This window comes from Mixophyes fleayi, chromosome 2 (genome assembly GCF_038048845.1).
Source record: "Mixophyes fleayi isolate aMixFle1 chromosome 2, aMixFle1.hap1, whole genome shotgun sequence".
Classification (NCBI taxonomy): domain Eukaryota; kingdom Metazoa; phylum Chordata; class Amphibia; order Anura; family Limnodynastidae; genus Mixophyes; species Mixophyes fleayi.
In genome coordinates, this window is record NC_134403.1 from 84,088,474 (window position 1) to 84,160,562 (window position 72,089).

The 72,089-nt window shown below is 38.9% G+C and overlaps 1 protein-coding gene across 1 annotated transcript; it reads left to right on the forward strand.

The window, feature by feature from the left end:
• The first annotated feature begins 11,795 nt into the window (after positions 1–11,795).
• TAC3 (tachykinin precursor 3) lies at positions 11,796–58,833 on the forward strand. Its single transcript, XM_075199423.1, has 7 exons — positions 11,796–11,904; positions 17,387–17,563; positions 46,022–46,124; positions 47,347–47,379; positions 53,406–53,459; positions 56,937–57,003; positions 58,171–58,833. Exons 2-7 carry the CDS (start codon positions 17,453–17,455, stop codon positions 58,187–58,189), a joined length of 387 nt encoding a protein of 128 aa, XP_075055524.1. The 5' UTR covers positions 11,796–11,904; positions 17,387–17,452; the 3' UTR covers positions 58,190–58,833.
• The last annotated feature ends 13,256 nt before the right edge of the window (positions 58,834–72,089 follow it).

Genomic DNA, 72,089 nt, shown 5'->3' on the forward strand with positions numbered 1-72,089 from the left:
AGAAAGTTAATGTTTGTATTTTTCACACTCTAAACTATTGTAATTATTTAAACATCATGTAAATATTTTTGTTTTTAATTATATTATGTCAGGATCGGAACATGAGCTGTGTCCTCAGCTGCTGGGATGCAGGCAGTCTATTAGTGCAGTAATCACTAAAGTGGGCTCAGATCTGCTGAAACTTTCTGATTGGCTCTGTCCTTTATAGTGCAGGGATTCCAGTCTATCGATGCTGGTGACAATTGTTGCCTCGTTGTATATGTTACTCATCCTAGTTCCTTGTCTTACTGCTGCCTGGATTTTGAACACTGCATGGATACAGACTTTTGCCATACTGACTGCTGCAAGGACCTAGAAATCTGCTTGGATACTGACATTCTCTAAACTGACTGCTGCGTGGACCTGAAACTCTGCCTGGACTCCAACCTCTGCTAGGCTGACTGCTGTGACTAACATGTTTAGTCCTGGGGGCAATTGAGTAACAGTGAGCGTATGTCCCTTTCTATGGGAAAGGGAGCTGCTATAGGTGAAGACATGTGTAGCCAAGGAAGGGCTAGAAGATGAACAGCACACTGAATGAGGAGCCCCCACCTGGAACCGCTTCCTTAACTCAGAATGAGTTATGGCAGAATTGGAATCGTTGGATACTCCACCAGAACTCAAACCAAGCACCCCAATTGGAGCCACCAGTGGATGCTGCCATAACTCTAAAGGGGCTGTGCTGCACTGCCTACTGGGAGCCTAATAGACCAGAACAGGCAACCAGCCCTCCAGAGACTGTAAACACCTCAGGTTGCTAACAGGACTCAGGGGCTTAACAAAGGCCTACATGAATATATTTACAAAGGTGGCCCCAATATTTCCTTAACTCAGTGACCTAACTATGGGTGATAAATTAACAGCTCTTTATCTTACTTGCATTTACTACAACACACAAAATGGCAACTATGGGAGAATATACAAGATGGTTGACTACAGAGGCCTAGTATCTGATTTTAGTTGGTGGGCATAGACTAATCCTGACCTGAAAGTGCCCCACAGGCCTAGCCTAAATACTGCAAAATGTGCCTTTAGACCTCAGCCTGACTATCTGGTGCCACAGGCCTATGCCTGACTAAAGATATATAATCTGTTCCAGGAGATCTGTGTCATCCTCTGCTGGTCTTCTAGGCAAGGACTCCCTGTGTTGACTGCGGTGTTCTCTCTGTGTCTTCAGGCTTGAACCCAGCATCATCAGGCTTGATCCTGGCATTTCCAAACTTGACTGCACCATCCTGGATATTCCTCTCTCAGTTCGCCTTTTTCCACTGCTGCCACTGCCCTTGGATGTCCCTCAATGTCTACCTCTCTCTGGCACCATCACAAAACTGTCACTTGCGCAGCCCAGACCAGCTATATACTAGCCGTCGGGGGCCCATAATGTTGTTAAGATGGCCCTGATTACTGTAGAACTAGCTAGATGCAGTTAAGGCTCACTCTGCCCAATTCTGATTTGTGATTCCCTAATCAGGGGAATGCAGGGTACATATACATCACCTTTACTAATTGCTCTTTATTATTTTAAAATTGTAACTAATACATTGATAGTACAATATATATGTATTTTGTTCCCCTGTCATTATTATACTTATATGATGTAAATAGCACATTTTTATTGAAAAACACATCTCCTACACACCTACCACCTTTGCCCTGAGCGGATAAAGCATTTTAAAAAATCCCAGCCTCTGTGTGTCTCCAGACTTATCTGCATTTAGTTTCTATATATTGGGGGAATTTTTCAACATTCAACTCAATTTCTCAAGCAATTTAAAAAGTTTTGATGATTTTCAGATTGATTATTTGCATAGGAATGATTTCTTGCTGAGCCACTTCCATATCAAATGCATTTATTACAATTGTTTTTATACAACAAGTCAGTTTTGATGTCTATTAAATAGGATTGGTATTTAACTGTTTTTATTTTCAATCGAGATTCTGTATTTGTGCACAAAAGAAAAAGCCTTGTGTTATGAATCTAAACCATGATCAGTGAATAAATAAAGATAAAATACATACAATGTGGCAGCCTCCATTGGTATGTACCTGTTTGTGAGAGTAGTATCTAAAATGGATCACAAAAGAAAAAAGAGCCACCAAGATAGTGTAGTACATAAGGATGAAACCAAAATTAATTGATAATAAAGATAACTGCATACACAATATATATAAGTGTGCTTATCTGAAACAGTGTCAAGATCATTGTTAAACATGGTCTCATATGAAGAAAGGTATCTCCAATAAGATGTAGAATAATTCATTTTTTAGTCTTGTATATTATGCTTAAATAGTATTGATGCCCTAAAAAATATTATTAGGATTTGTAGCCATTAAATAAATAGAGATAGGTTATCCCTATCCATCCCATTCTTTTGAGGTTCCAAATACACCTTCCTAATTCATACTATCAGCAAAACATATGAGAAACTCAACATATTGTAGTATATCTTTTAAAAACCTATTTAATCAAGAAATATAATAAAATGCTCTACATAAAAACAATATTGCAAGGCTTCTCTCTAATACTTAGGAAGAAAGGTAATCTCTGACCAAGAGAAACTTTCTATCTAAGTAGCCTCAAAAGGTATGATGTCCCAGTGAAAGGGACCCTACGCGTTTCATCCCAGTGGAATTCCTCTAGGGGTAGTTTTGTTGTCTTTTAAATAAGATAGGCAATTAACTGTTTTTGCTTTATATTTGTGTGACTCAAACAATTTTACTCTAATATACAATATATATTTTGTTCCAATGTTACATCCTTTAAACAAAATCTGTTCTGTCCTGACAATAGTGATGGTAAATTTTGCTTAGGAGATTATTCTGTATAGTATTTATGGGTGGCATTTATGTTACAATAAACATGTATTTATTGTATTTTCTAGGAGCTTACTTACTTACAGCAGCTTTTCATCTGTTTACTTGGCAATCAGTCTGTCATAGTGGAGATAAATTGGGTTACTGTGCAGGAGCTCCTATACAGTACCCATACAAAACATTACAAAATGTATGCCCCAGCATTCTGTTCCTCAACCTGCCGAACATAACGGGACATTCTGACATTGAATTGTCGCTATGTAGAAATTACTTCATTGTAACCACATCATCTCTCTGCCGGGTGGAACATAAGTGGCCCCACAAAATATATATTAGCAAAGAACTTTGGTGGAAAATCCATCTCAATTTTAATAAAATGATCCTAACTTGATCTTTTTTTAAAAAGTCATTGCAGATATGAGTTAACATTTATTTAATTATGAATTTTGAGTCAACATCATAAATAATAATAATCATTTTATTCATATAGCACTTTTCTCCCAGTAGGACTCAAAGCACTTTACATTTGCAAAATAAAAAGACATGGTAAATATAAACTTTTTAATTATTAACCAAATACAGAAAAATAGAGCGAAGCATTAGGTATTATAAAGGGTTGGGTACGAATTTCCGATGGTAGAAATACCGACGGAAATAATACCAACATTAAAATGTCAACAGGCAAAATCTGTAATGGCATTGCTTTTTTAATGCCGGCATTGTGACTGTCAGCATTTTTACTGCAGGCAATCACAATGTCGGTATTTTATCCATGTGAGTGAAATTTACATGATAGGATTTTGACTCTTTGCATTTTTTGTGTTTGTCATATTTCCATTGGTTTTTCTACCACTGGAAATATGACTACCATCGATTATAATAGTAGGTGCATTAATGAAATGTTTGATTAAACAAGTAAGTCTTAAAAGAGGCCTCCTGGACTGTGCAAGGCAGCAAGTTCCTTAGAGTAGAAGCTGCAAAGCTAAAGCTTGGGCCCCATTTGAAATATAGGAGTTTCTAGGTACTGATATTAGTCCTTCAGCTACGGATGAACAAGTGAGAGGATAGAGAATCAGAAGGTGCTTCTAGTGTCTTGGACCCTGTTTATGTAGGTCTTTGAATGTTAATCTTCAACCAGATCCGCCATCTGACAGGTATCCAGAGAAGGGAATGGAGAAGCGTTGCTACATGGCAGCAGCAGGGATGGTAAATTCATAGCCCAGCTGATGTATTTTGTACCAGCTGCAGGTGGTGCAATTCTTTTTCTGGGAGACCAAGGTAGAATACATTGCAATTGTCCAAGTATGAGGATACAAATGCATATATGAAGATCTTCTGAGGAATCAAATGCTTGATTCTGCCAATGTTCCTCAGATGAAAGAATAAAGATTTGATTGAGACTAATACCTGGGGGTAAATGTATCAAGCTGCGAGTTTCCAGCAGGTTTGCAAAGTGGAGATGTTGCCTATAGCAACCAATCAGATTCTAGCTATCATTTTGTAGAATGTACTGAATAAATGATTGCTAGAATGTGATTGGTTGCTATAGGCAACTTTTCCAATCTATATTTGTATACAATGAATTAATAAGAAAAAAATACTACATTTCTTTTATTCTGCAAATTTTTGTGTTTTTATATTTTTATATTTCATTTTTATACGCATTATTAACCTGTTGCTTGTTTAGGCAATATCCGTGCTTGCTCATATTTTTTTTACTGATATTCATGTTTTTTTTTTTTCTAAAACGAATGGTATTTTCCTCATTGAATATGACATATTCCTCAAAAATAATCTCAAAGTAATTTTTCTCACTTTTAAGTATGCCACTTTATTACAATACACATCTGAAATGATACATTATAGCTGTTACCCTCATTAAACACAAGTTGTTCAGTAAAGATTTCTTACATGTGTCTGTGTTTTTCTTTTTGCTCTTTTTTTGTGCAAAATGTATCTATTTTGCAACCCCCATCATGTTTATTTTATGGTGATGTTATATTATTTTATTAATATTTACCTAACTTATGACAAAAAATAATGAAACAAAGGTTGATGCATTCAGTCTTGGTGGTAGGGACATTAGGATTTCATCTACATCATTTATTTATATAGCGCCACTAATTTTGCATTGCTGTACAGAGAACTCACACAAGTCCCTGCCCCAATGGAGCTTACAGTCTAAATCCCTAACACGCACACACACACACACACACACACACACACACACACAAGGGTCAATTTGATAGCAGCCAATTAGCCTATTAGTTTGTTTTTGAATTGTGGGAGGATACTGGACTGCCTGGAGGAAATCCATGGAAACATGGATGATCATGGTCAGGATTTGAACTCATGACCACACTGCTAACCACTAAGCCACCATGGATATCTTACAAGTATGGGTTTGATTCATTAGTTTATGAAGCAACCAACAAGCCTTCGATTGCGGAAAAACAATATAATCTATCAGCGGTAAGATTAACCCACCAGGGATATTCTATGGGAAATGTATTAATTAATGATTATTTATATAGTGCCTACATATTACTTTACAGATATATTTAATGATTCACATCAGTCCCTGTCCCAGTGGAGTTTATAATCTATATTCCCCACCACACAGACACACTAGGATTCATTTCATCAGAAGCCAATTAACCTAGCAGTATGTATTTGGAGTGTGGGAGCAAACTAGAGTACCCAGAGGAAATCTCACACAAACAGGGAGAGCATACAAACTCCTAACAGATATAGTCATGGTCAGAATGGAACTCATGATTCCAGCACTGTGGCAGAAATGCTAACCACTGTGCAGCCATGAATATTACATTTACTGCTTCCCCCACAGAGGTAGGTGTAGAATATGACCTTAAGCTGACCTTAAGCTGTAGGCTGGGGGATGCTACCCTGCTCAGTCCCTTATCAGGTCCAATGGGGGTTAAAAATGTATGTGGGGGGTATATTATAATACCATACTTATAAAACAAGGACAGTGGTATAGTAATAATATGTTTTTATTCTTAAAATTATTTAATTCTCCTTCTTAGGGGACAGGCTATATCCCTAAGATATAACGAAACTTGCTACATTTTAAGGTGGTAGTTTCATTCACCATGTTTGGATTGAATAATTCCAGCAACAGACACCACTGATGGACACCGAAACTTGGGGAGGAGGGGTAATAGTTGGCTTGCAGAGAGTTGAACAACAAGTGATAAGATGCAATGACAGCATTTATCTCAAAAACGCTATATTTTGTAATAGGGACAGCTAGGTATTTGATGTAATATTGTAGCAGTCCAGCATAGCAATAGGACACATAAAATGCTATTGTAAATCAGATATGATAATGAGCTAAGGAAAATGTCTAGTCTAGGAACCTCAGTAAATTAATGTAGGGCTCTTGGAAACAGTGAGAGTTAAAGGCATCAGACCCTCTCGTTCTCTAAAAGCTGATTTTTTTTATCTGCAGAGAATACTCAAAATGAAAAAGGGATACCCCTTAGGAATGTTTTCAATTACTGAAGAAAAACTTAATATATTCAATTTCAAGTTTTTTATTTTACCAGTCCAGTTTTCTTGCATCAATCTGCAAAAGAGAGGCATTTTTGAATTTCTACAATGAATTTGTAATCATAGTAACAGTGGAAGCATTTGCCATGTTTATTCTAGAAACCAGTAATAGGTGAGATGAGTGAGTGAAAATTTTTGCATGCGTTAGGTAACAGGTTATTTCACGGAGGTACGAAATTCCAGCAATTAATTCTTCAAGTACCTCTTTTGCATCATAAATTTGCATTTCAAGGAATTGAAAGTCTTTGAATAGAACTGGGACAGTGATTTAATTCAGCAACTCTCTGTGGTTGGGGCAGGACGAGGAACTGAAAAAATGTTGCTTATCTCTAGACATAAAATGTGATGATCAGATGTGACAGAGACACTTCTACCTGGACAGGAAACTTAGGCTGGGTACACACTACAGAATTTTCTGACAGCGATTGTACCTACAACTGAAGTTCCGATCAATCGGTCAATTCATCTGTAAACACTATACACATTTGAAACGATTTTTGCACAATTAACAGTCCGGCCAGCGATTTTTTTTATCTGTCACAACATCGTCTCAAAAGATTGTGGCTCCATACACATTGGAACGATATATATGGCCTCCCTGCAGCAATATGCCAAATAAATTTAAATAAAAGGCTGAACATCACTGGCAAAAAACTCCCACAAACCCAGATTCCGGAAAAGGAAATACCGCATCGCCATTCATCTATACCACATCTTTGTGTAAGTGTACATTCATTCACAACTGCACATTTAATATGGTTTATTTTAACATAATGGCCACAATTGAACAACAGCAAGCTTGTAAAATTTTGCTACTTACTATGGCAAGAACACTGCAAGCACAGACCCGGAGGGAAAGAAGAAGAAAGCTGTACAGAGCATTTTAATAGCAGCCAATTAACCTACCAGAATGTTTTTAGAGTGTGGGAAGAATCCGGGGCACCCAGAGGAAACCCACGCAAACACGGGGAGAATATATAAACTCCACACAGATAAGGCCATGGTCAGGAATCAAACTCATGGCCCCAGTGCTATGAGGCAACATTGACCAGATAGCTCAAACAACATGCTTTTATTTCTATTCAACCTTGGGCGAGTTTCAGTTTCTGTTGAAACTCAGAGGAGTTGTGCTTAAAATCCGTCGAGTTTGAGTACAACATGGGAGTGATAGGTGTTCTGAAATCGGCACAAATCGCCAGAAATTGGATTTTGGAAAGTCAAAATCACAGGTAGATATATGTGGCGATTTTGCACTTCAATTCGCCGGTTATCTCTCACTATTTGCGCTAATTTTAAATTGCAGAAAAAAATCGCAGCTAGATACATTTATCCCCTAAGGTACACCACTATTCACTAACTGAAAACTCCACCCCCCCACCCCCCACCAAAAAAAATATATATAATGTATTCTTAAAGCTAGTAAGTTATAAATTATTATTAGGTACTTTCCCCCCACATCTTGGGAAGTCAGTAATGATAACTGTGAACCTGCAGCTCTAATAATACATCCAGGACAGTGGTCAAAGTGTAAACTTAGAGGTGGCGGTATGAAAAATGTAAAGGGAATGTAAGTAAATGGAATTTGACAGTTTTGCAGTGAAGGAACTATGAGATACACCCCTACTTCCACCACTGATCCAGGATGAATGGGAAAACATGTAACTGCAGACAGATAGAACATTTCTCTTACCAGAGTGAAAACACCATTCTGTTTCAGGAATATTTCATTATGGAGCCAGCATAGGCTTTCCACGAAAATATTCACCAGGTTTACATGCAATTAATAAAAATCCTTTTTTAGACAAACTTAAACAGCACTGCAGGTCAGATACTGTGCAGTAGAGGAAAAACAGAACCGCTTTTACATAACACCATGTGCTATGACTAGCTGAACTCAAATAAACACGAAACAGACGTATATCACATTTGCATAATTGCAAAAACGACTTAAAAATGAAATAAAAATCAAAACAATTAAGATCAAAACACATATATTGTACCATGTATTTCAAGTAGCAAAGGGAGAAATATGTTTCATTAATATTATTTAAACTACAACACTATGAATGTCTGTATTTAACCCTTCTGAGTGTATGGTGTGTAGTCAGTAAATCTGCACCGAGCCTTGTCTATCCAATTTCTTAATAGTATTTTCTCCTTCTTGGCATTAACTCCTGCATCTACATGTTATTAAATAACAAAGTAACACATCTAGCAATATCATTAATATAATGCCTGATATCATCCTGTTAGTAACTGAGGAGTTGAAGGACTTTGAAACTTTAAGAAAACTGCAGTAATTACAAATCACACACTTGTAAATACCTTCTACAGAAAGTCTATTTCTTTGTAGCATACATTTGCCTTTTACATAAAGCCTGATATATTTTTCCTCTGATAAACATAAATATGGGTGATTCCATCATAAGATCATATAAGATTGGATCCAAACACAGGAAAGTCCAGACTGCACTATGTATTGATCATATTCTACTTGGTCAAAATGGCTAAGAAGTTAATGACTAACTCCACCAAAAACAAATCAAGAAGTGTTATTTGACTATATATATATATATATATAAACCGCCCTCACGTATTATGGTTTTGGATCTGTATTTTTTATTTTATTTTTTGAAATAAGTGCTAAAAAATGATAAAATCACATAATTTGGCTCTTTTTTTTTGTTACTACATTATTATTAACCTCAGTAACATTAATGTTCAGTCATTTCAAGTCAATTTTTGTCAAGTGACAAGAACACTGCTACCCCTCCTGTTTCTGTATGAGCAATGGAACTGAGTAATGGCACTGGAGACTGGAGAGTGTCAAGAACACTGCTACCCATGTTTCTGTGTGGGCAATAGCACTGAGCAATGTCAATGGAGAGTGACAAGAGCACCGCTATCCCTGTTACTGTGTGAGCAATGGCGCTGGATCTCCTGGGGAGGGAAGTACTTATGATATTCAAAACCCGCGAGATCCAACGATGCAACAATGACGTTTTGCCTCGGTTCAGATCCGAGGAAGTGGGAAAGTCCCGCGCCGGCTCGGTATGCGGATTGGCGATGTTCGGGTGGTCGGTCTTCAGAAAACAGAGCCTGAGCATCTCTAATGTAATTGATATAGATTGACAAACTGCAGACCACATACCTGAATGGGTTCAGAGAGGTTATTTATCAAAGCACCCTACCCGTGAAGACTATAGCCACAGTAGTCTTCATTGGGGGCCTTCTGAGAAGCTTCCCTGTACAAACCATGATGAAGCTTATGTATCATGGACATCAGTGCTACAAGCACCGCCACTGTCCTCCACATGCTAACACTTTCTCAGGATGGCGTTAACTGGGAGACTGAACAAGAAAAAATCCTTTATTAATAAAAAAATAATTTGTTTAACTTGTTTTGGACTTTTTTTTTAAACAGATCTGGAACTGAAAGGCCAAGTCCGCAGATATTGACACCAAGTCAGGCCTGGGGAGTGGTAAGGCACCTCTTACCGCTGCTGACAGCTGCCGCAGGTGAGCTTAGCATCACTCAGCAGCCCCTTTGATATTGTGCAGTGTGATATATGGGAAGTGCGAAAAGCATCAATAAAGTGTCTTCATAACGGAAGAGTCGTGATAAATAGTCCCCTAAATACAGATACAGATTGTCATTATGCTGCCGTTTTAATAATATCTATAATATATTTTTCTCCCTTTGCTAATTAAAATGCATGAAATTAAATGTCGCAATCAAACTTATTTATTTATGTTTAATGTTTTTAATGCGTTTATTGTAATTATGCAAATGTTATGTAAGTCAGTGATTTTTTTATGCCTGACCTGCTTCACTGTTAAATTATGTCTAATAAACCAATTCTTTTAACTGCATGTGTGCCTGGTGGGTAGTCTATACTGTGTATTTATGTTGGCTACATAATTAAATATTCCTGAAAGAGATGGTTGCTTTCATTCTGTTTCATGTATAAACACTGTACCTTTTAATTGAAGTCAGGAACCTTAATAAGTTATGTCCTTTGGGTAAGCTTGGTGCGGGGCACTCCACATGCAGAATGAGTCCGCTGGGCCATGGGGAGAGAGTGCACAGCATGAGTCAACAAAATAGCACAATGCTACATCATATAGTCTCATATGCCTCTGTATACCATATGAGGACATTGGAAACTACATGGGCATTTAGACTTCCTGGTGGCATGTGAGAACATATAGAGGCAAATTGTCTCTAGTTCATTGTTAGGCTATATGTGCATATTGGTGATCTATTTACTTGTGAAACTGAATAGGGATATTTTGGGTATATGGTAATTGATGGCATGTGAGGGCAAAGTAAAATGTTCAAGGTACGCTTTACTTGCCACAGTAACGTGAGTCATTAATTGATCCCAATGATTATACTGTAATGAAATGTTTCAGGCTAGCTGGTCTATTATGTAGTATATATATTGAGAGATATGCATAATTGTGAGCATACAATGAGAGTATTAAGTTACCTTTTATTTTGCCCAGTGGAAACGATATGCTACACTGCCATAACTGGGTTTTGTTGAAGGGTGGCTTAGAATAACTACCAGAGGTTCAGACAGAGTGGTAGTAAGGTCCCATCGGGCAATAAGTAACATACTGGTCTGAGCCCCTTTCCCACCTCCATTTGTCAAAAAAACAACAACAAAACAGGTTTGGGTAATCTGGGTCCCTCAGTCCCTACTGTGCCCTTGACAGGAGTCTAGGTTGCCTAATGAATGATCCGGCTATGGGTGCAGAGAAGGATTCCACTATGGTTAGTGATGGTATGGTGTACAACCGTTTACACCCCCACTTCAAGCATTGGTTACACCAATGCAATTGGTAATTGGTTGGTGACTGAGAAAAACTGCTGGGGCGCAGAGGATGATACCATTATTGTGCCCAACACCGCTAGGGGTCCCAAAACTTGTGCTGTGTCCTCACATCATAAATTGTTATGTACAGCATTATGGATGGTAGTGTAATTGGGGTTATTGTTCACTAGCAGTTGCAATAATGAAGGTTGCTGTCTAGGTGGTAACCTCAATATACCTAATCATAAATATAAAGCAGAACCAATACGCCATTTATTTCCTTGCAAGAGATATACATACTACAATAAAATGACAAATGAAAATAGGTTCTATAGAAAATGCAACAACACAGAATGAATGGAGAAGGAAATGGAAAAATCAAGACAAGAGGAAAACATGAGGAGAGATAATGTACAGTATATAATATAGACAAAATGCTGGTGAGAGAGAGACAGAGAAAGAGAGAGGCAGAGATTAGTCAAAGGAAGATAAATAGGATGAGTTACACTGGAGTGAGGGAGAAAAGGATTGAGTGACAGGAACATCGCATCATCGAGGACTCGTGTCTGTATTTAAAGGCAGAGATCGCTATTCAGACTCCTCAAGGCATCCACAGCTCTACAAGCACAGAGGATCAGCGTGACTCTAGCACTCACAGGTACAGCAACAACTATCACATGTAACTACACTGTAACTGCAAGCTTAGGAACTCAAGTGTATTGCATATAAATTCTATTTTTTCTTATTCTTGCTGGCATTGCAATAGGAACTGTATGACATTTACTTTATAGTGTGTTATAAATGTGGATAGGAAAGTTGTCCAGTTTTGCTAACATAAGTTATTCACCACTGTGTAATCACGAAAGGGAAAGGTGCTTTATTTTCACAAATTAATGTGGACAATACCTAAAACAAATTGAATATTTGCATAATGTGATACCAAACGGAACTATTTTTTGTTCAATAGATCCAAATTAGTGAAGAAAATTTTTATAAATTAATTCAGTGCATATTTGGTGAAACTGAATAATGTGTTTTTTACAAAATGTCCAATTTTTTCACCTTACCATTATAACTACTCAGAATACTCATGATATGTTCATTTTTCCAATTAGTATCTTGCACTCATTAATGAATGAGAATATAAGGTAGCCTTGTCTTATTTGTGCATTACAGACGCTGTACATTTAAAATGATTATACCATCTTTCTGCATAATCTAATAACTCACAGAACTTTTAAATCTAAGTGTAAAACAAAGGACACCTTATCATTTATAAAACTGTGTCTCTACCTAAGCACTGATTTATGACAGAGTTTATAAATCTCATTGTAACTTTAACTATATATTTCTTACTAAGCATTTGAGTGAAATACAAGGTTACAATACTAATCTATGGAAATACATGTAACAATATTTTTGTTTCAAAAATGCATTGTGATAATGAAGAAAGAGAGTGATTAAATTCCTATTTTTCAATGGAATGTGACATACTATTTTGATAAATATTAATATTACCGTAGTTCAGATTTGTATTTTATGCAGTATTTAATATAGTGTATCACCCTATACACAATACTGATAAATGTTTTAACTGAATGCATTTTTGTAAACTGGTGCCGTGTTGTCCTCCCTGCATGTAATTCACCCCAAAATTAAGTGGTTGAGCCCTGGAGTAAAAAGGAGCATTGATAATATGTATACCATACAATAAAATAGACCTCGTAGAAAAGAAACTCATGCAATTTATAGTCACATATGTATTAATAGCTGTAACAACTTTGATTTCAAAATAATGGAAACTTAAACATACCTTGACAACATATTGAAAAAAAATGTAGATGTATAGAGGGAAATAAGTAATCTGATGGTGAAGGCATTGACATGTACTGCCCCTCCTCAGCTTAACCTGGAAAAACTATAGTGCAATAAAGACTGAACTTGTTATAAAAATTCCCTTGTGTTTGGTTGCACTCAGTGACATATTCTTAATGCAGACCTTTAGGGTGGAGTCCTTGTTAGACTAGCTGTCATTTTGTGGAATGTACTAAATAAATGGTAACTAGAATCTGATTGGTTGCTATAGGCATCATGTCCACTTTTTCAAACCCGGAGTTTAGTAAATATACCCCTAATCCTTTAATACTTTCAGTTCTAGTACTCTTTTGCCAACACCTAATAATATATGGATGAAAGATGAAAAAAGATAATGCCAACTAACAATAAGTAATTATAAATGAGATAAGTTACATAAGCAAATATAGTGTACTATATATTATGCTGCATCTTTTATATAGGTAACATCAAAGCACATCTTTGAATGTAATGCAGACTATAGATATGAGTGGAACATAAAATGTAGATCCTTTTCTTAAATGACTTGTGAGTTAAATAGTAAGTGTGGGAAATGGGAAAAGGACTGAGTAGCTTTAAAGTAGGTTGAGTACTACAATGTTCTCAGAACATGTAGATGTAGTGGATATAAATAGAAAAGTGGAGCATATATGAATAGAAACAATAAGATGCCTAATGTCATCCCACACCATGGGGTATAGATTCTAAACTGTGGGTTTGAAAAGTGGAGATGTTGCCTATAACAATAAATCACAATCTAGCTGTCATTTTGTAGAATGTACTAAATAAATGATAAGAAGAACCTGATATAGGCAACATCTCCACTTTTTCAAACCCGCACTTTAGTAAATATACCCCCATATTTTTTCCTCAAGGGGGAGATACTCTAGCCATATCTGATGTGAAACATCACATTTCCTTTTCAATGATTAATGACAATTTGGTGAAAACTACATTGACATCACTTAGAAACTAATAACTTGCACCAAACAGTTGCACAATACAACACTAATATCAAGTTACAATAGGCGACAATCTGTAAAGGACCATCCTGATAGCTCTACAAAAGTGCAGTACTTTAGAAATTGCTTAATAAATACCCAGAGCAGCTAAGCTTTGTATCCTCAGCTAAAAGTATCACAAGCCTAATTAAAGAACACCATGATGAAAAAGTTTTCTTTTTTCAGATTTAATTAAAAACTCATACTAATTGGTGCTATGGGAAGAAGCACACATTTATTTTATACTTGTATGCAGTGGTCAAAGTGAACATTTAGATGTGGTGGTATAAAAAATGTAATAGGAATGTAAGTGAATGGAATTTAATAGTTTTACAATGAAGGCAGTAGGAAAAGTAGCGGTATGGCACACCCCAACTTCAACCACTGCCTGTGTGGATATGAAAGTAAATGGTTCATTATACCTAAGACATAAGTAGATTTGAAAAGTTATCCTGTGACATATCAAACATACAAGTAAGTGTCCTGATAACTTGACAGGAGGTAAGATATGTATGCAATTGATGCAACTTTTTTTTATGTATCTCACTGTAAGTGTTTGTGGTGCATTAGGATTAGTCATTTTAGATCTAGTTTGGGTTATGTTACTGAAAGAGTCTGTTGTGCAAGGGAAAAATGCTTAACTCACAAAACCTTTTCTCAAATATTGTTAAGCTCTCAAAATATTTGCATATATAAATGTGAAAAGTAATAATATATATGTTATATAAAACGTCATGTATTTTATGTTCAGTTGTCATTTAAGAAGAAGAATGCTAAACCACCATTCCTATCACATTAGACACAACCAGCTTCTCTCTGACAACCCTGCACAGTGCAGATTGTATTGTTGGTTGTTGTCACATCTTTTGTAGTGTTGTGCATTTAATATTTCTTACTACCTCTTCTTATTTCTATATAAATATAAAGAATTATACTGTGGTGTCAACTCAAACACAGGGACAGAATACCATTCATTTATTTCTGAAAAAAAGTAGATTGATGATTAAAGATGCCTATATAGATTTACCTCTGTTCTTTAAAAGACCATTAGTCCCATATAAAGAGACTATTACGGAAGACCCCCAGATAGCAGTGGGAGCAGTCCCAAATGCTTCTGATCAGATAAAATGACAGTGCTTGCAGCTAGGGGATCCTTCTCAATGCAATGAAAAATAAAAATATTTTGACTACAGTAATAAATATATATAAATATATATTAGTTTTTAAAAGCATATTTTGATGTCAAATTTGTTATATTTGCTGAATACAGTAAGTAATCTGAGCTAAACGGTCCAACGGAAGATGAGGGATCTGGGGATTTACTTAGTAGAGGGCATTGCTCTATGGTTGTCCTTAGTACAGTTAGCAGTGTGACATTCTCTAGTAACTTACCAATGAGCATAAATATACAGAGAAATATGATTCTCTCTGTGCAATAATATACAGTATGGCTGTGTTTTACTGAACCTGAACAGAGCACAACATGTAAATACACATTCTTCCCACCACCATTTTCATGTATTTTGCTCTATGTAGGTTTCAATGAGAATATTTTCGTTTTTGTTTTAGCCTTTTAGTCTATCCAAGCAAATTTTACATTTTGTATTGGTAGAATATTATGATATCTGTATTTTAACTTTATGGGAATTAAATAGGCAAAACAATCAAATATTAAAACCATACACAATAGTTACTTTTACTGATAGTATTCCATAAATTTAGTAGAAAATATAATCAACTGCTAGCCTAAGCACAGTAATATACTTTATTCCAGGCCTGAGACTGTTATATGAACAGAAATAAATGTATAGATTAGATTATGTTTATGTGTGAAGCCAATTTTCAAGCATTAAATCTAAAGGGGTATATTTACTAAACTGCTGGTTTGAAAAAATAGCAACCAATCAGATTTTAGTTGTCATTTATTTAGTACATTCTACAAAAGGACAGCTAGAATCTGATTGGTTGCTATAGGCAACATCTCCACTTTTTCAAACCTGCAGTTCAGTAAATATACCCCTATGTCTACATGGGTGATTTTTAGTTGCACATGTATGTGCAATTAATTCATAAGACAAATTACGTAAGCTGTATCCAATAAATTCCTATAGCCCCTCAGACTAACTAGCGGCAATGCTTTCCTGGATCCATTGATTACAGGTATATTTGGCTTGTTTGATTAATCACACATAAATTGCATGTAGTAGTAACCAATATAAGAGTGGTAAGATCCATTTCAGCATTGATCTATTAGTAATGCCTTCCTTGGAAGACTCATTTTTGCCTCCAACGCAACCACATGGGTCTACCTACCTGCAAGTCTATAGCAACGTTACAGGGAATGCTCTTTAAAAAAGCAGAAGTTTCAGCTTTTCAGCTTTAAACTTTAGTTTCAATGTTCATGTAGCCAGGAAATGATTATTATCTCCGTCACTGGATCCCAAGATTGTCACTGGGCATCTTCACAGTGCACATCTGCACTAATGTGTTAATAATATCAGTCTAACAAGGATGGTCTAAAGCACCCATTATAAAACCTTAAGATTTCACCTAAAAATCAATTTTCCATGGTTTTGCCATTTAATAGCTCATATCACTCTCATATTATGAATAAATGATAGACGGTCTAAACCTCATAAATGGGCTTGTCAGTTCTAATCATTTAAATATATTGATTTCCAATTATAATTTTGTTTGTACAAAGGACAACAAACTTTGTAAATGAAAGTTTGCCGGTGCGTTTATGTCACCACTAATAAGTTGTAATAATATTAATAATTCTATTTGCAGTCTAACAAAGTCTTTCTACCTCTCTCAAATGAAGAGCCTTCCTTAAAGTATGCCCAGTCAACTCCTCTTTTGATCATTTAAATATCATGTTCTCCATGTCATCAGTTTCCATTAACTATATTGTCCTTTGCCAGTGGACAAAATGTATGTCTACCTATTCACAAACTCACATTGCCTCGACCAATCAAGCACATGTCATAAATATTCAAGACTGGCTTTTATACTGTATATGACAAATAACATAACATAATAAATAATCTCACAATACAGTGGGCTTTTTTTTATCCGGAAATGACATGGTTACAGAACCTGTGATTCCTGTGCCTCACTCGGTATGACTTAAATATATAGTAACTCCATTTCTTACACTTATTATTTAGCTTAGTACTATATTTGTAGATCTACATAAAGTACAAAACTCTTTTTCAGGAAAAGACAGGTAGTCTGATGTTTTATAGTTATAGTTTATCAACCTATTTGATTTTTAATCAACAGTGACTGCTTGGCTGTTATCCCAAAAGGTGACATAAGAAGATCTGCTAACCCAGTGTCATTGATAAGATGAAGAATTCTGCAGTTGGCCTTGCAATTCTTTTCCTGATGGCAGTGAGAACATGTCGAGGAAGCTGTCTGGAGCCACAGGACGCTGACGACTCAAGTGCACAGTTCAAGGTAGGGCGCAAAGAAAGTAAAAAAATATTATCAATAAGTGTTCAGAGTGTTTGTGAAGGAAAACGCAACTGAAGCATGCAGGGCCAGTGCACCCCTACACTTGGAAGTGGGGCCCCCAAATCCGCTGCTTCTTACCTTGGCAGGCAGGAGGTGGGGGCGTCATCTTCAGATTCTCAGACTGGGAATGTGGTGATTGGCTGTTACATCGTAGCCAAGTGCCAAACTCAGTGTTACACTGACATGGAGGAGCAACAGCCAACAGTTTCACATTGGAGAGGCTGCTCTCTGCTTCTCCTTCATGTCAGCAGCCAATGTGTGTGGGTCTACGATGGCATTAAAATTACTGGATGAGTGATATTATGTCACTCATTTGGTGTTTTAGGTGCCCTAGGCAAGGAACATTGTTACAAAGTACTGTAATGTATTTATAAGAACACAGGGAATGGGATGACAATTCAGTATATGTGGTGGTAATGCTGGTCATATTAAAAAAAGATTGCAGTGACAGAGATTATTAATAGGCCTATTATATTCAGTGTGCTATTGACTGCTTCACACTTTACGCTCAATGAAGATGTGATTTAAATGGACAGAGCTGAAAGATGTTTAATACATTATTATTATTATTATTATTATTATTATTATTATTATTATTATTATTAATAACCTTTATTTATATAGTACCAACATATTATGCAATGCTTAATCATTCACATCAGTCCCTACCCAGATGCAGGTTGCAGTCTAAATTCTCTTCCACACATATGTTGTCCTACTAGTATGTTTTTGAACTGTGGGAAGAAGCTGCAGCTCCTAAAAGAAACTCTTGCAAATAGAGGGAGAACATTGAAACGCAACAGTGCCTTTATTGGAACAGAGCCCAAAGCCCCAGTGCTGCGAGGCTGGAATGCTATCCTCAATAATGTAGTGCAGTCTGCCTGAGAGAACATACAAATTCCACAGAGATAGAGCCCTGGTTGGAATCGAACCAATGACCCAATACTATCATAGGAATATGTCTAGACATGTTGTAAAGTGACCTGATTTAAATTGGAATTAGTACTAGTCTAAGTCTAAGAAGTCTAAGAAGTCAAGTCTAAAACAACTAGAAATTATCAGATACAGCTTATGTGATTTGCCTTTTGAATTAATTGCACACACATGTGCAACTAAAAATCACTCATGTAGACATAGGGGTACATTTTACTGAACTGCAGGTTTGGAAAAGACAAGTGACCTGGATTCTGACCCAGAAAAGATTTGGTGTCAAGAAAAGTATACTTGATTAATTTATTTAGGCAATTTCTAAAAACATAATATTACATCATACAGCAATACTTACTATTGCAGCAAATGTAAAAGACTGAAGAGCATTTACATACAAAATATGCAGATAGGCATCCCATTTAGTTGTGTGCAAAGATTCCAATTTGTTCATCTAATGCAGTGGTCAGGGAACAGGGGTAAATTACCCCAAATGGGGTAAAAATGAAATTCCTAGGGATAATGCTGCCAATTCACATGCTGTCAGTTGGATTGTAAACCCCTTTGAATGTGAAATTGCTGTTGTACCAGAAGAGCCTCAAGGGTTGGCAGAGGCACTTCTTGAGCTTTGACGCAATAATGTATTGCACGTATTGCATTTGAAAACAAAGCAGATCTGTTATATTTTTGGATGTCAACAGCTGCAAAGGCATTCAAAATTGCACATGAGGAGGCAGTTAAAAAGTTGCTGCCTTTTGCAACAACCTACCTTTCCGAAAAAGGATTTTCCACTCTAACGAACATAAAAACAAAGCAGAAAAATCGATTGGTCGCTGAAGACTGTATCCAAATTGCTCTGACATCAAAATGCCCCAATACTAATGCTCTCGTATCAAAAATGAAGCAACATCATTTCTCCAAAATCTGAAGTTTTGAAGTTGAAGCTTTCAAAGAAATTTTGAATAGATTCAATGAAATTTTGAATTCCAATAATTAATAATATATGATTTCCTTCCTTTCAAATCAAGGGGGTACCGTCGGCGTATCTAAATATATTTGGGGTAAAAGGTAAAAAAGTTCCCTGACTCCTGATCTAATGCATACATAGGTACACATTATGGGGCTGTTTGTGGGACTGCAAGCCCAGATGTGTATAGAGTTAATTGTCACTTCAAAGTCTAGCCCATCATTTTTTGGGACATTCTCTTCATTAATTGCAACCTTTTCTCCTAAAACACAGTTTGAGCCTCATTCATGTCTTAAATAAGTAATGGGAGTAAATTGGGACTGTCTTCATTTTGTGTATCCCATTTGTAGTATGTTTTTTAAGCAATTGGTAGAAAAGCACTTCAATATATTCTGGCATGCAGGAAGTGTGCCATATATTTTTGAGATGGTGTGAAATGGAAGCCATTCTGTGGGGCACGTTTTGTAGCTCTCTGCTAACCCAGGAACATCTTCTAAAGTGTCTATCGATTATGCTAATAGAAACATCTTATGCCACAACACAATGTACATGTACATTGGTTGATCTACACAATATGTGCACTGCCCTTACAGATCATGTCTATGTAGTCCTCTGTTTGCCTGGTAGGTGGTGGTGAGGTATTTGTCCATTACATCTATCTCTGTAGTACATTTGGGTCCACCACCCGGCTGTAGTCTCTCCCACCTCAGGTTTCAAGTATGTAAAATGCAGATACAGCAGGTGTACTGTAATTTCATGAAAATAAATTAAATAACAAAAAAAATTAAGTAGCTCTCTATTTAAGACTTCCAGCTTAAGTCTTCAGAACAGTTCATTTTGACAGTAGTTTCACCAGGCATAAAAGTTGACACTCTCACATAGTGGGGCTGTCACCCTATTTCTCATTCCTCTGACTCTACATCATACCTCCAGATACCAGCTCACCTCACTTTTTGGGTTACAGTCTTGAGCATCCTGGGGTTCTCTCAGAATGAGCACCCGCTTCACACTCCTCAACTCACATGTAGAACAGGTTAGTGGCATCTATAAGGTTAGTTAGACATACACATTGTTCAAACTGGAAGTTTCCTTTTATGGTACATTTGACTAGGGTCAGCTGATATCAATCTTTATCTCCTGCTAAAACATATGATACCACTTTTAAAGTGGGCAGAAATAAAACAACTGTATCCATTCATAGCATTTGGATTTTCACAACATCAGGGGAGGCTCAGTCTGTCATCTATCGCCCCCCTGGACCATACCAACAATTTCTTGAACACTTCTCTGCATGGCTCCCTCACTTCTTATCTACTGATATCCCCACCATCATCATGGGTGATTTCAACATCCCTATTTCTAATCCACATTCCAATGTTGCTTCCAAACTACTCTCTCTAACCTCCTCACTTGACCTCTCCCAGTGGATTGAATCCGCTACTCATCAGGATGGCCACTGTCTTGATCTTGTTCTCTCTAGACTATGCTCAGTTTCTCATTTCCTAAACACTAATTTCCCCTCTCGGATCATCACCTTATTAGCTACTCGTTCACCCCCAGTTCTTTACTCTCCCTAGTGTCAAACTCTTCCAAGCCTCCTCACAACCGCAGGAATTTCAACTCTATTGATTTTCAACAGTTTTCCACCTCTCTCCAACACCTTCTCTCCCCAATTTCTACATTCTCCTCCCCTGATCGGGCAGTACCCCATTTTCATCAAACCCTAGCAACTGCCCTGGATCAAGTGGCTCCAGCGACACTACATACTTCGCGTAGAATCTGTTGCCAACCGTGGCACACTACAGTAACACGAACTCTACAAAAACTTTCTCATAAAGCAGAACGTCACTGGCGTAAATCTTATGCCTCTAATGATTTCATCAGATATACTGATATCTACCACTCCTATAGAAATGCTCTGGACACTGCTAAACAAGCATACTTCCGATCTCTCATCTATGCTCAGGCTTCTAACCCCAAACGCCTCTTTAACACATTTAACTCTCTTCTGAATCCTCCTGCCCCAAATCCTCCAACTAACATCAGTGCACAGGATCTTGCCTCCTATTTTAAGGACAAAATTGAGAAGATCAGGCTTGAAATGGTATCATCTCCCTTGACAGGCAATCGGCTCAATTCCTTTGTAGCACCCTCTGACACTCTCTCTTCATTGGATCACACAAATGAAGAGGAAGTTTCTACTCTCTTCTCATCTTCCTACTCTACCTCCTGTCCTCTTGATCCCATTCCCTCACAAATTGGTAGATCCCTGTCTCCTGTTCTCATTCCCCCTCTAACAAAAATCTGCAATCTCTCCCTTTCTACTGGTATTTTTCCATCACTATTCAAGCATGCAGTGATTACTGCCATTTTAAAAAAACAAAATTCTGACCCTAACTCTCTCGTAAATTACCGCCCCAGCTCCCATGTCCCTCCAGGCTTCTCGAGAGAATTGCCTACACTCGCCTCACACACTTTCTTACAGCAAACAACCTGTTGGATGCTCTTCAGTCAGGCTTTCGCTCTCAACAATCCACAGAGACTGCGCTGACCAAGGTTGTCAATCATTTGATCACAGCAAAAAATAATAACCATTACTCTCTTCTAATTCTCCTGGATCTCTCTGCTGCATTTGACACTGTTGACCACTCTCTCCTCATACAAATGCTACAATCCCTAGGTCTTGAAGGTACTGTCCTATCCTGGTTCTCATCCTACCTATCTAATCGCTCTTTCAGTGTTAATTTTTCTGGATCCACCTCTGCTCTGCTTCCTTTATCAGTTGGAGTACCACAAGGCTCAGTCCTAGGTCCTCTGCTATTCTCTATCTACACCACTTCTCTTGGAAAACTAATAAGCTCCTTTGGATTTCTGTATCATCTGTATGCGGATGATACACAAATTTATCTATCCTCTCCTGATCTTTCACCATCTGTGTTGTCTCGCGTTACTGACTTATTAAAGTAATTCTATCGTTTTAAAATAAGCATTGCCCACTCAATTGTATGTGTTTCCAAAGCACAAAGTGATTTATTATAGTAGATGTAAATAGTCAACAATTCAATACATTATTATATTATGATAAAGTACAGTACAGTCAATACCAAAAAGATAAGTACATACCAATGCTATCGCATGCGCTCGCTGCGCACCCCGGGACCCGGTGGACAGTATATCTGTTAGAATACTGTGTCAGATTTGACTGAGGCTGGTGGGGGATGCAGCTATTATATATATACAGTCAGTGTTTCATTGTGAACAATAGAGATGACGTAGCTTGCTTCTATAGGTCCAGACGTTGGGTGGTTTCAGGGTAAACAGATCATAGGTTGATTCAATCTAAGCAATCCAAAGGTGGGGGTCGTCTCTCCAGGGGGTCTGCTCCTTTCATAGCCAGCATCATACAAAGGATTATTCCCTAATATCAATAACTAAAGTACGCAATGTGCGATCTCTTCGCCGACTGCACCGGACAGCTGCTGATGATTAGGGGATCAATATGATATCAGGCATGACACCTTTCCTATAACCTAAACCTTTAATAACACTAAAGTGTACATATAATCATACTATATATATATATATAGACTAATAATAAACCAAATATTATCTGCTCATAAATTACAGTGTAACGAAACCAATATGAATATGAATTATATAAATAACTAAATGTTGTAATGCGAGTGTGTGCGTGCGTATTTTACCGTGCGATAGCATCACGCCACGTGTTACGTGGCGTACGCTTCGCAATCGCACGGCAAACCAATATTAAACTGATATACTTTCGTTCATCCAATTATACGACTTCAACAGTCTGTCTTTCTGCCATTTCATCTTGGATGTCTCCTCGCCAACTTAAACTCAATCTTTCAAAAACTGAATTAATAATATTCCCACCCAAATACAGAAGCTTCCTGCCTGACATTTCAATTTCTGTTGATAACATGACCATAAATCCCACCCCGCAAGCTCGTTGCCTAGGTGTAATCCTTGATTCACAACTGTCATTTATTCCCCACATCAACTCTATATTTAAATCATGTTACATACATCTAAAGAACATTTCCAGAATACGCACATATCTGACACAAGACACCGCAAAAACATGAATTCATGCACTCATCATCTCCCGCATCGACTATGCAATTCCCTCCTTACTGGTCTTCCCAAAGTCAGACTTAAACCTCTACAATCTATTTTGCATGCAGCGGCTAGATTGATTTTCCTTACTAACCGTTTTTCCTCTGCTGAGCCACTCTGTCAGTCTCTACATTGGCTGCCTGTATTTCAACGAATCCAATATAAAATTCTTCTACTAATACACAAGGCCATCAACAAAATTGCACCGACATACATTTCCTCACTTGTCTCAAAATATCTCCCCACTCGACACCTCCGTTCTGCACAAGATCTACGTCTCTCCTCCACTCTCATCACATCCTCCCATTCTCGGTTACAGGATATTTTCCAGGCTGCACCCACTTTGTGGAATTCCCTCCCTCGCACAGTAAGACTTTGCCCTAGTCTTCAAACCTTCAAGCGTTCACTGAAAACCCACCTCTTCAGACAAGGTTATGATATTCCTCAACCACCATCTTAATTTCCCTAGAATACCCTATTACCATCCTCTACACAGCTAATGCAAGACAACAACCTCTGACCAACAGCGCAACACACAAAGCCCACTCAATACTTTTACCTTTGCGTTCTAGCTGGTCCATTGTGCAATATGATGGAGCACATGCCCTTGTGTTTCTAACTCCCATTGTCCTATAGATTGTAAGCTTGCGAGCAGGGTTCTCTTACCTCTTTGTCTGTATGTATTACCCAGTATTGTTTTATCAATGTTTGTTCCCAATTGTAAAGCTACGGAATTTGCTGGCGCTATATAAATAAATATTGATGATGATGATGATGAGTGTGGACAGTGCTGCCTATGAAATTTTGAGAGAAGGAGAATGAAGCCAAGAGGGAAGTCAAAGATTGTGTTGTTGGTTGGTCTGGCTCCTTCCACATCTAACTAAGAAAAATAATATAAGCATACCTTGCTAAGTGCGATCTTGGTGCATGGAGCAGCATGGTGGCTAAGTGGTTAGCACCTCTGCCTCACAGCACTGATGTCATGAGTTTGATTCCCAACCAGGGCCTGTCTGTGTGGAGTTTGTATGTTCTCCCCGTGTTTACGTGGGTTTCCTCTGGGTACTCCAGCTTCTTCCCGCACTCCAAAAACATACTGGTAGGTTGATTGGCTGCTAACAAAATGTAACACTAGTCTGAGTGTGTGTTATGGAACTTAGAGTGTAAACTCCAATGAGGCAGGGATGGATGTGAATGACAAATACTCTCTGTACATCGCTGGGTGGTGCTATATAAATAAATGGTGATGATGATGATTAAGAATGCACCTAGATTTGCACCCATATGTCAACAGAAGATTTCATTTTGTGGGACAGCATTATTGAAATGAGAATCAAGGGTTGAAGAGGATGCATTTGTTTTCTAGAAGAGTGCACAGAAATCCCCCCCACCCCCACTAAACAACTTCATTTTAACACATCTTCGGAGCTGCAGGAGATCTGGCCTCCTCCTCTACTTTTTTTTTCACTTTCCAGGCACACTTTACATTATTAAATATATATTTTAGTCTTTGCACACTGTGCATTTTCAGGTGGAACTGCAAAAGTAGGCACATCCCTTTTTGGGGGGTACTTCTAACAACTGGAAAGTTGGCATGCACTGTGAAATGTACAAAGCATACAGAAATGGGCATTTGCGTAAATACCTATAAGGGAGAGGATTCATCACAGCAGCAACCCTTTATAACAAGGCCTCCTCATGCTTGTAGACCTCGCTCCTCTTTGCACACCACAATTCTTATGTAGCCTCCTAATGCCGGTACATCCTCTCCTCTGCCAGCTCTGATGGCGGACACCCACCTCGCTCCTTTCCTCTTGCCCCCACTTTCTGGCATGCTCTCCTTGTGCCATGCCGCCACTCCTCCTCTGCCACTATGACAGGGGTTACATATAAAAGCAGATCAGGTCAGCGTTTTTTGCAAAATAACCCTTTTGTAGTTGTGAGTCCAACTGATGTGGAGGGATAATGGTGTTAAATGCACTTGTATAGAAGATACACATACAAGTTCACACATCCAAGAAATGCAAATAAAACACATGGCAAAAGGCTACATTCCATTTATGAAAATTAATACAATACATTACAATAACTTACTTTTACGGGATGCCAAAACACAACGTAAAAAATATTTTTTCTGGTTTAATCTCTTTTAAAGCAGAACATGTAGCTACTTTTATTGAGCAAAATATATCTGATTTGATGGATTACTATTATTATAGAGCTGATCAAATATTTAGGCACAATATACAGAAAATGCATTACATTGTTCCAGCTTCTTAGGATCTCAGATGTGCAGTTTAATTTGAAGGTTTAATTAGCATATTGATTATGCTGTCTGAACAGTCAAGTTCAAATTCATTAGTGCAGTATTTACATTGATGGAAGTTGTGGCTTACCTATGCTCTGACACCTTATGCCCAGATGTGTCTAACCCTTTCATGACCAAGCCTGTTGCTCACATTTACGCAATAAATGGGTTATACAGGAATTAATTTTATATTACTTAGTCTATTAATGTGAATTTAATTATTATTATTCTTTATTTCAGGGAATACAAGGTTTTCTTTTGGTATAAAATAAATAATCTCCTTTTACAATAGTTATATGTTTTTCACATAGGTAGTGCTACCTCACAAAAAAAAACTTAATTTACTATGCAACTTCTAGTCTTCATAGGGAAGCCAAATACTAGGTTTACTTTATTAGTTGTTTGGTTTACTTATGGTGGCTATAATAAAGTGAATGTACAGTATATATATGTTATTGTGTGTTTTAAACATTTATTTCATTAGATCTTTTAGTACTTGCTAATTAAAGAGGCACCAGTCTGGTCAGTACGGTATGTTCATTATAATCAGATCACAGGTTAGCACAGCACAGACCGACAGGCAGTGGATTCGAGTTGACAGACCGGCAGGCAGTGGGATTGGGTTGACAGATGGGTAGGTAGTGAGTTCGGGTGACAGACAGGCAGGCCAGCAGCATGATTGGGTTTGTGGGGCTAGGCTCCACAGTGATGCATGATCTAATTAGAATTAGAGATGTTCACTGACCCCCGTGTGTTGGTTTTGGTTTGGATCTGAATTAACTTTATGTTTTGGTTTTGGTTTTGGGAAAACTGCCCTCGTGTGTTTTGGTTTTGGATCCCAATTTTATTTTTCTAAAATCCCTATTTTTATTTCAAAAATCACATAATTTGGCTCTTTTTTTGTTCCTACATTATTATTAACCTCAATAGCATTAATTTCCAGTCATTTCCAGTCAATTTTTGTCAAGTGACAAGAACACTACTACCCCTCCTGTATGAGCAATGGCACTGAGCAATGGTACTGGAGACTGGAGAGTGACAAGAACACTGCTATCCATGTTTCTGTGTGAGCAATGGCACTGAGCAATGTCACTGGAGAATGGAGAGTGACAAGAACACTGCTACCACTTTTTCTGTGTGAGCAATGGCGCTGGATCTCCTGGGGAGGGAGGTACTTAAGGAATCCAAAACCCGCGAGATCCGACAATGCAACAATGACGCATTGCCTCAATTCAGATCCTAGGATGCACAAAAGTACTGAGCCCTATGGCGAGCCTACTCGGATCCCCTAAGTTCGGCATCTCTAATTAGAATGTGCTGGTAGTGCTAACCAGAGTGGCACCCGTGTAATTAACAAGTACCTTTTCTCTTATTTAGGGGAGTCACAATTTACTAAATTTGCATTGCAAAATCATGTGTTAATATGCTCAATTAGCATATGGATTAAGTTGTCTGAACAGCTAATTTCAAAGACATTAATACAGTAGACACATGGATATGAGTTGGGACTTACCTCTGCCATAATCCCTTTATACCCTAAAGTCTTTAACTACTTCATTACCAAACCAGTTTTACACATTTACGCCTTTTTATGTTGAGGTGGGTTACCCTAGAATTAATTTTATATTACTTAGTTTATGCCTGTGAATATAATTCCTAGTTTTATGTTTTGCTAACATATAAGAAAAAAAATTCCCTTCACCACAGTTCTGTCCTTTGATCTTTTTCACCTATCTTACAAATATAGCTCTACATTTATTCTGCAACTTCAGATGCATATAGAAAATCCACAAACTGTATGTGTATTTTATTACAAGTTTGATCTATTAAAGTCGCCCATAATAGAGTGGATGTTTATATTTGAGTGTGTTTTTAACTGTTCTTACACTTTTATTTTAATTACACTTTGTTTCCTTTTTATCAGTTAGAGGAGTCACAGTGTATTTATTATTCTCTTTGTAATTATTGGAACTTTATTAAAGCTCACCTTCAATACTGGACCCCGAGGCACTTTCTGCTACACTCCTATACGTTATCTATCGTTTTGCCCAGGACACATTACACTGCACCCATTGTACACAATCCCATAACTAAATAACCCTGATCAAATTAAACAATTGAAATAACAGGTATTTTAATATAAATTGTTATTCAGCATAAGTTAGTTCAATAGGAAAATTAAAGAGGGGTAAGCAACATGTCTAAGGTTCAGTAATTCATGTTGGCATGTATGTTACCCAGAACACAGGTGAAGAAGTCACTGGCTGGCTAGTAGATGCAGAAGTGAAGCTATAGCTGCGGTTGCAGAGTACATATTTTGGATCACACTGCCAAAAAACTCTTTTAATTGTTCCTGGCTAATACACGGCAATCAAGGGCTTCAGTGAGAGCCTGGCTCCAGTAAAAAGAGTGAGGGTTACCGGTGGTAATCGTATTAACCTTGCAGGTTAAGTGTTTAAAGACTTAACCTGCGGCCTCCAGACATTGCCGCTTAAATTAACATTCATCTAAATCGTGCTGACGTGAAATTAAAGTGCCGGAGACATGTGTCTTCGGAATCACTACCTGTCAGCATGCCGCTTGTATCGGAAATCTGGAAGTTCTGTTTTCACGTAAGTCTCTTTTTTATTGTATTCGTTTTTGTGAGAATTCGTTTTTTTTCTGTAGGAGTAAAGGCTGTCGGAATTATCATTATCGTTAATATGTACCCAACCCAGGTTACCTCTAACCAGCAGGAGAGCACTACATGTGCTTGACAGAGCTAACCAGGAAAAAGGCTACAACTCTTAGCAGCAACTCATGCTAAAATACTTAGAGGTCAATGTTGAAATATCATTCTTCAAATGCAAATAGCTTACAAAAACATACACACACCAATATACTTTAGACATCTGCCCAAACTGAGATAGTTAATTTAAGCATGCACAGGTGACTTGGTCTCCCTGTTTCCACAGGCAGAAATCCTCAAAACATGAGCTGTTGGGGGTGCAGGAGGACTGAACTTAAGAAACACTGACTTAGAGGTTCTTCTGTACATACAAAATATATGAATATTATGATTGCATCCATCTGGCTGGTTGACATCCCCGCTGTAATATCAGAGCGCCTAGCTAATTCAGCAGGGCATTCTAGATGACAAGCAAATAACCTGCCCCTGTTATTATTGTTAATAACACTTATTTATATAGTGTCAGCATGTTCTGCAGCACTTTACAATTGGGAACAAACAGTAATAAAACAAGACTGGGTATAAACAAATCGACAAAGAGGTAAGAGGATCCTGCTCGAAAGCTTACAATCTATACGAAAATAGGAGTCTGATTAATTGAGTGGTACAGATTTCATATTGGACCAGCCAGATTGCAATGGGAATAAGTGCATAGTGGGGCTATAACATCCAGTCACACAGCAATGTTGCTTGAGTATAGAAAATTAATAAATGTAAGATTTGTGTGAACTGTGTCAATGGGCTGTAATCAGGTAGAGCAGCTTAGGGAAGTTAAGAAGGTGGTTCAGGGATTTGATAAACTTGCCTAAAGAGGTATCTTTTCAAGGGACATTTAAAGATTTGGAGGCAAGGGAAAAATCTTGTCCAAGGTATCAGACGCCGTCCCCGCGCCTCCTCGCTAGTCGGGGACGGACGTCTGATTGCTATGGAGCGCCCCGTTGCTAGGCAACGGGGGTGCACAATCGGGGCATCCTGTCGGCGGTCAGCGCGTCTGACCGCCGAGCCACTGCCCACCAATGAGGAGTCACTACTTCCTATAAATGGTCTGCTCTGACACCACTAGGGTGCCAGAGCAACTAGTAGTTACTAGCCTCTAGCGTTTGTTCTATATATATATATTCCAATATATACTCTGCATTGATTCCTGTGTACTGACCCGGCTCTCTCTTACCTCGTTTTGGATTCTCCTTTTGTCCAGTATTATACTCTCCGGTTTGACTTCGGCCTGTTGACTGTTCTCCTGCTTCCTGATTTTGTACCTTATCTGCCCGCACGGTTCCTGACTCCAGCTTGTATGACCACGTATATATCTCCGCCATCTCACAGGTAGCTCCCTGGGAGGGCTGCGACCTACACCTTGTTCGCCGCGAAGTCCAAACTTCCTTGTGGGGGTCCCTGGTGAAGACTGGCGGTGTGTTAGACTCCGCGCCTCCTAGTGTAGCAGTGCCAATACTTGCAGGTGCCACAATCTTCCTTGTGACACAAGGGATGCAAATCCATAGAGGGAAAGGGAGCAGGTAAGTAAGGAAAAGATGTGCAGAGTGGAGGGGTCAAGTAGGGAGATATTTTGGGACAAAAGAAGATATATATGTTGTGCAGTTTGGTTAATGGCTTTATATGACAGTAGAAGTATTTTAGATTTGGTAAAGTACAGCAACCAATGTAGGGACTAGCAGAGCAGAGCAGCAGTGGCAAAAGTTTTGCGAGGAAAATTAGTCTCAATGCAAGAGATTATAAGTGCACAAATTGATGTTTTCCATTCATTATTATTTATTTATGAAGCACCAACATACTATGCACTACTACATACTATACATTGAGGGGATCATGATACAAATACGTTACATACAATAAGATGAAACAGAAGGTAAAGATGGCCCTGTCCAAATAAACTTACAATCTAAAAGGTGAGGGGAACAATTGAAATATATGGTAGTGGAATAACAATTATTATCGGTTGCAGGGAAAGTGTGCGTGGTTATTATCAGCCACCAGAATTGCATCAGTCATTAGCAACATGCATTTTTGTGCAGCTACACGTGATACTGTTGGAATGAGGAAAGAAAGTGGAAGGTGGAGACATGAAAGGTGAACTAGTCATTGTAGAAATCTTAACAGTCAGTGCCAAAGGAGGTCGGCTGGCAACTGAGGGAGAGGGCATACACAGACGCACCCGAGTCACGGCACCGTGCTGTGGGGGATGGAGCTTAATGGTGTGAATTGGGCATAAGGACGAGACCATCTCGGGATCTGGGAGAGTGGCTGCTCATTCAAGAGGACACCCCGAGTTCAGGAGTTTCCCAAACATTTCAAGTATGGACTATCCCTGACCATTTATATTAACCAACCTCCTTTTTGTTTTGGTTCTGGAGAAGGCTTTGACTGCATGTAACATGATTTGGCTACCAATTGAATGTGGGAATGAAAAACAGATGACCCATAGGCGGGGAGCTGGAGGGGTTCGCTTTATTGTCATAGTGTCACAGCAACAGAGATGTCAGGTACTTAGCATCTGTTAACTATTGGAAAACCAGTATATAGACTGAACATTAATTTCCCATATATGGGACTGTCATTTTGACACACTACCTTTTATTCTCTATTGAGTCATCTTATAATATTACTTTTCATACTATATTGCTTTTCATATCCACATACATCTAATTATCTTTCTATCCAACGTGAAAGTTGATAAATATTTCAAAATAGTGCCATCAAGTTAATATTCAAAACCCTCCCCCAGCAACCAAATTTCATATAACCTATTGTGAGTTAGGAAAAACTTAAAAATAACAAAAAAAAATAATAGAAAAAATGGCTTCTAGTGCAGTATATTAGCATATCCCAATTTGTGCAAAACATAAATAGTGAATGTGCAAATATGCCTCGAACCTACGTGAATAAATCTTATCTCATCCAAAAATTGCACAGCTCCTCGACAGCACCTTCTTAGTCCTAGATGAGACTTTCTTATTTTTTCTCAAACGAAGAGAACCTAAAATAGTGTAGTACATTCCAAACATATACTTAAAATAAGTAATACATGTACATCAAATTAACAACAAAACAGATTATCTGAGGATGATCTCTCCTTCCAGCTCCCAATTAAAGAGATATAGTAAAATCCAAGGAGGAGTCCTAGTCAAATCTTATAAAGGAGTCACTAACAGTAGGTCTGGACCATCAAGGGGTCCATTATCTTGCACTTTGATACTTTCTCAGGGGGAAAGACCCTTAATATACTAATAATCCTAAGATATTTATACAGTTATCTATTAAATTAATAGGTAAGTGCACGCGCAGAAGAATACAAACTCGTCCGGCGTGTGTATTACTAGGGACATACTTCCTGGAATTCTTTCACCACCTTCTGCCCATAGAGCAGTGCACCACTTCCGCCCCTTCTCACAATCCTGGTTATACTGTGCGCATGCGCATCCCTTCCTCCAAATGTGCTCACAGTCTCCAATGTACATATATGCCCATACTTGGCAATATAAGAAAGAAAACTCGGGAACTAATAATAAAAGGTATTTAGATTACCTCTCAGGTACTCAAGTAAAAATACATGTATATAAAAATGCAATAATACATGAAAGAGCAATAAAAACAAGATAATTCATATTTTAAGACAGGTACCCTTTCATGGAGCATCATTATTAAATATCTTATCATCAATATTTGCCCAAAGATGTTGTTCACAAAAAATAAATAATAAAGAACATACAGTAAAACAAATATATCACCTCTATTCTTAATACTATAAAACAGTCACCATAACCTAGAAGAACACCTATTCTACGTTAAAAAAGGGGCACTCTTGTATCCTTCATTAAGACCCTGTGGTGACATGGTCCCAGATACTATATACAACACATTCCACATTGAGATAACAATCTGACATAACTGTGAGTGGACATAGATACTGTCTTTTGTGCAAAATGTACCCTATTAAAGGTAAAGTTGCAACATTATACGTTTTTTCCTTTTTTATTATCCCATTTTAGTAATCACTCTCTGCAAAACAAAATACTGCTTAGTATGGGTGCACAATTACTAAGAGACACCCTTGCTCCACCTAACTACTCCCATTGGAAAGTGTAATATTTTGTTTCTCAGCAAAGTCATCTTGCCTTTTTGTGTTCAACAAATGCTGGCACTTGGAATACAGCATCATCGAATAGGAGTTTGCCCTGTGCCTTGTCTTATTAGTGTGTTGCAAACGTCCTGGTATATATTTCATTTGCCATCCATAAACCTTTGCCTCTGCATAATACATAATAAATTGGATAAGCAATATAGTCGGTTGCAACTACATTGGAAACCTTAAAATGTATATTGGACATATTGTGACATCAAAGCATTGCACACTATGTAATAAAATATTGGGAGTTTCTTTTAACAATATTTGCAGTACCATGTCTAATATTGTCTGAAGCACATTTAAAATCCCCTTGTCCTTCCCCCCACACATCCCCTGCCATTATCCTCCTAAATTATTTAGTAGAGCTCCTGATAGAACTTTTAGACAAAACACTTGGGGCCGGATTCATTAAGGAACTTAAATTAAGAAGTTTCTTACTTAAGACTCCTGGACAAAACCATGTTACAATGCAAGGGGTGCAAATTAGTTTTCTGTTTGGCACATAAGTTAAATACTGACTGTTTTTTCATCTAGCACACAAATATCAACTTTAAAGTACACTTTAAAGTTAAAGTACACTTATTTGTACACTTTCAGTGTACAAATAAGCTATCAAGTATGTGTATGTGCTACATGAAAAAACAGTCAGTATTTAACTTATGTGCAAAACAGAAAACTAACTTGTACCCCTTGCATTGTAACATGGTTTTGTCCAGGAGACTTAAATAAGAAACCTCTTAATTTAAGTTCCTTAATGAATCAGGCCCTAGGTGAATATATCTGTGTACATGACAAAATCACAGAAATACAGGTTGCACATATATCATATATCATGTTTATGTTAAATAGAGCAGTACTGTCCACATTTTACATGATGAATATATATTTTAGAAACATTTGCTGCACTAAATGCAATAGTAACCCCAATATTTCCAGCACCATCTGTTAGAGGCAAGCACTGCTTTTGAAGCTTGGGATAGCACAGGGTAACATGCTATACCTTTGATAAAATTGTAAGCATGTCACTTTTTCTAGATTGCCAGTTATGATACAGTGACAGTGTAGCATAACTTCATATTTCTTGGTTTTACGGTACTTTGTCTCTTTTGTAAAAAGAGCGATTGAAGAATGAATCATCGAGTTTACTATACAATTTCTTCTTAAATCATATTTAAATTGTTCTGGTGAAGTCATGTATTTTTGTTTATGCTATTTAGATATAATGGGTAGAAATTTGCCTGACAAGCGTTGAACCAAAGTACTTTAAAAGTCAGACTAAGCAATGCATCCAGATTGTTTCTGCCTGGTATTTGGACTCAATGGAGGTCATTTATGAAGCAGAAAAAAGTAGCTTAAAAGTCGTTCCTCTCCTTTGTGGCTTCATGTGACTATTTATGTGCAGGAGCTGATTGAGAGGGGAAGGAATTTCTAATGCACGGGGCTGGCTGGCTATCTTTAGGACTTTAAATTGTGAATGCAGTAATGTGCTTAACTGTTCCCATGGCTGCAAATATGAGATTTTGTTATCTTGGATGATATTTTTTAATGGACTTCAAGGATGGAGACTGTGTAAGTTTGGGAGATAATCTCAATTTACCGGGTTTTGCAGAGTCTTTCTAGTCATGTTTTACACTACCTTGGTGGAGGCAATAATGAGGCCTCGGCCTCTACTTTCATTTTCTTATGTAAATTAAAAAAATCAAAATGTAGGATTGTAAGACCTTAAGTAAATGTAGCCTTGATGTTTCATGTGCTGGGTTATTTAACATATAAAGAAGGCTCCAACAATCAGCAGTAACATTAAGAAGAATGGTCCAAATGTGATAGCAGTCAGGACTACTTTTACCAACTTGCACCCTTTTATCATGGCCCACAGGCCTGCAAAGTGTCAGGCAAAGTGTCTCAGCGGAGGAACATGAAAAGTAGAGCCAGGGTTGCTCCAAAGTAAGCTCCTGATGGACAAACAGGATTATTTGTGCATAAACATATGTGCCGAGTCTCTGCTTTATCTCCAGATAATTGTTGCTAATAATATGAAAATTACATACGTCATATGGAGAATTGTGTCACTTAAAGCACTAATGAAAATCTGAGCCATGCCCTCCTCATCCCTTGTGTCACCCACCAGTATATTACAGTCCCATTAACCTCCATATCATACAACCTGTAGTGTACAACATTTCCCAACAAATAGCATGTTATACAGGTAAACAGAGGCATCCTCTCCCTACTCTGCAGATCAGTGTGATCTGTATGCAAGGAAGTACTAGTCTGGTCAGATAAGTGACTTTGATTACGTCATGAGTGTCCATTTGGCGTTTTATGTTTTTTATTACACTATATTACTCATACTTGCCAACATTTCATTATTTTTTTCCGGGAGCTGCTAGTAGGAGGTAGGCGTGTAGGGGGCGGGGCCCCAAAATTGCGTCATTTTAGCCCCGCCCCTGTTACATAATGACGCAAATCGCGTCATTTTACAGTGGGGGCAGATCAGGGAGATTGCCACACTCTCTCGGGAGTCCGGGAGACTCCCGCAAAATGCGTTCCGGGAGAGTTGGTAAGTATGATATTACTACACCATATGGGTGTTTTTTGTCCTGTGTGCATGAAACGGAATCATTGTACTCTAGGATGATATAGAATAAGCAGCATTAGAAGAGGAGGATATTACTGGAGTATGATTGAACATTGGTATATATATATATATATATATATATATATATATATATATATTTTAAAAAACAAGATACAGCAATTGGCGCTTGTAACAAATCACCAATAGTCCAGTATAAAGTCTATGTTCTTTTCAGTAGACACTTCCCATGTGCAGGCGGCTGCCAATCCTCTTAACCAAGCGGTGTAGCATGGAAATAACCTATAAAAGAAAAATGGAGGAGGAGGCGCACAATAGTGTAGTATATTTATATAATGTTGGGATCACACCAGAACCCACAGTAGAACCGGAAACACCAGTGGAGAGGAAACCAGGAAACCAAAACTGTCATATATCATCCAATATAAGATGTAGAATACAAGTTACAGCTTATTGTGAGTGAATTTGCAAAATTTCCATATATTAAACACCCAGGACACACTTATGTAGGTGTATGCGTACCAGATAGCAAAACTTTTAAGCTTAGTGTACGTAGATATCCTTCATCTGATCATAAACGGGTCACACGACTGGATACATAACTGTCAGCCTTGCAAATCCATGTTGAATCTGAGGTGTCCTGGCTTCACAATTTCCAGAGGGCTGGGGGTAGCAGTAAAACACAATAACCATAGGCTTAGGATTCTATGGTTATTGGGTTTTTGCAAATTCACTCACAATAAGCTGTAACTTGTATTCTACATCTTATATTGGATGATATATGACAGTTTTCGTTTCCTGGTTTCCTCTCCACTGGTGTTTCCGGTTCTACTGTGGGTTCTGGTGTGATCCCAACATTATATAAATATACTACACTATTGTGCGCCTCTTCCTCCATTTTTCTTTATATATATATATATATATATATATATATATATATATATATATATATATATATATATACTATCATTTTGTAAGTGATCAGTCTGATCCTTTTTATTATATAAAAGCTAAATATAAAGCATACCAAAGAAAATATACTTATCTTGCAGCCATCAAAATCAGCCCTATGTCTTTAAGATGGCTCTCCCTCTGTATAAATAAAGCAGTTACTTGCATTAGAAAACATTTCTTTACATACTTATTGCACACATGTGACGTACATCATAAAGTCTTAGGATAGCCATATTTTGTTATGAGAGCATTAGAAAGAAAAAACATTTTTCTACACTTAATCCAACAAGTAGGCTAAAGAGACATTTGCTATATTTCATACTAATAATTATAATGAATTCAAATATAAACATATATTAGACGCTTCATACATAGACGCTTCTGACTTTGCCACCTTTTTCTCTTCCAAAATTGAGGCCATCAGACTGAATATCTGCTCTTCCCCTTCTCCCGCCTCCCTCTTTGCTTCACCTCCCATTAACACCCAACTCTGGTGCTCCTTCTGCCCTACAACAGGTGAAGAAGTTCACTCTCTCATTCAGTCCTCTCCACCCTCTACCTGCCCTCTCGATCCCATCCCCTTTCACCTCCTTCGCTCTCTTTCTCCCACTGCCTGCTCCTACCTCGCACACCTTTTCAACCTATCACTCTCCTCTGGGGTAGTACCCTTCTCATTTAAACACGCTCTCATCTCTCCTATCCCCAAGAAACCCAATCTCGACCCCACATCTCTTGCCAATTATCGCCCTATCTCTTTTCTCCCCTATGCCTCTAAATTACTTGAGCGGATTGTCTGTAGCCGCCTAACCAGGCACCTCTCGGACAATTCCCTCCTTGACCCTCTCCAATCCGGCTACCGCCCCCTCCACTCTACCGAAACGGCCCTGGCCAAGGTTACTAATGATCTCCTATCGGCCAAATCCAAGGGTCACTTTTCCCAACTCATCCTCCTTGACCTCTCCGCAGCCTTCGACACCGTGGACCACCCCCTCCTGCTGCAAACTCTTCTCTCTCTCGGCCTCTCTGGTTCTGTCCATGCCTGGTTCACCTCTTACCTCGCTAACCGCTCCTTCTCTGTATCCACGTCTGGTTCTTCCTCCTCCCCCTACCCTCTCGCAGTAGGAGTCCCGCAGGGCTCCGTTCTTGGCCCTCTACTCTTTTCCCTCTATACTTCCTCCCTTGGTGCTCTCATCTCCTCCTTTGGCCTTCAGTATCACCTTTATGCTGACGACATTCAACTCTACATCTCTTCACCTGATCTTTCCCCCACCCTCCTCGCTCAGGTATCTGACTGCCTCTCCGCCATCTCCTCCTGGATGTCGGAGCGCTTTCTCAAAATCAACATTTCCAAAACTGAACTCATTGTCTTTCCGCCTCCCAACCACCCATCCCACCATGACCTCTCCATTGTCGTTAACAACACTACCATCTCCTCTGTCACCCAACTCCGCTGCTTGGGTGTCACCCTTGACTCCTCTCTCTCTTTTGCCCCCCACATTCATTCCCTTGCCCAAGCCTGTCGCTTCCAACTGCGCAACATCGCCCGCATCCGTCCCTTTCTCTCTCAGGAGGCCACTAAAACTATCATACACGCACTCATCATCTCCCGCCTGGATTACTGCAACCTCCTCCTCACCGGCCTCCCCCACTCTCGTCTCTCCCCCCTCCGCTCTATACTCAACGCGGCCGCAAGACTCATCTACCTCTCACGCCGCTCCTCCTCTGCCTCCCCTCTCTGCCTTGCCCTTCACTGGATCCCCTCCCCCTACAGAATTCTTTTCAAACTCCTCACCACCACTTACAAGGCTCTCTCCCACTCTACTGCCCCTTATATCTCCAACCTCCTCTCCATTCACACTCCCGCCCGCTCCCTGCGCTCGGCCAATGACCGTCGCCTCTCCTCCACTCTGATCACCTCTTCCCATTCCAGAATCCAGGACTTTTCCCGTGCAGCCCCCCTTCACTGGAATGACCTCCCTCTCTCCCACTCTGTGCTCCTTCAAACGTGCACTCAAAACTCACCTCTTTCTCAAAGCCTACCACCCGTCCACTTAACCCCTATCTCCTCCGCTCATTCTCCCCTCTCTCCCATTGCCTCAACCGGCTCCTCTTGTGCCTGGTCTGTCAACCCTCCCTTAGGATGTAAGCTCGAATGAGCAGGGCCCTCTTCCCTCCTGTCTCCTTACCCGTTCTTCTGCTCCGTGTCTATTGCATCTGCCTGCCTGGAGTTTCTGAAGTATTGGTACTTTTTGTTGATTGTTCTGTACTGTTATACCCTGTATAGTCTACTGTTTGTACTATGTGCGGCGCTGCGGAAACCTTGTGGTGCCTAACAAATAAATGATAATAATAATAATAATAATAATAATAATAATAATGTATGTAATTAACCTTTTGAGACTCAGATTGCACACAAAGCGGATTATATACAGTTGCATGCAAATGATGCATAGTTACATTTCAGTCTGTATTCTGAGCTACACACATCTTAAGGTACGTGCAACCTTAAATTTAGCATATAGATGCTTCTGGAGCAAACATGCGGCAATCATTATCATAAATTCGAAACCTGCACCCGTCTTGTGTGGACAAATATAGAAACCAGCATTAGTAAGTCTATTGATTAAACCTTTAATCAGCATCTCATGGACTAATTCAGTCTAATGGAAATATGCAATATAATTTATTACTAAACTATCCCGCATGTAAAATCACACATAAAATAAAACATATCAAAAATATAATTAATTTGTAATGTTAGCAGCCACTGGAATATAATAATAAAGGTTACATTTGTAAGCCTATCTTTTTAGGAATTCGAGGTCGCTGTCATTTGTAAAATCATTAAAATGATTCCTAAGTGGTAGAGTGAATGCATATTGGACCATTGTCAGCTCACCACTATTGAATGTTGAACTCTCGCTCATGGCTCCTTTTGATAACAAGTCTTTGCAAACTGCAGGATAAAAATGTATGTTAATTCCAGACAAGTATATTCGACATGGCAGGCTCAGATGTAGGTTATCCCATGCATTGAAATTTTGATCAATAGTAAGAATGAGAATAGCTTGACGCGTTTCTCTACATAAAAGCCGTTTTCACTGAAGCAAATGCCCACCCTGTGTAGGTCAAAGTACTAGCATAAAATGTATGCATCCAAAATGTGACAAATTCTACATGAGATGGATGTTAACACAGCACAAATGCACTTGGGTCTAATATCTAAATCACCCCAAAGAGTGAATTGAGGCACAGATTTAATATTATCTCCACTTAACCCTCCTCTGTGAAATATCAATGTTGTCACGGGCACTAGGAGTCTTTGCCCAGGATATCACCAGATGATGGACTTACCAGAGTAATATAGCTGGTATTATGGTTCTCTGGTATCAGGGTGACAATGGAACAGGAGAAACAGCAGATGGTGAGAGAATGCTCAAGGAAAGTCTATGACTAGCAGCAACTGGTAATGAGTAGATGAATGTACACGAGGATCCAGATGGACAATAAAACATGAGGAGAGTCAGTGGTCTGCGCATAGCAAGTTGTACCACTGCTATAGTGAGGAGGAATGTCCAGGAGTAGCGAGGAGGTAGTGAGAGTCAGCAGTCTGCGTATAGCAAGTTGTATCGCTGTCTATAGTGAAGGAATGGAATCCAGGTGAAGGTAGGTAACGGGAAGTCAGTGGTCTGCGTGTAGCAGGTTGTACCACTGCTATGTGAGAGGATACTTGAAACTGGTGTCACAGGGAACAGGAGTCAGTGGTCTGCGTCAGCAAGTTGTACCACTGCTATATATATGTGAGGAGGGGCACGAGGAGATGAATGTAAAGCAGAGTATACACGGGGCACACAGAACTTGATCCCACGATGATATCCACAATACAACAATAACTGACCAGCGCTGCTTGAAGTATACAAAGTCTCAATAGCAATCCAGGCAATAGAAAACAAAGTCAATGGTAACAATAGCTTCAGTGGATAGGAGGCTCCGGAGAAGAACACAACTCAGTCCAGATGGATATGCAATACAAAAGCAAAGTCAATGGAAAGTATGCATACCGCGGTTCAGGAGAGCAGGCTGTCAGAGCGACGTGCAGGGATACCTGAAGGCTGAAGGCCGGCAGGAGGAGAGACCACTGGAGGGTGGAAGCGGTAATCAGGTTGGTGCAGCGCACGGCAGGTAATCCAGAATCAAAGAAGCAATACTCAGGAAGCAGTAGTAAGTGAAACTGGAAACATGATGAACACGGGAGAGTTGAGGCGGTCTGGTATCCAGTAGTAGTGGTAACGGAGGCAGCGGATAGGAATCAGCTGAGTGCAGGCACGATGAACACAGGAGAGTTGAAGTGAGCAGGAACTCTGTATGTAGTAGTAACGGAGGCAGCGGATAGGAATCAGCTGAGTGCAGGCACGATGAACACAGGAGAGTTGAAGTGAGCAGGAACTCTGTAGTAGTAACGGAGGCAGCGGATAGGAATCAGCTGAGTGCAGGCACGATGAACACAGGAGAGTTGAAGTGAGCAGGAACTCTGTAGTAGTAACGGAGGCAGCGGATAGGAATCAGCTGAGTGCAGGCACGATGAACACAGGAGAGTTGAAGTGAGCAGGAACTCTGTAGTAGTAACGGAGGCAGCGGATAGGAATCAGCTGAGTGCAGGCACGATGAACACAGCAGAGTTGAAGTGGTCTGGCAACCACAATAGCAGTAAACAGGAATCAGCAGAAGCTGAATACACGAGGAACACAGGAACACCTTCAGAGGCTCATGGGGAATGACACTCCAAGATCAGGCAACCAGGTAATGATCACAGGTGGTTTAAATAGGGAGGGTTGCCTGATCATCCAATCAATTAAAAGCAACAGGTATTGAAGGCTTGATAAGGGCTGCACATGCGCAGACCCTCAGGATGGCGGACGGCCACGGTTCCTGAACACACGGGAAATGGCACTCACAGTCCGGTGAGTGACAAATGTTCACATTATGTCAATTGTTTAATTCAGTAATATTTGCCTGTACAGTTTTTATATAATCCTTATTTTGAAAACAGCATTTGGAATATAGTATGTTTAGTAAGTAGAGATGCTCAGACTCGGTTCCTCGAGAACCGACCACACCCGAATTTAGCAGATCCGAGTACCGAGCCGAGCCGGCTCGGTACTTTCGCATGCCCTCTGAATTTAAAACAAGGCAAAACGTCATTGTTACGTCGTCTGATCTCGGGAGCTTTGGATTTTATGCGTACTGCCCTGCACAGCGATTTAGCGTCATTTCACAGAGGGACAAAGAAGGGGTAGCACAGTTGTCGGCAGTCTCTACTGCAATTGGGCAGCGTCATAGGTAGAAAAGCAAGAGGAGGGGTAACAGTGTTCTTCAAAGTCTCCAGTGACATTCAGGAGAGCTCCATTGCTCCATTGCTAATTGTCATTACTGAAATAGAAATAATAGGTCTGGCAGTTGTGGTGTGAATCTGTAGTCACATTGTACTGTGTTACATAGGTAACATACAAAGAGGAGAGCTCCATTGCTAATTGTCATTGCTGAAAAAGTATAATAGGTCTGGCAGGCTTGGTCTTCTAAATCTGCAGTCACATTGTACTGTGTTATATAGGTAACATAGAAAGAGGAGCGCTCCATTGCTAATTGTTATTGCTGAAATACAAATAATAGGTCTGGCAGGCTTGGTCTTCTAAATCTGCAGTCACATTGTACTGTGTTATATCGGTAAAACACAAAGAGGAGAGCTCCATTGCTAATTGTCATTGCTGAAAAACAAATAATAGGACTGGCTGGCTTGGTCTTCTAAATCTGCAGTCACATTGCACTGGGTTATATAGGTAACATACAAAGAGGAGAGCTCCATTGCTCCATTGATAATTGTCGTTGCTGAAATACAAATAGGTCTGGCAGGCTTGGTCTTCTAAATCTGCAGTCTTTGTTTGAAAGTGTATGAAAATAATATTGTGACCTGTGAGGTGGTCAAAATTGACTGCAAATGACTTGAAATGAGTGTTATTTAGATTAATAATAATGTAGGGGGGAAAAAGCAAAGTAGATAAAATACATTGCACCTTATTTGTACAGTAATACGGGCATAAAATCAGCACACAAATATTTTGCATATGTTATCTGACAATTTACCAAATAAACATGGTCTATAGACTTCCACTGTCCTTATTAGCAACCATTTGGTGTTTGTCAGGCAGCTGTAGGTAACTTACCAGCTGCACATATCAACATTTCTCTTACACTGGGAGAAATAAAGAATCAGTGGGAGCTGTCACAGCACTAGTATGAATCAATTCCACTTCTAGCAAGTCTCCATGCGGTATACCAACAGGTGGAGGAACTGTTCAGCTGCCAGCTCTGATTTTAACTGCTTTTCAAAGGCAGAATAGTCAAATACTGATTGCTAAAGTGTATTAGAGCAAATAAATGTTTTAAGTTAAAAGTAAACATCTCTCTATATATTTTAAAGAAGTTGAAAGAAATTAGTTTGTTGGCGAATGTCTTCCACAGCTCTCAAGTTAAAGATGCCAAATCTTACATAGTTATTCAGTATTGAAAAAGTAACCTATTGGACCACATAGCGACAACGCGACAATGCAACAGAGCGACAGAGCAACAAATATTGAATACATTGTTTTTGTTGTAAGTTGTAAACAATTGTTTGACTGCTGGAAGGAAAACTCGCCATAACAATGCTGCTACTTTGTTATAAAATTATTGTAATAAGAAAAATATAAACTAATAAATTTAGTTCATTATTAAATCATAGTTGCAATAAAATTAATTTCATTTTAGTGAAATAAATTAGTTAAAATTGTATTTTATTTCTCTAATCAGAGCTTTTGTATATTTTCTAAATAGCATTTTTGGTCTATTTGCAAGTAATTTGCTAATATATATTTAATATATAAAACTGCTACACATTACAAATCGGACCCGCTCAACGCCGGGTGACCCTGCTTGTAATTAATAAATTAACAAATGCAGTACATGTAATGTAAGGTTAACAAATTGTAGGTCACATCCATTTTACTTTCTAACACATCACCTATTCTAGCATTCATATTACAACCTATAGCCACCTTGCTGTGCAGCTCACAGGGACAACCAGTATCCAGTGAAACTCCATTTGAGCAGTATTATTAAGATTTATTTATATAGCGCCAACATCCTTTGCAGTGTTTTACAATTGGAATATATTCAATGTTGCAGCATTTTTCCCACACAGATTGCATTTAACCAGTAAATAATACTGTACCATATGACTAGTAATTAAACCAACATGGCCAGTACGCAATCTTGAGCCATTTGACCAGTAGACAAATTTCCCATAATTACTCTCTCTTGAAGAAGATTTGATACAATACACTCACTATGCTGGTTCTCTGACACAGCCAGTACTCTCAATGGAAGCAATGCTGAATGTGAATCTCAAACTGGCTATTGGAATTCAACAGATAAGAAGCTGTCGGCAATTTACCTATGTCCGTGCTAACGCTCTCTTGTGCCTAGTTTAGCACCACTCAAGTATGGCCACAATGTCTTGCTGAGGCTGCACTTTACTACTCAAAGTGCGGGTTCAGAAATTAAAGTCTTCAGCTAATCACAATTAAGAATTGCTTGTCTATCTCATGAATATAGCAGCTGAGATTGTTAATCATGGCGAGACTGGCACAAGTACATTAAGGTAATTTTTTAATAAGAATTTCATGTTTGACACTCCTGGGTCTCTAGACACAACAATCAATTCCTGCACAACATACTTGCCCTATACAATATAGCATATATCAATATACTCATTCAAGTTTCTTAGGCTGGTGGATATTAGCAAAAAAACATTTTCTAAACTTGCCAGCATTTTACTAAAAACACCATAATAATCCTTATGCAGAGCCGTAACTATGGCTGTGCGAGAGGGTCAACCACCCAGGGCGCAAGGCTGAAGGGGGGCGCAGGAAAATGAATATTTTAGATTAATTTAATTGCAGTTGAGGGCTAAGGGGCATCATTTCTCCTTCTTGCCCTGGGTGCTAAAATTTCTAGTTACAACTCTGTCCTGATGAGTTAAAATGGCTTGAAATACAAAAAGTTAACTTGGGTTCAATGGGAGGTGACTGTACATTAATGTAAAGGCAATGTGAAGTTGAATGGATTTTTACAATGGATTTTTAGATTCCGTCTGTATTTAACGATAACTGATATTTAGCTGTTTTTAAATAATGACATTTTAATATATACATTTAATATAGTTATTGCAATAGGGCTGCGTGCAATATACTACACATATATATTCTCACCACACTCCAATTTCCTATTTATTACATACATACTAAAGTCTATGGATACAATATTTTCCAAATTTTTAAATGAGAGCTGTACATGTAGGATTTGAAGGTCACAAGGTTACAAACATACCTAACACTTAAGATAACACTTGGCCCATGGGCCGCCAGTTCAGATATAATATATGTCCAACATACTAAAGTTTTGTCTGTAACAAGTTACAGGCTGCTTAGTAAAATGATTGCTAGTATGCAGAGCATATCTTCCTGGACACTATGATCTACATGCATATTGGTGTTTATTGTAGACGGGAATAAGAGTGAATGTTTTTCTGTAATTGTGCCCATGATTACTCAGTTTTGCTGGTACATAGCAGCTGTAACTACAGATGAATCATGGACAGTTGCCCTTTATTATAAATAATTATAGTCTTGAGGCGAGGATACTACTTGTAACAAGTGTAATATTGATGCACAAAGCCAGATGCAAAAGAGATTCAATGTACAGTATTATGCATTATTACAAAGTGATACTTTTTAGAGAATAAATATATGTGTGCAGTACTTATATACACTATATGTGACTTGTTATTTTATATTGATTCATTTAGTAATAATTGCAAAGAATTGCCTTTGTAATATAATGCTATGTCAGTCTACAGTGTAATAATAAAATAAATGCTGTAAAGAAAATTTACTGTAACAAAACTGGCATAGTCGTAAGTGAGGAAAAGTGAATGACTTGTAAAGTGAACCTGCCAGGGCTACCTAAGCTGGAAGTGGATGGGATCTCTGGAAATATTTTGAGGGTTAAGGTTAATACAGCTATTGGGCTTATGTCCAAATGGGTAAGTAACACTTTAGATAAACACTTCAGTTGTTTAAGCTTTGATATATATTTTTTATATATATGAGGACTGAATTTGCAATGTATGTTCATTCTTGTTTCTTTACCACTTTGAAGCTTTAAATATTCCTCCAAACAATCGATAACTGAATTGAAATCACATGCCAAATATACTTCAAATTATAATTTTGCGACTGGCATGAAAATACAAATGATTATTCATTAAGAATATAATCTGTAATAATGCACTGCCATTTTTTAGAAATAATTCTCCAATATGGGGAAGATAATTTACAATGAAACAGTAAAGATGGTCTGTGATTAGATGTTAAACACAATCTAAAGGATTGATGCACTTTTTTAAATTTATTCTCCAGGCTTTAAATTCCAAATCTAATCTTTGTTAAGTCACATTGATAATGTTTTCAACTGGATGCAGCAGAATAAAGATCAACGAGAGATTAATGAGTGAATATGATATTTTTGTTGTTTCTCATAACAGAAAAGTTCAGACATCTACAAACTTCCAGTATCCCTTCTGAAGAGATTCTACGATGAAGATTCCTATGATGGTTTTGTTGGGCTTATGGGCAGGAGAAATTCCGGTAATAATGACTTGTTGGAAATTACTGAAATGCAATTAAAATCAAAATCATGTCACGGCCCAGTAAGACAAAAAAAGTGTAACAAAGATTTAAACACTGAAATAACCCTGTATGTGCTGGCTAGAGTAACTATAATAACAAACCTGGGGAGGATGACAAATGTCACGCCTGTTTTTTAATGAATGTCTCTTTATAACATATTTTGGCCCTTTTTTTCTTTCTGGGCTGTGAATTCTAGTGGAAATGTAAAAATCCTACCACGAAGAACAATTTAAATGTCTATTTTTTTAATAAAAGTTGATAGAAATTAAATGATGTTCAGAAACCTACTTATCTGTCAGTATTTCAGCTACAGCTACATGTTGATAATGGTATGGTCCATTAATCTAGCTATAGTTTACACTAATAGCAGCTACATGTTGATAATGGTATGGTCCATTAATCTAGCTATAGTTTACACTAATAGCCAGGGACAACTCTACTAGTGCTGGTGCATGAGGTATGTCGCCTGCCACCCACCCAGGATGTGTCAGCCAAAGTCACCTGTTTAAGTCCCAGGATAACAAACTATTTGGGCATTTACTATGACATTGACTGAATAAGGTCCCTGGTGGCTGGTGTGGAGAAAACACTTTGTAGACCAGCGGTAGGAGAGCTTTCCCCACTGACAAAAAGGTAGCTGTAACCAGGAAGGCACTTTATTTGCTATTTTCAACATTTTTCTACTAAACTCATATGAAAGAAATGTGGAGAAAATTGACATATCCGTCAAGCAGCAGGGTATCGTATCTGCTTCTGCTTTGTAGAGTAATGGTGTTTTCTTAAGTCAGTAGGACCCATTACCTAACATTCTATATCCTTGTAACACTGGATGAGTTGTAAGCTTTTACACTAGCTTGTTGGCAAAATGACTGCCCTAGCAAACAGACTGCATGTGTTATTAATATCATTTTCTTATAGTTTATTTATAAAATGTCAGAGGAGATAGCGGTGCAGGGCACTGGGGCGTGGAAATGAAGTACAAGTAACATTTATGCATAATAGATAGCAGCATGTAGCATGTATAAAGAGCAGTCAGGCAGGAAGCAGATGTGAGCAGCAGGTGTGATGAAAACACAGGGTGATAAACCTTTCCACTGACACACTGGCCTAATAATGTAGAAATGCACAACATTGAGTATTGTGAGGATTTACAGCTCTAACTTATTTTGCTCTTTTTTAGACTCAAAGGAATTTTCCTCATTGCCCTTAAAACGTAAGTAGGATCAAAAAATTGATTTTTAAAGGCTAACTAAGGTTAACCATTTCTATGAAGTTATAAAGCATCATTTTCCTTTGGATGTCAGGGTGGGGTACAAATTTACGGAGGTGCTCTAAACGAAAGGCAGTAGGACAAATAAAAAAAAAAAAAACTCACTTGCCCGACTCCTAATAAATGATGACTGACCTTAACAATGACAAAACAAGTCCCCGACAGTGTGCTAACAAATCACGATCAGCACTAAGAACGGCAGCCTGTATTGCCGTAAATTTAAATTGCGACCTGTATATCAGTATTTTTAAAGCGGCAATGCTAGGTCCCTAACCCTAACCTTATTCCTAACCCTATTCCTAACCCTATTCCTAACGCTAAGCCTAAGTGTAAGAGTCAGGTCCGATGAGAAGCAGCATTGCCGCTTTAAAAATACTGATATAGAGGTCACAATTTAAAGTGACGTGAAAACAGGGTGCCGTTCTTACTGCTGTTCGTGATTTGTTAACACACGGTCGGGGAATTGTTTTGTCATTGTTAAGGTCAGTCATCATTTATTAGGAGTCGGACAAGTGAGTTTCATTTTTTTTGGTTTGTGGTAGTCACTGTCAGTGTTATCAGCACCGTTAAAGTGACTACCACCGGTTACCACCGGTCAGAGCTGCTTTATTTACTGCCTTCTCTGTTCACTGAATGTTGTCATATTACTAAATAATTAATGAAAATCATGGGATATCAGTACTGTCTTTAATCAAAATGTACCTTCTCATCCACAAAAGTATAAAAGGCATCTTATTTAATATATAGAATGAGGCCCAATCTTTACCACTTCCAAACATGAGAAAATGAAGTTCTTATTCAGAGAGAAAAATGCTGTGCTCCCTCCTGGAAAGTAAGGACTGTCCCACTTTATGCAGTCTCTCAACCCGGCGGTTCCCAAACTGTGCGCTGCGGCTCCCAGGGGTGCCGCGGCGCTGTCTCGGGGGTGCCGCGGGCCAGCCATAAAAAAATCAAACAGAAACACTTACCAATCCGCGCGGTGCCAGGACCCAGCATCCTCCTCTCTCACGCAGCTGTCATATCAGTGACAGCTGCTGCGTGAGAGAGGAGGATGCTGGGTCCCGGCGCTGCGCGGATTGGTAAGTGTTTCTGTTTGATTTTTTTATGGCTGGCACGCGGCAGAGGGGGTAAAGTGAGAGAGGGACAGAGGAGAGTGACAGCGTGACAGGAGAGGGACAGCGTGACAGGAGGGGGACAGAGGAGAGTGACAGCGTGACAGGAGGGGGACAGAGGAGAGTGACAGCGTGACAGGAGGGGGACAGAGGAGAGTGACAGCGTGACAGGAGGGGGAAGGAGGAGAGTGACAGGAGGGGGACAGAGGAGAGTGACAGCGTGACAGGAGGGGGACAGAGGAGAGTGACAGCGTGACAGGAGGGGGACAGAGGAGAGTGACAGCGTGACAGAAGGGGGACAGAGGAGAGTGACAGGAGGGGGACAGAGGAGAGTGACAGCGTGAAAGGAGGGGGACAGAGGAGAGTGACAGCATGCCAGGAGGGGGACAGAGGAGAGTGACAGCGTGACAGGAGGGGGACAGAGGAGAGTGACAGCATGTCAGGAGGGGGACAGAGGAGAGTGACAGCGTGACAGGAGAGGGACAGTGTGACAGGATAGGGACAGAGGAGAGTGACAGCGTGTCAGGAGGGGGACAGAGGAGCGTGACAGGAGGGGGACAGAGGAGAGTGACAGCGTGTCAGGAGGGGGACAAAGGAGAGTGACAGCGTGACAGGAGGGGGACAGAGGAGAGTGACAGCGTGTCAGGAGGGGGACAGAGGAGAGTGACAGCGTGACAGGAGGGGGACAGAGGAGAGTGACAGCGTGACAGGAGAGGGACAGCGTGACAGAAGGGGGACAGAGGAGCTGGGACAGCGTGACAGAGGGCAGCGGAGGGAAACAGAGAGCAGAGGAGCTGGGACAGCGTGACAGAGGGCAGAGGAGGTAAACAAGGAAGATGAGCTGGGACAGCTGAACAGAGGGCAGAGGAGGGGGACAGCGTGAGAGAGGGCAGAGGAGGTGGACAGAGGGCAGAGGAGCTGGGACAGCGTGACAGAGGGCAGAGGAGGGGGACAGAGGGCAGAGGAGCTGGGACAGCGTGACAGAGGGCAGAGGAGCTGGGACAGCATGACAGTGGGCAGAGGAGGGGAACAGCATGACGGAGGGCAGAGGAGGGGGACAGCGTGGCAGATGAGCTGGGACAGCGTGACAGAGGGCAGAGGAGGGGGACAGTGGGCAGTGGAGGGGGACAGCATGACAGGGCAGAGGAGCAGGGACAGCGTGACAGAGGGTAGAGGAGGGGGGGCAGAGGGGGCAGCGTGAGAGAGGGCAGAGTATCTGGATGCAGTGGGGGCAGAGTGTCTGGATGCAGAGGGGGCATTTTTGCATACAACTAAATAAGCATTTCTGTCCTGACCTAAATACTTACATACAATTTTTTTACCCAACTACTTCTAAAACAGGACTGCTAGATAATTATTTTGGAGGGGTGCCTTAAAAAAATGATGGAGACTCTAAGGGTGCCGCGAACTGCAAAAGTTTGGGAACCACTGTCTCAACCCATTAATCTCATTTAAACAATCCTGTCCTACAAGACCTCATGTATATGCAGTTTTGCACTTAGTTCAACACTTAGTCCACAGCAGGGCCGTCTCTTCCATTGGGCACGATGGGCAGGTGCCCGGGGGCCCTGCAGGCAAGGGGGGCCCGTCCGAATCCTTTAAAAAAAAAAAAAATTTTTTTTTTTTAATAAAATACTTACCTTGCGGTCACATCAGCGGTGATCCGGCTCCCTCCCTGGTCCCCTCTTCCGTGCTGTGCTCACAGTGAATGCTGGGCGTGATGTCACGCCCAGCATTCACTGCAACCACAGCACGGAAGAGGGCAGAAGAGACTCAGCGGCGCGGAAAAAAGAAGAGGATCGGACTTAAGGTAAGTTAAGGGGGCCCCTATATATATATATATATATATATATATATATATATATGTGTGTGTGTATATATGTATATATATGTATCTATGTAAAAAAAAAGTGATTATATATATAATCACGTTTTTTTTTTTACATACATATATATTTTTTTTACACACACACACACTATATATATATATATATTTTTTTTTTTTTTTTAGGGGCCCGGTACACTGCATTGCCACAGTCAGCAATGATCGCTTTAATTCACCCAAATTCTACCGTCAATAAAAGCTAAATCTTGTACCTCTGCAGATACCACTTTAATTTGAAAAATTCATACACATTGCTCAAAATAGGGAGCATTTGTGCAAAAAGAGTTACAAACAGCTTTTGCACTGCTCAACCCAGAACCGTTGCGCTTGCATAAATTATCCTTAATAAGAGCAATCTACTTCCATTGTCACAGTTAGGTTTCTGCGTAAACAAATGAATAAATAATTGTGGCATAATTACATTAGCAACTGAGAGAGTAATTTACTAACTTTAAATGTGTGGACACAGCACATTTATTTTTGCGCAGTTTATATGACTGACTGTACACATACAGTCATGGCCAAAAGTTTTGAGAATGACACAAGTTTTGGTTTTCACAAAGTGTGCTGCTTCAGTGTTTTTAGACCTTTTTGTCAGATGTTGCTATGGTATACTGAAATAAAGTTGCATGCATTTCATAAGTGTCAAAGGCTTTTATTGACAATTACATTAAGTTTATGCAAATAATTGCAGTGTTGATCCTTTTTTTTGAAGACTTCTGCAATTCACCCTGGCATGCTGTCAATCAACTTCTGAGTCACATACTGACTGATGGCCATCCATTTTTGCCTAATCAATGCTTGGAGTTTGTCAGAATTTGTGGGTTTTTGTTTGTCCACCCACCTCTTGAGGATTGACCACAAGTTCTTAATGGGATTAAGGCCTGGGTAGTTTCCTGGCCATGGACCCAAAATTTTGATGTTTTGGTCCCCGAGCCACTTAGTTATCACTTTTGCTTATGGCAAGGTGCTCCATCATGCTGGAAAAAGGCATTGTTCATAACCAAACTGTTCTTGGATGGTTGGGAGAAGTTGCTTTTGGAGGATATTTTGGTACCATTCTTTATTCATGGCTGTATCCTTAGGCAGAATTGTGAGTCAGCCCACTCCCTTGGCTGAAAAGCAACCCCAAACATGAATGGTCTCCGGATGCTTTACTGTTGGCATGACACATATCTGATGGTAGCGATCACCTTTCCTTCTCCGGACTAGCTGCCCCAAACAATCTGAAAGGGGATTCATCAGAGAAAATGACTTTACCCCAGTCCTCAGCAGTCCAATTCCTGTAGCTTTTGCAGAATATCAGCTTGTCACTGATGTTTTTCCTGCAGAGAATTTGCTTTTTTGCTGGCCTTCTTGACACCAGGCCGTCCTCCAAAAGTCTTCACCTCACTGTGTGTGCAGATGCACTCACACCTGCCTGCTGCCAATCCTGAGCAAGCTCAGCACTGGTGGTGCCGCGCTCCCGCAGCTGAGTCAACTTTAGAAGATGGTCCTGGTGCTTGCTGGACATTCTTGGGTGCCCTGAAGCCTTCTTCACAACTATTGAACCTCTCTCCTTGAAGTTTTTGATAATCTGATAAATGGTTGATTTAGGTACAATCTTACAAGCAGCAATATCCTTGCCTGTGAAGCCCTTTTTGTGCAAAGCAATGATGACTGCTCGTGTTTCCTTGCAGATAACCATGGTTAACAGAGGAAGAACAATGATTTCAAGCACCACCCTCCTTTTAAAGCTTTCAGTCTGTTATTCTAACTCAATCAGTATGACAGAGTGATCTCCAGCTTTGTCCTCGTCAACACTCTCACCTGTGATAACGAGAGAATCACTAACCTGACGTCAGTTGGTCCTTATGTGACAGGGCTGAAATGCAGTGGAAATTTTGTTTTTGAAATAAATTTCATTGTCATGGCAAAGAGGGACTTTGAAATTAATTGCAATTCATCTGATCACTCTTCATGACATTCTGGAGTATATGCAAACTGTCATCATGAAAACTGAGGCAGAAGAATATAATAATTGTGTAATTCTCAAAATATTTGGCCATGACTGTACATAGCTGCAGCTTTCCGCTTTTGGGAAATGCCTATGTGCAAACACTTATTATGACCAGTTGTGGGTAGTCCTGCAGCAGGTTGAGGAAAAACGGTGATGCAGACCTTAGTTGGCAGTTTTACATTATATTTCACTTTGTGCAATATTATGAGGGCTTTTGGCCATGACAGAAATGCTAATATTTAAATAAGAGGTCTACTATCACATTTATATCACCCCTTAAATTAAATTACAGTTTTTGTTTTTCTCCCCCAAATACTACTTTTATGACACTCATTAATGTATTATTTAATTCATGACAGTAAGGGGACATCAGGATGGCCTTTAATTCAAGTGTCACAATTTAAAATGTAGAATTTTTCAACATTGGTGTATGTGCACATGTTAATGAGCTTTCTGAACAAATTGTACCTAGGGCAAAAGGAAGTGACTTCAGGTGATGCACGCACAGACAACTTATTGCTGTATGAACAGTACTTTTATTGTTCCATCACAATTAACAGCATACACTTCCTCAGGATGACAACCTAACACTGACTAGACATACTAATCCTGTCTGGTCACAGGCCACTGTCTGGCATCGGTTGTAATGCATAGTAGCACAATCCAGATTTTTATGCTGGAGACTCGTCACACAGCCTTAGCTTCATGGACAGATGACACTCCCATCTTGCCCTTAAAAGGGCCTGTTACCTGTGTGTAACCGGGTCTGCAGCCTTTACCTGCAGACTGTCAGCTGAATAGCTATTTCCTCTCTTAGAAGCATGTGGAAAACCACTCCATTTGTCACAATATAACAAAAAAAAATTGTTGGGTAAGGTTGATGTTATTTATGTAGTGCATGTTGTACCTAAAGACTGTAACAACCTTATGTATATGTTACTCTGTAAATTAATACATTATTGATGCCTGACAGGAGACATGCATGATTTCTTCGTTGGTTTAATGGGGAAGAGGAATTTGCAAGCAGGTAAGTCCTCATCAATGCATTGAGAAATCATTTATTACATCTCATTAAAGTACATTGGTTATTAAAGAAAAATTACAAGATAATTCCATCTACCAGATCATTATATACCATGATTTGTCTTATGAAATACAGATAGAAAAACATACAGGAAAATAAAGAAAGATAAAGAAAGAAATAAAGACATACAGGAAACCCATTTTCCAGAGACTAAAGAGGAGAACAGATGTGCAGACCAATAGTGCAGTTGGCTTCTGGGGATCTCAGCATGAGAGAGATATGGTCAGCTGGTCTCTAAAACTCATATATTCAAATATACACAATCAGGGACTCGAAAGGGACACATACATACATACATACATACATACATACATACATAGTAAACCAATAAAAGAATGTATGGTAACCTTAAAAACAATCTCTCTGCTGTATTTCAGACAAAATATGATTTTCTAAATAAACAACATTTGAAAAAGGTTCTATTAATAAATTTGAACTGTTTTTTTTTTAATTGAAAACATTGCATAGTCATCCTCCCTAGCAAAAGAATCTGAAGCACCAATCAATACTTGGGTAGTCCATAATGTTGTAACCTGATCCACTACCATTTTACCAAATATTATTTTAGTAGTCTACATTATGTGGTATATATGTGAAAGAATATATATATATACATATACATATTTTAGAGATGCTCAGGCTCGGTTTTTCAAAAAACGGACCTCCCGAACATCACAAGTCCGAATACCGAGCCGGCTCAGTACTTTCCTGCTTCCTCGGATCTGAATCGAGGCAAAACGTCATTGTTGTGTCATCGGATCTCGCTAATTTTGAATTCCAGAAGTACTTCCCTCCGCAGGAGATCCAGCACCATTGCTCACACAGAAACAGGGATAGCAGTGTTATTGTCACTCTCCACTCTCCAGTGACATTGCTCAGTGCCATTGCTCACACAGAAACAGGGGTAGCATCTGTTTGGTAGACTACGTGACAATATCCTTCTGTACTGAGAATCCCAGAAACAGCTGAGACAGCATTCGACATATGAGTTAATATTCACCTGCTGATGTATAAACCTTCATGCCACTCTTAGTATTCTTCTTTGAGATTACCACTTCTTTAAAGTGTAGAGGCAGACACCAGACTACATCCTGTTCTACATTACTTTGGATTGTCTAGGACTTGAAGTTTACTACCAAACAGATACATCATTTAAAAAATAAATGTAAATAAATAAAGTGGCATCTAGTGCCAGGCTATGCCAGTATGGCAACACTATAACATAGGTGAATACTTGTAAGTCAAAAATAGATTAAGTACTGTTGTGAAGCTACAAGCACTAACATGCCCATAGCTAATGCCCATGCCCATAGCCACCAGATCATGTTAAAATATAAGAACCAGCTTGTCCTGTCAGCCAGGGCATGGTAGAAGATGAAGTTCCACAAAGATATCTAATTGTAAAAAAAAATAAGATATTGAATCTTATATTTTATTTGAAATACCCAAATTCAACCACTTTATTATTCACCTAAATTCATAAGGCATCTTTTTTTCCTCAAGTAATTCAATTGGAAATAAATACAAGAAACTCTGAGGGAACCATGAGGAGTTGGATTAATATGCTCCAACCAATCAGAACATCTTTTCCAAACCCCAGCCAATCCGACACAATCCGCTCTGATTGGCTGTTCATGTATTGACCATTTCATTCATTTGTTTTGTGGTTCTGTTAGGTGCAAGTCCTCTTTTTTCTCTCAGGATCTTTTCATTGTTTCCAATTGGACTACTTCAGGAAAAAATATTGCTTATGAATTTAGGCAAATGAAAAAGTGGTAAATGAGGATGTGGGTGAGTAATAATTTCTAACAAATATTACAACATTTGGTCGTAGGTACTTTTGTGTGGAACTGTATGTTCCAAGGGGGCCTTGCTGCCAGGGCATGCTAGTGCCTGTGGGCCTGTAGTTCCATAAGCACCAGCATGCTATGCATTAAGTTGATGATGACTGCTGAATAGTTTTGATGCGGCCACATATTTAGAGTGCACATTTTTGTTATTAACCCTTTAACCCATTTGCTGCAGGTTTTTTTTTACTCTTCTGTTAAGTTGAATTTGGTATTTCTATTGTGGCCTGGTATACACAAATAAATAATACCTTGTATTGTATTGTTTCTTCATATGTATAGTTTGGAGCAGAGAAGGGAAAGGGGGAAAAATGATAGAAACTTTCAAATATATCAAGGGTTTTAACAAGGTGCAGGTGGGAAACATTCTTCAAAGTAAGAGAAGTACTAGAACACGAGGACATGCACTGAAACTAGAGGGAAGTACGTTCAGAGGAAAGCTGAGGAAAAACTACTTCACAGAAAGGGTAGTAGATAAGTGGAATAGCCTCCCATCAGAGGTGGTAGAGGTTAATACAGTAAGCAATTTAAACATGTTTGCAATAGACATAAGGATATCCTTACAAATATTAAAGGACCAAATAAGGTTTGAGGTTACCATAGGGTAATAAGAAAAAAATGGGCACACTAAATGGGGCAAGTGGTTGTTATCTGCCGTCAAATTCTATGTTTCCAAGACTGCCAAGAAGGTGAAAGAAGGTGAAAAGATGGCAGAAAACAACTACCGTTATTTATGCATTTACCAAATAAAAGTTTGGACAATGGTTACATAACCTGATTCGCTATACACTTAATGAACAGCTCAATATCTTCACAAAAAAGTTGTAACAGTTTTTTAAAAAAATATAATTTGATTAACATACTGGCTCTATTTGCTGTTGTGTATTGCTGGGTGATTATAAGTGATCCCCAGAAAATATTTACTAAGGGGAACTTATACTCCCCTCTTTCCAACATGAATACCCCCATGACAATGCCAGCCATGATGAGGGAAAAAGAAAGGATGTCATGATGAGGAAAAGAAAATACGCTACCCATAGATTCTTTCATATCTGCTGTAGTGTAGAGGTTTAATTGTATGATCACAAGTAATCAACAGATAATACCTTCCCTCTTTCAAATGAGGGTACCCACATGTCTGTAGGAGCCATAGTGAGGGAGATTGGGTTTATTCTTATGTGTGGGGGAGCTCCAGATGCTCTGTGATGTCATCACGCATGTGCATGATGATATCATTGACACTTCCACTTTCCTCCAATGGTGGAGGAAGGAAATACACATCAGTCAAGTGCTTTGTGATCTTTGACTATCAGCCGTAATATGGGGATAATAGCATGGAGTTCTTCTTCACTAAGTTTAGCAATGTGAGGAGCTATGTTTATCTATATGTAGAATTGACAACAGATCCATGAACTGTTAAATCTCCCCACATTTTCTTAAAGAAAAGTTCTCCCTGAAATAATGTTGTAATGAGGCATCTCTTGGCTAAGAAAAATATCTATGTAGAAATTGTGGCTCTAATACCACATTAGACTATTGGCATACTAACCACTGAAATGTTGCCTACTTCTAGTGAATCGAGCAAATGAAGAAAAGGAAGCTGAGCCCAATTCCAGGTATTCAACAAAATGCAGAATGAAGTAAGTTGAACATGAAATCACTAGACTCACTTTTATTTGCATCCCCATCATAAATAATTATTCGACTGTTAGCAATCAAATATTACTTCCCCTTAATATAATTATATATTAATATTGACCCATAATATAATAATACAATAATATTGCCCCCTCAATATAAGTAAAAGTAAAAATTGCCACCATAAATTAATTATAAATTAATTTTGTCCCCATTATTATTAAAAGTAATGATTGTCACAATAATTCATAAGTGAATGGTGCGTCCTCTAATGTTATGAATGGCAAGATAGCTCAAACAACCGCCTCTTTTATTTTGGCTGTTTTCCTCAGTTTGTGAAACTGCTGCTTTGCAATTCTGTCGGCTTGTATTTTTATCATGTTAAAAATCAGGAATTGTAATGTGGTGTTTCATTAAACTGTGATTTTCAGGTGGTTTAGCCTATAGTAAATCCAGCAGCTTTAAAATATCAGAATACCAGCTGTTTAATCAAACCACCCTTCAGTACATCTAGCCCTGAGAGTTAGATAGCGATTTAAGTAGGATTCCCCACCATACTGATGTGATGATCAAACTGATGCAAGAGAATTGTGTTGAAATGTACCTCTACATGAGCTGAACTTCACTCTTTTACTTTTGCCACTATGATACAAATTGCACTAAATATCACACAAAGTATCTGCTACAATGGACCTTGAAAATTATTAAATCTGTAAACTCGATGCACATAAAAATGCTTGCGCTACAGCATTTTCTTAGTAAATGACATCCTATTCTGTAAATTCTTCATGTACATCTTTGCACTATTTCAAATGTCAAATGAAAAATGTTGGAAATTATTAATAATTTGCAGGAAAAAAGTAAAGTTTCCTTGGAATGTTAGCTAGATCAGGGATGGACAAAATAAGGTAGAATTCAAGAGCCATTCAGTCTATCATTGCAGCCAGATAGATCTTTTGAGGTTCAATTGATTTTATGCATCCATTTACATCAATAGAAATGACCACCAAAATATATGAGCCAGCAAATATTGAGCACATGTGCTATCTGGTTCCTATGATTTGTCCAACCCTGAGCTAGGTAAATCATTGCGATGAGAAATCTGATCCAATAAGATATTGTATAACCTGTGTGCATTCAAAAGACATATTTTTTTTCTATACCTACAGATTCAGACGTTCAGTTTAAAATGTACAGCAGAGATGGTCTTCTGAACATAAACATTATCGGTCCAATGCCAAACACGCTGGATTTCTTATTTTGTACCACAGATGAAAAGCTCCACATCTGTTGCAATATATCTTCACCCTTCTGTGTCCGGCTTTTTCCATCATGCTGATTCATTACAAAGTCATATATGAAACAAAGGTGTTAATCTCTAAATTATGTCTTCTACTACCATATTTTTCATGTGATAACATGTCTGTTTATTCCTCTGTCGACACTTTATGTCATGCAGTATGAGTCTTGCCACATCTAATCTGATCTCTGTGAATAGCATTTGAATATTGGCAACTCAATTGTGTTGAACAATGGGAAAGCACTGTTGCAGTACTCATGTACTTTCATTTACTAGTTTGTCAGCCATATTGTTGACTACAAGAGGGAATTTAATCATGGACGAAGATGGATGGCTTTTCAAACAGTAAGGAAGAACAATAGCTTGGATTTTGTTTTGTTACAAATAAGGGAACTCCTCTTGTGCTCTTCGTTTAACCTTTAAATGTCACGACTCATAATGCTGTGCCTATCACATTACCAGCCATGCTTAAAGATACAATGTAGCTTAAAGATACAACAATCACACTCAATAATAATATTTTTACATATGATCCTGTGTTTTGAGTCTTTTTCTGCTAGCATAATGTACCATTTGTTATAAACAGTAAAAGTATAAAAGCACAATTAAAGTTAATTAATTGTTTTGTGGCATACATTTGCTCATGAGAAAGCAATCTATGGGTGTCTCTCTCTACAGAATGGTATCATTTGTTATTTTTGTTTATATTTTATTATGGTTTCTTTTTCTTTAATGTTAATTTTATTGTAAACTACTTGTGAGATATGAATTACAACTGTGGGCTAAACATGCCAAACTGAGAACAGACTGAAATTCCACGATAAGCCCAACTCGTGGAATTTGGGAATTGGGAATATCATAGAACTTAGTTCAGTTGTGTGGCATTGACAGATGTTTTCCAGGATAAATAATGTTCCTCCATCCCACACCTGTTTATGAAACTCCCCATAATGATCATGATTTTTTAAACCATACTTACTAAATCTAGTAATGATCAAACATCATAAACCAGCTCATCTCCCGTCTCCTAGCCTGCACAGTAATAATTTTACAGCAATAAGTTTCCATGTATCTCTCAGGCATCCCCAGTACACTGTGCTAAAATATATTTAATAAGTAGTAAAGAGCTAGGTTCCACTATAATATGCCATCTAATATAGCAGTTAGAGAGGCAGGATGAACTCATTAATATGCAAATCAGTCAAATGCTTTCAATGTAGGCTGGTAGCAGGGGGCTGAAAGTAGTAATTTGTGTACCACACCATCAAGGCTGCAAACACCAGAGGAACAAGTATGGAATAAAAAACATAATGATCAAGAATCCCTTTAAATCAATATTGAGCAAAATTATATATCTGGGGGCCTCATATCAAGCGTAGCCCTTATTCTTGGAGGAGGAATATTTGCAGTGTGGTAATATATACAAAGGAATAGATTGGTAAAGTCCAAATTCTCAAATTGATAGCATAAGACGAACACAGTGATATGCTCACAAGCAAAATGTTTATCCATGATTAGCTGGCCTTTTAGGTCTCTGTGATTCTGCCTCCCCAAAATAAAAGAAACACACACACACTATAAGTGGTGCTAGTGGTCGAAGTGGAACTTTAGAAGTGGTGGTATGGAAAATATAATGGTAATGCAAGTGAATATTGATAGTTTTACAATGAAGGCCGTAGGAGATGTGGTGGTATGGCATAACAATTTATATACCCCTACTTTGACCACTGAAAAATATTTGCACTGCTCTTGTTTGGAAACTTGGCGCACACTACTTTTGGATGCAGTGGTGAGTTCCACCTTTGCTTTGGAGTATGGGACCTGACTTATCAGCTCTTTGCCCCGGGCCCACTAATGTCTTAGAGCTACTATCCTGCATCACAGTCTTGTTGAATGCCACAAACTGAGAAAGAGGTAAAACCTGATTGGGGCAGCAGATGACAAGTATTAAGGGGACAGGCTGTTATCGCTTAGGCTAGCAACACAGAGAGGTTTTAGTATCCACACGGATTGGTTTTAGTACCCACATATGTAATCCCCCATAATTCAGCATTTATATTTTGTATTTGCCTACACATAGCAGGTAGTTTCTGGCACAGAAATGCTGATACACTCTATGCAGCATTTATAGCATCAGTGCTAGTGTAAGTGACAGGTTGCCGGGGACTGGGGATATGTTAGATTGATGTTGCAAATAAAGCATTTGGCTGGTTATGGTCCCTGAGTGATATAGGTTTTCTTTTTCAGTTTTGTCTTTTGTATATCTTTGTTTTACATGCACCAGTGACAGTGAAGTTTATTCCAGGTGGCAGCTAACAGACAAGCAACAAAAACTGCTGATTAGTGAAAGCGCATTGCAAGTTCTACTCACATAATTGTTACAATGTTAAGCACAGCCATGATTTTTTAAGCTGGCTACTCAAGGGGATGATTTTGACAAGATCAGTGTTTAATTTTATTGGGGCCTGTTAGTGCATTAGGAAGATGACAGCGCATAAAGGGAGACAAAGGCGATCTGTGACCATTGTTCAATTGCATCTCTCAATATCATCATCATTTATCTATATAGTGCCACTAATTCCGCAGCGCTGCACAGAGAACTCACATCAGTCCCTGCCCCATTGGAGCTTACAGTCTAAATTCCCTAACATACACACACACAGACAGAAACACAGACTAGGGTGAATTTGTTAGCAGCCAATTAACCTACCAGTATGCTTTTGGAGTGTGGGAGGAAACCGGAGCAATTGGAGGAAACCCACGCAAACACGGGGAGAACATACAAACTCTTCATAGATAAGGCCATGGTCGGGAATTGAACTCATGACCCCATCCTTATTATGATACAATTGATTTAGATTATTACCCAGAATCACTGTTTTCAAGCTACACACTACATAAAGTACATTATAATGTCAATTTCCGAATATTGGCTGTACTATAGCATGTCTGCCTAGTATTACAATAAAAGCGGAGAAATATTCAATGAAGCTATCAGTCTTTGTCCACTGCTATACATTATAAGGACTAGAGAAGATTTTAGCATTCCTGATGCCTGAGGAAACTTGTAAAATACCTGCCCCACCACAAACTGAATAAGGTATAATGTAAAAATAACAAAGATCAAGCACACACATTTACATTTAAAATTATTTTAGTTGGAAAACTCCATTGATACTTGCACCGAGAGCAAAAAAACATATTATATATCCCTTTAACACATACAAACTTTATCAAGACAGAAACCCAGTGCCCCATTATACTATTATTTATATATTTATAAGACGCCACAGATTCCGTAGCACCGGTTACAGAAGCAAGTAACAAATAGATGAGGTAATCCACATAAGTAGCACAGAAGAGTGTGAGTAATGCTATGGGGACTCACACGGAGTGTGATACATATACGGAGTACATGACAACCTCCCCATCACACAAATTAATTGTTTAATTATTAACTCCTTTATAGCAACCTCTTCAACATAATTAACCCCTTTTTACTCATTAACTCCCTCAATCATTACTTTCCTCAGTCTCATCAAATGTCAGCTTCATCAAAAGTCCTATTAAGATCAGTAACCCACTCACCCTCATAATTACCTCTCAATCATCAAGCCTAGCCCCCTCAACATTATTTTCCCAAAAATTATATTGATTCCTGCCTTTATCCCCACCTACCTGTTGCTGATCCATCGTCGCTGTAATAGTCAGAGGGGTACTGATCACGTCAGTTCCCCTCTTTATACTTCTGCTTTTGTATGCACAATGATGCAGAGGAGGGGGGCCTGGTGAGCGGCTACCCCACCCTGGTCTATCAGAGGAAAGGGGCAGCAAAGGGGAGGTAAGGGCCACTATTACTCCACTGCAGTAATAGGCTGCATGTTCCATACCTTGAAGCAAGAGAGAGGTATTAAGCCAGAGCCTTTACTTTCACTCTGCAACTGCAGGCCACACATCTTATACAAATGCCTGGTGACTTCCCAAGCCATTTAAAATATGACTGTTCCACTGTGGGAATGAAGTCCCTCAGTGGCGCCCCCAGAAGCCAGGTTTGCTAGGCGGCTGCCTAGAGCTGTCTATTGGTGAGCGCCAGGCTTGATAATATAAAACATGACAGTTGGGAACAGATATAACTGCATTTCTTAGAAAACACTCCTAACATCTACTTTGGAGAACTATAAAGTAGTCCACATATACTACATTCCTCCTTTCTTAGACAAGAAATACAATATGATGAGCTTGCAATTAAATAATTATACACAAATATTTTTACTATATGAATACTTTAAGACTAATACTTGAGTCTTCGAGAAGATCTCCATTGCTTTTCAGGACAACAGTTGTGAAACCCTGGAGCAAAGGACTTTAAGTTGTGTTTCCTTTGTAGACTTTGGAACTTTCCCAAGTACAGTTAAAGTTTCACATTCCTGTTGGGTAGCTGGTGGAACTACCAAAGTCTCTGGAGTTACATCTTGTTGAATAGACATTTCTGTGCAAACTTCAGGTTGTTCAACTAACATTACATTTGGCTCTTGTTAATTACATGTCTACAGTAAGAAATTTCTTCTTTAAAAAATTCACATTTATCTTGATTGGCTCTCAGACTATATTCATGTAATCTTGTGAGCACACTTTTAAGATTGTTCAAATGATCTTCATCATCTTTTTCTGTAATGATAATATCATCAAGGTAGCATTGAGTACAAGATATTCATGTAACATTTGATCCATGGCACTTTGCCAAACTGGTGGAGCTGTAGCTATTTTAAAGACAAGCCATTAAAATAAATCTTTTTGCCTGGTTATTGTCAAATATTTAATTGACGTATCTTCAAATTCCATTTGTAAATATGCTTGTGCCAAATTTATTTTTGGAAAGTGGTGTCCTCTCAACAGAGCTGCAAAGATGTCTTCAATCCTTTGTGACGGATATTATACTGCATGCAGCACAGAATAATCTCTGTTTTAAAGTCTCCACATGAAGCACTTCCGGCCTTACATGTCTTCAATAATAGAATTATAGGTGTGGCCCACTCACTTCATTCTACAGGTGACAATATTCCAGAATTTACAAATTTCTTCCGCTCTGTCCCAACCCTTGGTCGATTAGCATGACTAGTATTTTCTATCTAATACAAGGCTGGTTTTCATTCTTTTGAGTGTTCCTATTCCTTTTTCAAATATGGGTTACGCATCAGTTAATAATAGATTTCATCTCTCAATAGTAGCGTCACTATTTGATACTTTAGCTGCTGCCACCTCCAATATTTTAATAAACCGCCAGTCAACTTGAATTTTCCTTAACCACTCATGGCTAAACAATTTTTCTACAGGGGTGACACCAGTATATAACTTATAGCACACTGTTTTCCATTTTACACAATGATGAATACAGTTTTATCCTTGTCGCCAGTTGTAGTGCATATTGTTTTGAATAAATATGCTAACCATCTGGATATGTTAGGAACAGTAGCCACTGAACCACTTACTTCTGAGCATATGCACATAAAACCACAGATGATAGTTTGGCAAATTATATAAATACATATTTTAGAACACATTCCTAACATCTACCTCCGCGGAACTATTAAATAGTTCACATATTATACACCAGCCAGTACCCCAAATATTATCTCAGTCATTACCCTTAATATTATGTTAGCTAATTTCCCAACATTATACTAGCCCTTTTCCCATTATACCAGCGTGCCACAAATATTCCATATTACATCTCTCAGCGTTCCATGCTGTCACCCTCTCTACCATTCATCATTCACTTTTTCATCAGAATTGACAGCTGTGTTTAATATGAAAGTATTAGTTGGCTACAGCAGAAGGGTCCATTTCTTGAAACATCCAATCAGCAACCACTTTACCTCTCATAATTACATATGTACCGCTGATAAAAAATGAGAAGCTATTTTACTACAGTTGCAAAAGTTCATGAAATTGCATTAAACTGTGTATCTTGTATAATGCGAAGTGCTTTTCTTACAAGTAAATATGACTTTAACTATACAGAAAGGGTTTTCCGTTTTGAAAAAGTGTTAAGGATGAGTCCCACCTTTTCATAAACCATTGAAATGCTTTCTCCATGTTTTTCTCACTAGTTGATTCCAATGTTGCCAACAACCATTTCAAGTTTACTTATGTATTTCAACTGTTCACACCCAATTAGTACACTGTGGTTTTTAAAACCTCAACAAACTATAGTGTGTTTGTATTGTAATAACCTTTATAAAATGTACAGAATATTCACTGCTCAGAAAGATTGACAAATTGCACCAAATTACTGCTAACGCTTTTAGAACTATTTAAACTTTTTTTAAGTCCCCAACTAAAAATGTAATTTACAGCCAGCTGTAGATTTAACCTTATGACCCAGTACCAAAAGGTAACAGAACCATTTATTGTACAACTTAAGGAAAACTGCTGCAGTAATTATGGTACCATTTATACAACTGTAATTTGATTATGTCCTTGAAAACTTCTAAACTTTTCTTAACACTGAACTCAAGACAAAAGTTACAAATGGTGACTGACGTGTTCATAGCCATGGAGTGATAAGGCTCTTGTCACACAGCATATCAATTCAGGTGTTTTTAATAGCAAACTAGCAAACACCTTTTTTAAAAGGGTTTCTAAAGCATGCTTAGTGATCCCATATGTCAGTGAACCTCCCAATATTCCTGATTACAAAAATGGCCCATGCTTGGCCAGACCTCTGATGCTCCCCATAAACCAGTCAAACAGATAAAAAGCACTGTCTCACAAAAAATAGAACTGAGGGAATATGAAAATCCCCTCTCCTGTAAATAATGCTGACATACTGATCACAAAACCATCTAATCATTTACATTTAAGAAAACTGGAGCAAAAAACACTGTTCACCAATCTGGAATGTTGACAGTTCTGATGGTTTGCTATAGGCAGCAATTTGAGAACTTATCCTTTCACACATTTAGAGTGATACCCATCACAACAAGAGAGGGCTAATTGAGAGCACAAAGAATATACCTGTGCATAGGCAAAAGGTAAATATTTGGCATGCATGGTAAAGAAAAAAGAATATATTTAAAGCACTGTAAAAGTGAATACTTAGCATACTGTACTGTCTGGTCCTACAAAACTTGAGGACACCCGAAACCAGTGTATTGTGGGTTCCACCCTGGTCTATAAACCAAACATGCTTTACTGATACTCAGCTCACCCCAGGTCTTAAGCAACAGGTGGTATAGAATCACAACAATAGGAGAATGGACAAGTCCAAAGCAAAAAGTTCAATGCAAGTGACAAACAAACATTCAGGATTAAAGTAGGTGTCAATTCAAAGTAAGTATTCAGTCAAAGTCACACCAAAGGTACCAGAAAGCAGAACCTATCACAAGCAATTAAGTGATACTAGGCCTGAACTTATTAAGGCGATTAGAATCAACACATCATGCAAAAGGTGTTTGTATATCATTATTCATAACTACATTGGTCTGCTCCAGAAAGCACAGGCACAAGTCTACATTTACAAACAGATATAAATTGTGCATGCCCATGCTATTACAAGTCACACCGTCTATAGTTTACAAGCACACATGCAGTTAAGGACGCACCAAGCACAGCCTTACTCATGTGTAATAATCTATGGCAAATTTCATGGCCAGCATAACTACCCCATGCACATGACACACAGCATGTCTCATATTACAATATACACCCAATGTCACCATGTAGGACTAGTCTAATATCCACCTCATGCTACTTAAATGCTCCATTACAACACAATATACACCCCACCCATAAAGCACCATGCTGTTATGTTCATCTAGTCGTTATCAATAAATATTGTCCGCTGCGATAAATGAGATTTAATAGCAAGATGTACCAAATAATAATTAAATTAAATAAAGTACAGCCGATACATACGCAGTGCACTGTATCCAGCATACAGTCATTCAGTCCTGAAGCCTGTGGTCAAAGTAAACTGAATGATGGTCTCAGTGCCTGGTTTATATACAGCTTGTGGTACATAAAAAACAGTGGTGATGTCATGGCATTTTTCCATTGGTTTAGGATTTAGGACAGTCCAGTATAATGCAGGTCATAGGTCGGTTCAAATGATGCCCTCCAAGGGTGGGGGTCAACTCTCCAACAGCTGCCTACGCGTCTTCAGGGCCATCTTAACAACATTATGGGCCCCCAGGCAAAGCAGTGCACCGGAGCCCCTACATATATGTATATATATATATATATATATATATATATATATATATATAAATATATATATATATAGATATAGATGTATAGAGATACAGATACAGATAAAGATATAGATATATAGAGATAGATAGATGTACTTGCTCAGTGACCCTTGAAGGTCTTTTTTACAGGTTTTTTCTTTTTCAGGATTATTTATTCTAATTAAGAGCCCTGCCTATGGGGCCCCCTTGCCTGTGGGGCCCCCGGGCACCTGCCCATCGTGCCCAATGGAAAAGATGGCCCTGCGCGTCTTCCCGCCAAAATATTGGTTCAAACCAGCCTATTAGCATTTCAGACACAATATCATTTTGAGCATTAATCCTTTAATCATCCATAACTAGCATACGCAAGGTACGATCGCTTAGCCTATTGTAACGGATGTCTAATGGTAGAAAGTAGATTAGTATGACACTAAACATGATACATTTCCTATATCCTGAACTTTTGATATCAATAAAGTGGTTTTAACATTATTATACTAAACTATTTAATCTATTACATTTGATTATAAAAGCCTATGTGCTGGAACTTTATTAAGGTTAACTATTTACAAATGAATGCGTGAGTGTAAATATATTTAGAAGTGTTAGCTAGTGTTATTATGTAATACGCCCTTCCACGCCGTAGCCTGCCATTCTTATATTTTCATATTTTCTCATATAAAGCAAAATAAATCGATGGTTATTAATTTAAAACGACTTCATCCAATTATTTGACTTTCACAATGCCTATATAAACACGCTGACATAATATGCACACCATGCCACAAATACAGGTACTGCTTACACTAGGATACAAGTTGCAGTGATGTCTCTCCGACTCCACTGTGCTAATACGCTAATGTTCCTTCTCCTATTGAACTCCAACCAGCTGTTCTTTCCTAAGGAAAGTGAAGTAGCACTTTAATGCTGGCACCTGCCTATATTAATTTTTCCTAAATAGGGAGCTTGTCGTGTGACAACAAATGATGTTTCACTTGGGGGTGCTGGATGAATGTGCAGATCTGCAGTCAGTGGTCAAGCTCTGGAGTTGGGTACAGTGTCCTTTACACGTGGGCCAACATTCACCTGCTCAACAGCAAAGTGGCCCTGGACATGACATTCAAATGTTGGCAAACATGTGAAGTGTGAACAAGTTGCTCATTCCTTATGCGTAGCAGTATAGAGTAAATTATTTTGCATATATAAAAGAAAAGTAAACATTTCTAAAAGTTTATTCATGATATTTACTACTTCACTATTCTCTGGTATGCCAGGTCAGCATACCTTTCAACTTTCTAGAAAATAAATGCACAAATACCAAGAGAAAAGTGATGTCTGGCTCACAAACTAAAATCAGAATTCAACTCATCATGATGCACGCAAACCATGAAAACAATACTTATTATACCACAAAAGAAAGACAATGAACCAATTTCGCTCACACTCTTCAGCAGCAAATATACTTAAATTGAGATAGCTCCATTCTTTACTCTCCTGAATTAATGGATTGAACTGCTTGGCAATTTTCACAAACTAGCATTGAATAAAAAACACACTGTGCGAGACAATTATTGCCACAGTTCCAACAGTTCCAAACTCCTACACTGTATATTAAACTGACTTCTGTGTGCACACTCAGTGCAGAGAATTGGTGTACTTAGCATAAAATGAAGTTGCTTCAATCCACAGAAACAAAATGATCATACTTCCTTTTAGGACACTTCTATATTTACTTTCTTTTTATTCACTACAGTATGCTTATAGATCTATTTATGGCAATGGTTTCCACCCATTCTGTAAAAAAATCTTACACTCAAATTTGGCACCTGTACATGTCTATTTAGTTAAAATGGAGTTTTTTAAACTAATCTGTCAGCAGCCTTTATTTTAATACGTAATTGTTATTTGAAAACAGAAAACAGGGACGCCCATGTGACCTAATATTTGTTCAGACCTTAAAATCCACTTCATTCTTTTTTGAGCACCTGGTACAGTAAAGCAACTATAGAAAGCCATACTTGTTGTGCTAATCTGGGTGCATCATGAAATAGTATTCAATGGAAATCTTTTTTTTTTAAAAAAATGGCCAATATTACAGGTTTTCAGTGTGAGCAAACAGGAGTGTACTAGGAAAATATAAGGGCACCTTATGTGCCCAGTATATATCCAGGGCCGCCAAGAGGAATTTAGGGCCCCGATACAGCAATTCTCTGGGCCCCCATCCACACCTGGCAGGAGAAGGGATGAAGCGAGAACGATGTGGAGGTGTCATCAAAGGGGGCGTGGCCACATAGTGATGGGGCGTGAAAAACATGGGCTGTGGCTGCTCCTCTTTACACATGAGATGATGGGGGGAATTCAATTAGCCGCACAGTGTCTCCAGAAAGTCCGTGAGATACTTTGCGGTGGATTATTTTGACAGAAATTTCTACCACAATTGCCGCAATGTGTGGGGCGCAATGGCCGAGCTCCACATCAATGGCAAGTGAATTCCCCCCATTTCGTATTAAAATGGTGTTGCTCTCACCTACCTGTTAATGCAGCTTTCACAACCTGGCACTGGATTCTTGTATGGGTGCTGGAATGTTAGGACCTGTTTGGAAAATGTACAGGTACATGAAATATGGAAAATAATTAGTGAACACAGTACACAGCACAGATCACCCAGTATATAATTATATATCAAGCAAAATATGTGTGATAAAAATAATCACAGTTATCTATATGTTTGGAAAGTATCAGATAATGAAACATAATTGTAACTGTATAAGAGAAATGGCTGCCTCTAGGGGCTCTGCAACACCATACAAAGATAAACACACAATAAAAATTAAGAGGTGCTCAAAAACCCTTAAACATAAATTCAATAATGAGGAGAGAAAATTACATAACTCCAAACCAATTTATTCATAAAGTAACAATATGGAGGAGATTAAATTGCCGACAATGTGGCACGTGAAGATTGCACTGAGCACATTACCGGCAATTACAGTAAAAATTTCAACTGCAAGGTGTCTTGTGGATGTTTCTGAGACACTTTATGTCTAATTGAATCTCCCCCTATGTCTCACAATACAAAAAAATTAGAAAATATAATATACACACATACTTACCTACTTTCTCCTTGCTTTGTCTGGGAGAGGGGCGTGCCTGGAGGGAGGGAGGGGGCGGGGAGACGCGGGGTGGTGAATTGCGTCATTTTGGCTCCGCCCCCGCGACAAAACGGCATTTCCGTCGTGGGGGCGGAGCCAAAAAGATGCGATTCACCATGAATCGCGTCATTTTGGGGTGCCAGGTGCAGGATGCGGGAGATTTGCCAGCTCTCCCGGGAGTCCATGAGACTGACCCGAATTTCAGGAGTCTCCCGGACATTCTGGGAGAGTTGGCAAGTATGTATATACATTATAATAAAACATAACATTTAACACGCCACCCCCACAGATATATCACGCCACCCCTACAATCACATTACAGCCCCCCAGACATATCATAACCCCCTCTATACACATCATAACACCCGCAGACACATCATAAGCCCACCCAGACACATCATAAGCTCCCCAGAAACATTATAACCCCCTATACACATCATAAGCCCCCTAGACACATTATAAGCCCCCCAGCCCAGCATAATCCCCCCTCTAGACACATCATAACCCACCAGACACATCATAAACCCCCCGAGACACCTCATTGCCTACCCAGCCCAGCATAACCCCCATAGACACATTATAACCCCCACACACATATCATAACCCCCCTAGAAACATCCTAACCCCCCCAGACACATCATAGTCCCTCAAACACAACATAAGCCCCTACAGACACATCATAAGCCCCAGCCCAGCCCAGCATGCTTACCTAATCTGAGCTGGTGCAGTGCGGGAACTCCTCCTCCTCCTCCCTTTCCAGGTTGCTGGGACGGTGTGTGACATCACTGTCTGGGGACTGGGAGCTGCTGACAGCTGTGAGCTCGCTTCTACCCACTTTACAACCCCCCCAAATAAAATTGTGGGTTCCTCAGAAATTTGCACCCACTCCCTTTCCCCCCCTCTCGGTAACCCTGTATATATCAACCACAGGCCCCAGCATATATTTTCTCCTGATACCTGCACAATGTAGGCACTGTAAATGCCAAGTTTCTGCCACACTTCTGTGCATACTCTCTATAATCAAGGCCAGCAGCACTTTCAAAGTATTCAAATTGCAGAAAACAACACAGGATATAGAATCTGTAAGCCCTTTATGCTAATATCATAGACAGAAAGAATACGGCTACAACAGAATGAACTCTGAGTCCTGTTGGAATGAATATTTAAATCACTTTCAATTGTTAATAAGATAAACAGTTGCATATTTTTATATGCTATATTAATTATGTTTTGATCAAGGTCCAATTGTTTCCGGTTTTTACAAAATGCACTTGATTTTTTGCTATTATACGGCATCTCATGATCAGATAAATGTATATATGCTATGTAAACAGCTTTCTGAAATTCCCCAACATGCTTCTAAGAAAGCACTGATGGAAAAACTGGAAGAACAGTGGAATTGCCATGGGAGTAATCACTAGGTTCACCCAGATTCAACAGTCAGCATTTGCTTTGATACACTAAGGGTCGTTTGCTAACCACAGAATATGTGAATGTTGCGCACACCTAATTATGCAAAATGTGCCTATTTGTCCAGTTAGCACATACACTCTATGGACAAAAGTATTCGGACGCTTGACCATTATACCAACAGAGACTGTAGTAACATTGTATTCATAGACATATACTTTAATATGGAGTTTGTCCCCCTTTTTCAGCTCCCACTTTTCTTGGAAGGCTTTCCACAAGATGTTGGAGTGTTTATGTGGGAATTTGTGCCCATTCATTCTGTAGAGCATTTATGAGGTCAGGCACAGAATGAGAAGCCCTGGCTCGCAATTTCCATTCCAGTTCATACCAAAGGTGTTCGATGGGGTTGAGGTCAGGGCTCTGTGTGGGCCAGTCAAGTTCTTCCACATCAAACTCATAAAACCATGTTTTTGTAGTCCTTACTTTGTGCACTGGGCACTGTTGAGTTGGAATAGAAAAGCTCCTTCCCCAAATTGTTGCCACAAAGTTGGAAGCATAGCATCGTCCAAAATGACTTGGTATACTGAAGCATTAAGATTGCCCTTCACTGGAGATAAGGAACCTAGCCCAAACCCTGAAAAACAGCCCCATCTGACTGCCAAACAGAAAAGCGCATTTCGTCACTCCACAGAACACATTTCAACTGTTCCACAGTACAGTGTCGGTGTGCTTTACACCACTACATCCAACGCTTGGCATTGGTCTTGGTGATGTGAGGTTTGAATGTAGCTGCTCGGCCATGGAAACCCATTCCATTAAGCTGCAGGCACACAGTTTTTGTGCTTACATTAATGCCAATGGGAGTTCGGAACTCTTCAGCTATGGAATCAGCAGAGCGTTGCTGACTTTTACACATCATGCGCCTTAGCAGTCGTTGACCCCACCCCCTCTGTGATTTTACGTGGTCTTCCACTTCGTGGTTGAGTTGCTGTTAT

Coding starts and splice junctions, on each gene's coding strand:
- TAC3 (XM_075199423.1), top strand. CDS start 17,453: ATGAAGAATTCTGCAGTTGGCCTTGCAATTCTTTTCCTGATGGCAGTG. Junction 17,564..46,021: donor ACTCAAGTGCACAGTTCAAG/GTAGGGCGCAAA, acceptor TTCTCATAACAG/AAAAGTTCAGACATCTACAA. Junction 46,125..47,346: donor TATGGGCAGGAGAAATTCCG/GTAATAATGACT, acceptor GCTCTTTTTTAG/ACTCAAAGGAATTTTCCTCA.